General features: G+C 33.9%; 1 protein-coding gene across 1 annotated transcript; it reads right to left on the bottom strand.

Moving 5' to 3' along the window:
- Nucleotides 1-50023: 50023 nt before the first annotated feature.
- MAD1 (mitotic checkpoint family protein) lies at nucleotides 50024-71856 on the bottom strand. The gene is made up of 16 exons (XM_028234536.2): nucleotides 71526-71856; nucleotides 69309-69408; nucleotides 66112-66272; nucleotides 63463-63660; nucleotides 63254-63346; nucleotides 58449-58565; nucleotides 57046-57293; nucleotides 56228-56399; nucleotides 54571-54681; nucleotides 54280-54483; nucleotides 53435-53597; nucleotides 52407-52497; nucleotides 52243-52312; nucleotides 50690-50818; nucleotides 50453-50491; nucleotides 50024-50330 (listed from the first exon to the last, which is right to left on the bottom strand). Exons 1-16 carry the CDS (start codon nucleotides 71688-71690, stop codon nucleotides 50241-50243), a joined length of 2151 nt encoding a protein of 716 aa, XP_028090337.2. The 5' UTR covers nucleotides 71691-71856; the 3' UTR covers nucleotides 50024-50240.
- Between the last annotated feature and the right edge of the window lie 233 nt (nucleotides 71857-72089).

Here is a 72089-nt window from a genome sequence, read left to right as displayed (position 1 = left end):
TCACCTTAGACACGCTGGCCAACTTAATTCAATGGAGTACATCCCCTTTCTTCTCCCAAATATGGAGTTGTAACTTGCTTTTCGTGCTTCTTTCGGATACGACTAGCCCTATAGTTCGGACTCCCGTGGTTTTGAATCTAATTTCACAAGTGCAATGTGAAATAGAAAAACACAAATGAGTCTAAATCTAGCAATTCTTTTGGAAAATCGATTTTGAATCAAAATGTCAAAAATGGACTGTTTTTTCCAAATTAAAGAGTTGCTACCAAAATATTTTTGGAAAATTTAAGAAACTGCCAAAGACCACTTATCTGTCATTACCAAAGTGTCTCGGCTCGGGAACTTAGGAACGATAAGGGAAAGTCATAAATTGAGCACCCCACTCGCTCGATCAAAGATCGGTCTCTACTAATCATGATGTGATTCTTATTTACATTATATGCTTTTGTTCCGATTTTATTAGGCTAATTTACTATGTGTTGCACACAAGTATAGACTATTTTGTAAAAAGTTGGAACACTTTGATTTCATATTTGTTTGAAAATTGTTTCGAATATGTATACCACTTGAAAAAGTGATCTCATATGCACATTATTCAAATTATCTCAATTTAAGTAATTAGTCTTCATCGACAAACATTCAAACAGATATGACACTTAAGCACTTAACCTCATGGTAATCATGCTTGACATAGCAACAATCACACTTATGCGATATGCTAAAGCAGTAAAGCTTACCCCAATTCTCGAGGTGAGCCAAAAGAGAGAAAATAGTTTAAAAAATGCATGATATTAACTAATGAAATATGCCTAATGCAACACATGCAATATAAACTAGAAGTCCGGCTACTAGCATAGCATATGAATCAATTTGATAGCATGCTGTTTTAAACATGTTTTCGAAGAAGTATTTAAACAACGATGCTTGTTTAAATGAGGAGCCGAACCTTACGTATGCAAGACGCATGGATGCAAATCATGAAAAATGCTAAACGAAATGTGATGCTCTAAACTATCCATTATAAGCGGGTAAATAAAAGAGAGAAAGATGTGAGGTTGGAAGACATACATGCATTATTACATATTTGCCCTCGCACAGGAGGGTCCGAATGAATGAATTAGCTAAGCTACTTAACTAATTATTACAATGCCGAAGTTAACTAACTATTCTAGCTAATTAAATAGTTATAACACACTCTAATTAATCAATACAAATTAACTAATTAGTTATATTACGGAATTAATTAACTAAATGATTAATTACAAGTTCACTAACAACATATTACTATTAACAAAAATCCAACGGGTCCCGAGGAGCAAAGGGATGGTTTATGCATGCACATGGATTTCTTTCCCAAGAATGCCTCTGCACTGTTTTGCCCCTCAGCCTCTGCTCTGCTCTGTGAAAAAAAAAAAAAGTGGTACTGCCTTGCTGAAAAAGGTGGCCGGCAGATCAGAAGTGGTGGCCGCCCGCCTACTAATAGTGGCCTACTGAACGGTAAAGGTGGCCTACTGGCCACTAATGTTGGGTTTCTCCCGCTGCAATAGAAAACAAACTGAGCACAAACTGAGCATTCTCAAGGGATGTTTGTTCACCCTGCCTCTCCTTATCATCAGACAACTCAAATAAGAGGTAGGCTCGATTCACAGACCATCAATTGGTACAAATTCATTGCGTGATGACTTATGAACCAAGGGATACAATTTCAATAAATGCACAATTAAAGACTTATGAACCTCCTTCCTATCATGATATTGATCAAGAGAAGTGGTTGACATTGATTCTTGAACTGTTTTCATAACTAACAAGTATGAAACGACTCAAGGCTCAACGGGTTCAATTAACGTCCGATTGAACCCAAACTATTTTATTATCTTACTCCATTTTAAGCCATTGATTACCCCTTTTAATTACCTTTCCATTCATTAGTCATTTTAGTCCAAAATGAGCATTAAGTCCATTAAAGGAGGGAAGTGTCAAACAAAGGGTTATTTTGGGCATGAGAGAGATGTCATGTCGTTGGTAATAAACCTCTGAAGAGATAAAACCATTAAGCTTAACGATCTCTATCTCAAGCTTAAACAAACAATCAGTTTGAAACGACTCTCAAAGCAAGGAAGAAACCAAGAAATGAGAGAAGTACAAAGATGATTAGAATGATCACAAGTATGAAAAGCATAAAATAATGTTATCAACTTAAATAGGTTGGTCTCTAATGCCTAAAACACCAAACCTATGAGGACCGTTACACTACAATCATGCAATACAAAGTATAGATGAAATAAACAACCTAAAACAGTCCTAAAATAGCTAAAAATAGTGCAGGAATTAATATGAAAAAGCTTGAAAAAGTTAGCTAAAACAATGGAGAAATTGAGCTAGTAAACAAGTATAAGGAGGGGTGGCTAACCCCTCCACTTTTGGGATTTTAAAACTATATTTTTAGCCTCTGAAAACCTCTAAAAATCAGTGTAAAAAGTTTAAAAAAAAGTTGATGAAGAGATAGGAAACACAAGGGGAAAGGCTTAGGAGACAAGGTACAAAGAATGATGATTAATCCTTCTACCTTTGATAGCCTTAAACCACAAGCTTCAACCCATAAAAACAGTGAAAAACAACCAAAAAAACAGTAAGAAAAGATAGGAAAGAAGTAGTGCAAAGGAGATAGTAGTTATACCTCTTGAAGAGAGATAACTCTTTGTTTCACAAACCACAAGGCTTTCACTTTCAAAGGCTGAAATTTGGACTCAATAATCTCAGTAAGGAGAGCTCAAATATTGGTTTAGGAAATGCTTGGGTAATGCGTGTGTGTTGCAAGATAAAGATAGAAAGAGAATTTCAAGTTTTTGAGCTTTTGGAATTTTTTGTAACCTAATTTCAAGAGGGGTGGTCATCTATATATAGAAAAACATGTTACTATCTCAGAAATATCAGTATAAAGATAGTTGGTGCAGTGCATGCACCTGTGGGAACAGCTGGCACAATTGGCAGCAAAATATCTGTTTTTGATACGAGTGGCTGGCAGGGCACTAAAGAGGACGGTCGTACACTAATTTGTGGTCGGCCGACCACTAGTGGGTCTGTGGGCCTCTGGGGACACTTAGCCGGCCAAGGTGTAGACACCCCATTTTGACTGGCCCTAAGACTTTAGCACTTTCTTTTAATTACCTGATGATGAAAATAAGAATGCGCTATCTCACAAAATTCTTAGTGAAAAGATGGAATGTAAACTTTAATCCCAGCCTTACACCTGTTTTTGCCAAATTATTTTAGACCCATTCTATATTTTCTTTTCCTTTATTATGTATTTTATATATATATATATATTATGTTATATTATTATATAATATTTTATTAAATTTATTCGGTACCGTGGTTTCACCCACGCACCATACTTTTGTATATATATTGAGAGGGTAATTTTTGGGAAAAATGGGCCGAGCTTCGAGTTGGGTTTTGAGGCCCAAAACACAGAGGACTAGGTAAAAAGGCCGTACTGAATACTCAGGCCTAGAGGGCAAGGTTACTCCGGCCTTGGGGAGACAAAGTTACTTCGGCCCAAGGAGGTAAGTTTATTCCGGCTCAAGAAGAGATAGTTGCTTCGGCCCAAGGAAGAGTAAGGCTATTCCGGTCCAGAGACAACTCGGAGTAGGGCCGGTCTTAGAGTTAGTCCGGTCGCAGTATGTTCTGGGAAGACCGGCTTCGGAGTTAGTCCGGACATGACATACTCTGGCTAGGTCAGTCAGAACTTGTTACTTGGAAATTTGATCTAAGCACACCAAGGTTGAACAGGGGCAGCCGAAGTAATGAGTTAAAGGAGAAGACCGAGCTAAGGATAGTTCGGCCTTCTCTGTGGCTCAGCATAGCCAGTGTTATTTCGGCCGTGTGGTAGTTCGGCTATGGAGAAAACCATCCCACTTGGTTTAAGCAGTGGGGGAGGGTGTGAAAGGATAAGCATTATCCTTAAGAGTATGAATCCTAGGAGGACTCTGCATGGAGAAATACAAGTCCTACCAGGATTGTGCCATGAGAAACTTATAAAAGCCTACAAGCATCACCTTGGAGGAGGTAATTGAACACAATCTTTCTGAGAACTTAGAGCTTTGTCTATTTGTCAAGTTTTCTGACTTAGGCATCGGAGAGGTTTCCGGCACACACCCACCGGCTAGCTCACGTTTGTGTTTTCAGGTGACAAAGCGACGTCGTACGGAGAAGCGTGGACTTGGTCAACAGTATTATACGAGGAGAATTATTTCCTCCCCGTACAATTGGCGCCGTCTGTGGGAAGAACAGACAAGAACAAAAACCTCTTGACTAAGCTTCTCCTTTTCTCATTCAATGGCACACATTGAAGACTTGCCGCAGTCCGCCGTCGACGGACTAACTCCAGAAGGGGGCGCAAGGCGTGAAGGATTACCTGCCGTCCCTCCCATGGCGGACTTGGAGCCCCAACAACATAATTTCAGGAGGAGTGGCAGGGGAAGGCGGAATGGCAGCCCTCGTCACTCTCAAAGTCCCGACAGGCAAAGGAGGAGGATTGATCCTCAAGCCCTGGAAGATCGCGTAAAAGAACAAGATGAACCGATTCGAAGGATGGCGGCGGACATGGAGACTTTAAAACGCCAGATGAAGACTAAAGATGTGGCGACAGGAGAGGGGCGCAAGCACAAGACGCCCCCTCGCCACTCAGAAAGTCGTAGTAGGAATACTACCCCCTCCCAAGGAGAGAGCAGAAGCCTCAGGACAGGCGACACTCACTCCTTATCTTCAAGAACTCGTCACTCCAGGTCTGAGAGGACGAGATCCGAAAGATCATACACTGAAGGAAGCACGTATTGGCCTTCACATTCACACCAAACCAGATCCAGACAAACCGAGCTACCCAGGTCATCCGACTTACGAACCGTGCTAGAAGAAAAAGCACGATGCAAGGAGGATGCCAGGGCAAGGGATCCACACCGAGTTTCGGCCTTACAACGGTTGGCTCCTCGGACGCACGGAAGCGTCGAGGTTGGAATGCCAATACCGCGACCGGCCTACGAACCAACGGACAAGGCATTGGCAAGACTACAGACTTCGCCGTTTGTCCCAGCAATCGAAAACGCTCCCCTACCATCAGGCTTCCTTCAGCCGAAGTTCAATACATATGAAGGGAAGACGGACCCGTATTCACACTTGAGCCACTTTCGCCAAGTCATGGCCGTGTACAGGCGAAACGAGGCCTTAATGTGCATACTTTTCCCATCAAGTCTGGGCGACCTGGGCTTGACTTGGTTCGAAAAGCTCCCAGAGGGTAGCATAGCCTCCTGGGCCCAATTGGCAGAAGCGTTCGTAACAAGGTTTCGGACAAATACTAAGACACCGGTGGAGATAGACCAGTTACTCTCCATCGACATGGGTGAAAAAGAGACCCTTAAATCTTACAACAGTCGCTACTGGGAGACATTCAACCAGATTGGAGACTGCCCCACCAATCTAGCCATTGCGCAATATAAAAGAGGCCTACCAGTAGGAAATCGACTAAGAGATTCGATCACCATGACACCACCCCTCACCATGGAGGCCCTGATGGAAAGAGTGCATCAGCACATCAGGGTAGAAGAGGATGGCGCGCGTGCTAAAACAAGATCAAGCACGACCGCAGCACCAGAAAAGAAAACCCCTGCCAAGGTCAACACGGTTGACCGAAGTAACAAAAACGGGCGTGGCAGACAAGATAACGGAGAAGACCCAGACAAAAGATGGTTAAGAATCCGCACTGCCATAACAACGGTGTTCAAAAAACCAATATATCGGATTCTGAGCGAAATCAAAGACAAGCCTTTTGTCAAGTGGCCAGCCAAGCTAGGGGAAGGTCAGAAGAATTACGACGACAGATCACGGTGCACCTTCCACAAAGAAAAGGGGCACCGAACTGAGAATTGCACGCCACTAAGACAGCACTTGGAAGAATTGGTGGCAGCAGGCCACTTGGATGAATACATTGAAGGAGGAGTACAGCCGGCCCCCCAAGATCATAATGACCATCCCAATGGAATGCCAAACGATGCACCACCTCAAGGCATTATCAATGTAATTCATGGAGTTTTTGAACCTGAGCGCGTATGCGAGCTTAGAGGTTCGATCAAGAAGGCTGAGCACTTTAGGGAAATATTGAGTGCCCAACCTGCCATCAAGAAGGGGAGGACAGAGGCAACAAACGTCATGACCTTTTCAGATAAGGACTTAGAACGAATTTACTGCCCCCATAATGATGCCCTGGTTGTCACTCTCCGAGTCAAGGATTTTGACGTCAAGCGGATTCTGATTGACCAGGGTAGTTCATGTGAGATCATGTATTACGACACATTCAAACAACTAAAGCTGCAAGACAAAGACTTGGCACCCGCAGTTTCTCCCCTGATTGGATTCAACTCCATGCCTGAGTGGCCTGTCGGCAAAATAATCCTTCCAGTCAGAGCAGGAAGTGTATCAAAACAGGTGGAGTTCTGGGTATTGAAGGTCCCCTCCACCTACAACATCATCCTGGGCAGAACATGGCTGCATGCCATGCGTTCAGTAGCGTCATCATACCATCAGGTAATGCGGTTCCCCAATGACGCCGGTATAATTGAAGAAGTCTATGGCGATCAGATCATGTCAAAACAGTGCTTCGCCACAGCAAATGGAAGCCGAGCTGCCAAAGGATACGTTCATTCGGTGGAAGAACCAGAGAGTAATGAACTATTCGCGGACGTCGGCAAAGAGGCTGATCAGAAAGCGGTGGAAGACTTGGTGGAGGTAAAGATAGATGAGAAGAACCCGGATAAGTTCTTCTTGCTTGGCTCATCATTGTCCAGCGCTGAGAGATTAGAGGTCATGGAATTCTTGACCTCTAATATCGAAGTGTTTGCCTGGACACCGTACGACATGCCAGGCATTGATCCAAACTTCATCAGTCACCAACTCAATGTCCACCCATCCGCCAGACCAGTCATTCAACGCACACGCAGATCGGCACTCCACCACGCCGAAATAGTGGCAGAAGAGGTAGGCAACCTGTTGGAGGCAGGAGCGATAAGGGAAGTGCACTACCCAAAATGGATCTCCAACACCGTCGTAGTGCCAAAAAAGAATGGTAAATGGCGTGTCTGCGTCGACTACAAAACAGTCAACAAAGCGTGCCCAAAAGATAGCTTCCCTCTACCAAGGATAGATCAACTGGTGGACTTAACGGCAGGACATAACCGACTTAGCTTTTTGGATGCATACAGAGGCTACCACCAGATCGCCATGCACGAACCAGACCAAGAGGTCACTTCCTTCACAACACCAAGAGGGTTATATTGCTACAAGGTCATGCCCTTTGGCCTAAAGAACGCAGGGGCGACATTCCAAAGGATGGTCACCAAGATGTTTGAACCATTGTTAGGCAGAACAATGGAGGCATACATCGACGACATGGTGGTCAAAAGCAAGGATGAGAATGACCATCTGAAAGACTTAGGCGAGATGTTCCAGATCCTGAAGAAACACAAGCTACGCCTCAATGCGTCCAAATGCGCATTCGGAGTTGGATCTGGCAAATTCCTGGGCTTCCTGGTGACCAACCGAGGTATAGAAGCCGACCCCTCTCAGATCAAAGCGATCCAGGAGTTGGAGAGACCAAACTCAGTCAAAGAAGTGCAGCATCTTACTGGTATGGCGGCTGCACTCAACCGGTTCATAAGCAGATCGTCGGACAGACTACGACCGTTCTTCCAAGCTTTAAAGGCCAAGTTTGAGTGGGATGAAGAATGCGACCGAGCTCTGGAAAGCTTAAAGGAATACATGTCTTCCCCACCACTTCTTGTTACTCCAGTACCTGGTGAAGAACTCTTTTTGTACCTAGCAGTCTCTCAACACGCAGTCAGCGCAGTGTTGGTTCGTACAGAAGGAATACAACACTTGCCCATCTTTTATGTCAGCAAGACATTATTGGGAGCCGAAACAAGGTACTTACCATTGGAAAAACTAGCATTAGCATTAATGATGGCATCCAGGAAATTGGCACACTACTTTCATGCCCACACCATAGTCGTCCTCACGGCCTTTCCATTAAAAGCTCTTTTTGAAAGGGCGAACTTCAGTGGGCGAATTTTGAAATGGGCAGTAGAGTTGGGACAGTTCGATATCAAGTTCCAACCGAAGACCGCAATAAAAGCTCAATCTTTGGCAGACTTCGTCGCAGAGTTTACTCCTGGAAGTCATCATATCTGCCCAGTCGACCTGACTGACTCAACCGAACTAGGGACGCAAGTTGACGCCGGAATAGCACAACCCCTAGTGAAAGATAGTCCATCAACCGAACTAAGGACGGAAGTTGACGCCGGAATAGCGCAACCCCTAGTGGAAAGTAGTCCATCAAGCACAAAGGCAGACCACATTAAGGACGACAAGGAGGAGCCAAACGAAGGCTCACCAGCAGTTCAAACAGAGGACGAAGGGCAGACAGCCAATATGGACTTTGAAGAAAACACCATCCTTGACCCCACGGCATCGTCTGACCCTTCCACATGCTGGAAACTATTTGTTGGAGAGATGTGGAAGCTCTTTGTGGATGGAGCATCCAACCGACATGGTGCAGGGCTTGGCATAGTCCTCATCTCTCCAGACGGCCTGGTTATAGAGCAAGCAATCAACCTTGGCTTCCCAGCATCCAACAATGAAGCAGAGTATGAGGCGCTTATCGCAGGACTCAAGTCAGCACACTTCATGAAAGCAGCCGAACTAATGGTATACAGTGACTCTCTGCTGGTGGTAAACCAAATTTCGGGCGAATACGAAGCAAAGGACGACAGAATGGCCAAGTACCAAGAGTTGGTCAGAACAGAGATCAAGAAGTTTGATGTGGTAAGGATAGAACAAATTGGCAGGGAGGAAAACAGCCGAGCGGACGAGCTAGCAGGCCTGGCCTCAATGGCAGATACATCAATCCCTCATCCATTACTCATCGACTTCTTACCAAGACCAAGTATAGAAGACCCCGAAGTAGAAGAAGTATATTGCACTGAATTAGGCCCTTCATGGATGGATCCCATCATCCTGTTCCTAAAAGACGGCATCCTACCAGCAGAGAAAAAAGAAGCCAACAAAATAAGGGCAAAGTCGCAGCGATTTTGGCTATCTCCATCTTTGGCATTATACAAGAAGTCATTCTCTGGGCCTTACCTCAAGTGCGTTCATCCCAGCAAAGTAGAAGCCTTCCTATTCGAAATACATGAAGGGGTATGTGGAAGTCATCAAGGGGGAAGGTCGCTCGCCTACAGGGCTATTTCGCAAGGATATTGGTGGCCATATATGCAAGCAGACTCAGAGAAATATGTGAAGAAGTGTGAAAAATGCCAGAAATTTGCACACCAAATACATCAACCAGCAAGAGAACTCCTACCCTTAACTAGCCCATGGCCTTTCGCAATGTGGGGCTTGGACATAGTAGGACCACTTCCAACAGCACCTGGGGGCAGAAAATTCTTTCTCGCAGCAACAGACTACTTCACAAAGTGGGTGGAAGCAGAAGCATTGGCGTCAATCAAAGAGAAGGATATGAAGAAGTTTGTTTGGCAGAATATTATCACTCGGTTTGGCATACCAAAAGCACTGATCTCAGACAATGGAACTCAGTTCGACGGCAGGATCTTTAGAAGCTTTTGCAAAGAGTACAAGATAGAGTTCTACAATTCCACACCGGCATATCCCCAAGCAAATGGGCAAGCAGAAGCATCAAATAAAGTCGTCTTGGATGGACTAAAGAAAAGGCTAGAGAAGGCAAAAGGCAAATGGGCAGATGAACTTCCTCATGTTTTATGGGCCTACCGCACCACACCTCGGCGATCAACAGGAGAAACACCATTCTCCTTAGCATATGGAATGGAAGCGGTGATCCCACTAGAAGTTGGCCTCCCCACAATTCGAAGCGAAAATTTTGATCCAGACTTAAATGGAGAAGCCATAGCCTTAGAACTCAACCTTGCAGAAGAAAGAAGAGAGAGAGCATTAGTCCACATCGCCTCATACCAACGAGAGTTAATCAAAAAATACAGCAAAAAGGTTCATCCAAGACAATTCAAAATTGGCGATTGGGTACTGCGCAAAGTAATGGGAAACACCTTGGTCCCAGGAGACGGCAAGTTAGGCCCCAATTGGGAAGGTCCCTATAAGGTGGTTGGGTTAGCCGGCAAAGGGGCATACCACCTAGAAGACAAGGATGGCAAGGCAATCCCTAGGCCATGGAATACGGCCAATCTCAAGTTATTTTACTTTTAGCTTTTCTTTTTTAAACATGTAATTTTCTCTTCCTTCAATAAAATGAGCTATTCTTTTTGGCACAAATTACTCTTTGTAAAAATTAGCTTTCAAGACTTAAGTATATTGCAAACATGTTATTCTAAGTTAGCTGGAAAAACTAACTTAGAGGTTGGCTGGATTAAACCAACACCCTTCCTAAGCCCAGGATAAGGATCCAGGCTACAGGACATTTGGTCGGAATAACCAAATGCTATAAGTTGGCCGGAAAAACTAACTTAGAGGTTGGCTGGAATAAACCAACACTTGTTACTCTTCAGCCGAAGTAAGTGTAAGGCTGAAGGGTGGTTGGCTGGAATAAACCAACTCTTGTTACTCTTCAGCCGAAGTAAGTGTATGGCTGAAGAGTGGTTGGCTGGAATAAACCAACTCTTGTTACTCTTCAGCCGAAGTAAGTGTATGGCTGAAGAGTGGTTGGCTGGAATAAACCAACACTTGTTACTCTTCAGCCGAAGTAAGTGTAAGGCTGAAGGGTGGTTGGATGGAATAAACCAACTCTTGTTACTCTTCAGCCGAAGTAAGTGTATGGCTGAAGAGTGGTTGGCTGGAATAAACCAACTCTTGTTACTCTTCAGCCGAAGTAAGTGTATGGCTGAAGAGTGGTTGGCTGGAATAAACCAACACTTGTTACTCTTCAGCCGAAGTAAGTGTAAGGCTGAAGGGTGGTTGGATGGAATAAACCAACTCTTGTTACTCTTCAGCCGAAGTAAGTGTATGGCTAAAGAGTGGTTAGCTGGAATAAACCAACTCTTGTTTCTCTTCAGCCGAAGTAAGTGTAAGGCTGAAGAGTGGTTGGCTGGATTAAACCAACACTTAATACTCCTCAGCCGAAGTAATTATGTCGGCTAAGGAGTGGTTGGCTGGTAAGTATAGTTTAACCAACCAAAAACCGAAATAACACTTGGAGTAATAGAAGACATTACAAACGCAAGCATACACACAATAACCGGAATAAGAGACGTAAAATTTTTCATTCAAAGAGAAGTCATTACAAGGGGGCTTAGTTCGGTTACAAAGGAGAAAAAGTAAATAATCAAGAGAAAAGTTCATCAATTTCAGCGTCGAAAACCGCATCGGCATCAACTTGAAGACCAGTCTCCGGAGGGAGCTCATTCACACTAGGGTGAGCCACTTCGGCTACGGTTCCACTGGGAGGATCAACAGTTAGGTCTTCAGCAGTGGGCACCGACCGAACTGACTGGTCCACATTTTCGGCCGGAGCATCTTCATCAGAGGCATCATCAGAGTCAGAGTCTTCCAAAAACTGTTGTTGCAGAGCAGCCGCGTACTCCGCCAGGGACTCCGGTATAAAATAATCTGGAGGGTTGAAGACCTCGGTCTGTTGATCTTGACCGAGCTTCTCCACTGCCGCCCTCCAGCCGCATTTGAAGAACAGCTCCTTTGCAGCGTCACATTGTTTGACGTAGGCGTCTTCGGCCTTCTTGTAACCTTGTTTATAGCCCTCCTTTTCGGCTTCCACCATGTTTTTTCTTAGTTCGCCTATTTCGGCGTCTTTCCTCCTCTCAAGCTTCACCAACTCCCGCAAATACTTGTCCTTCATAACGATGGCAGCTTTCTGTTTCTCCGCTTCCGCCGAATTAACTAGATCGGCAAGACGGCCGTTTTCTGCTTCTAGCTCGGCCATTCTCTTTTCGGCTTGTAGTAGTTCGGCCGACTTGGCTTCGACTTCCGCCATTGCCTGCCTTGTGGTTTTGCGGAGCTCTTGGACTTTCCTATAAGTGACATTGTTCTTTTGCAAGGCCTGGCAAAACAAAAATCCCATCTCAGCCGAAGTAAAAGTTAGAAAAATTTAGACAGGAAAAAGCAGACAGAGCTACTTACCAAAATCATGGACTTAGAAGCAGACCGAATTGATTTCATTTCGGTGTTCAGTTGCTTCAAGTGGTGCTCCATGTCCTTGGGGAGGCACACACTTTTGGCCAGGTTAAAGGCCAGTTGGTGGTCTTTTTCAGCCACGACCGAATCAGTGGCTTTGATGTTTCGGTCATTGAAGATCAAAGGCGGAGCCCACTTCGGAGAACGAGCTCGGTCAGTTTGCTCTGGTTGGGACGCAGGATGAGGACTTTGGGGGACGGATTCGACTTCATCAACAAGTTGTTGTTCGGCTGACGTAGATCGGGCGCGTTTTGAAGGGCGAGATGAAGAAGGCCGTTGTGAAGGAAGGGCCACGACGGCAGGCTGCACCTCAGTAGTTGGTGTTACTTCGGCTCTAGTTGTTGAAGTTAGAAGGGCCCTGACTCTGCTCTTCTTTGCCATTTCTTCCTCAGCGGTTAATGGAACAAGTCTTATCTCGGGCAAAGTTGGGTCCGGCTCCGGTGCTTCCTCGAGAAGAAAATCGGTTACCTTTGCTTTCCGTCGACCGCTGTAACGGTAGGTCGGTTCGAAATTTAAAAGCTTGGCCCAATCTCTTTCTTTAACCCGAAATGCGGCTCGCAAAACGCCGAGGTTAGGATAGCTATACAAGGAATGGAGATGGGCGAAATCTGCAAAAAAAGAGAAGTGTTAGTTCGGCCAGTAGACTAAATAACCGAGATAACACACAAAGCAGAAGACCGAAGTAAAATTACCAGGCTCTCCCATTTTCCAATTTATAGGTCGGCCAGGAATTTGAGCTTGAAAATCCTCAAAGTTCCCAGAGACCCAAAAGAAATCATCATCGTTAAGATCTTTGTCCGGAGTGTGCTTAATTATCTTCTCTCGGCGGCGGCGAATTCTAAGGTAATATACCCACCCAGCATTCTTTGAACCGATGGAATACTGATGGAATATTTCGGCTAAGCCGAGATTTAGTCCGGTTTGATGATTTAATGCGGCTATTCCCATTATGATACGATATGTATTGGTAGACAATTGGGTGGGGCACAACCTAGTCTGTCTAAGAAATTCGCAGATTAGCGGTTGAACAGGAAACCGTAGTCCGGTTTCTATTATGGATTGAAGGGTAAAAGGGACGAAGCCTTCATTGTCCCAGGGAGTAGCATCTTTCTTGGCCAATACCAGTTGGACATCATCAGGAATCTGGTAGTCCTGCCTAAATTCGGCCATGCCACCAGGGGTTTCGACTAAATATCTATACTTACCCATTTGTTGTATAAATTACGAATAAATTATTTCGGTACAAAAATTTGGCTCAGTAGCTCGGTTGAGCACACGCAGGAGTGTCTGGGCAACCTAAGTCTGCAAGGTAGAAAACAAAGGGGTTAAGCACAGATCGATTGGACCGCGCTACAAATTATAAGCAAGATATACAAATCCTACTTCGGCTTAGTGGGCTGGTTCTACCTCGGCTCTTCAGAATGTTTGTTAGCACGGTTTTGAGCACATTAGACCGGTTTAACGTCTAGGGGCAGCTTTCTGAGTTCGGTCTAAAAAACTAAGAAAGCTGGTCTAGTCCTAAGGCCTAAAACGGTTACAGTATGAGGAAAATTACTTCGGTTGAGCTCTTAGGGGCGGCTTTCTGAGTTCGGTTTAAGAACTAAGAAAGCCGGCTTGGCCCCAAAATCCTAGCTCGGTTGTAGACCGAAGTACCTAGTTCGGTATGAGCAAGCTTGTTCGGTGATCCTATCTTGGCTAGAGTGGGTCAAAAGAAACTACTGATATTCCTAGTTCTAGTCCGGTTATGTTCTGAATCTATTCACATACATGACACAAACAGTATCCAAGTTCGGTTGGGACGTGATTCTGGATCAAAATCGAAATTTTTTCTCTAGGGTATATGACATATACATAGAGTTCTAATGGTTTCTCCATAAAAGTACAAAAGCGAAACAGAAATGGACAAACTGTTTGCAAAAAACATACAGAGCATGGAAAGCAGAGTACGAAAACAAAGAAAGCAAGAAGGATAGGCTTGCTTACCTGTATAAGAGAGAAGCTAGAGATGGAGGCGGTGGCAGCAATGGAGGCACGTACACAGCAAACTCAAAGGCTCAGGAAGCAAGGGAGAAGAGAAAGTGAAGAATAGAAGGTGAAGTGTTTCAAGAAAGAGAGAGGCTGTTTTGTGAAAAGGGAGAGAGAAAAAAGGCGGCAAAAAGAGGCGGGAATTGTACGAAATTTCTGCAGGACGGCGTAACAGTTGGCCACGGCTTATCAGAACCTGCCACGTGTCACTGGAATGGGAAGCGTTACAGACGCTATGATTGAAGAGACGTTTTTGACCGGAAAAGACGGGGCCCGGAGTAAAATTAGCTCGGCTTGAAAGATCAAGAGTTTTTAGTTCGGCCGGAAAAGCTTCGAAACGACGCCAGCTCGGCTGTTGGACAGATAATCCCAGTCATGCTATGCAGATGGAATTAAGGGGCAATTGAGAGGGTAATTTTTGGGAAAAATGGGCCGAGCTTCGAGTTGGGTTTTGAGGCCCAAAACACAGAGGACTAGGTAAAAAGGCTGTACTGAATACTCAGGCCTAGAGGGCAAGGTTACTCCGGCCTTGGGGAGACAAAGTTACTTCGGCCCAAGGAGGTAAGTTTATTCCGGCTCAAGAAGAGATAGTTGCTTCGGCCCAAGGAAGAGTAAGGCTATTCCGGTCCAGAGACAACTCGGAGTAGGGCCGGTCTTAGAGTTAGTCCGGTCGCAGTATGTTCTGGGAAGACCGGCTTCGGAGTTAGTCCGGACATGACATACTCTGGCTAGGTCAGTCAGAACTTGTTACTTGGAAATTTGATCTAAGCACACCAAGGTTGAACAGGGGCAGCCGAAGTAATGAGTTAAAGGAGAAGACCGAGCTAAGGATAGTTCGGCCTTCTCTGTGGCTCAGCATAGCCAGTGTTATTTCGGCCGTGTGGTAGTTCGGCTATGGAGAAAACCATCCCACTTGGTTTAAGCAGTGGGGGAGGGTGTGAAAGGATAAGCATTATCCTTAAGAGTATGAATCCTAGGAGGACTCTGCATGGAGAAATACAAGTCCTACCAGGATTGTGCCACGAGAAACTTATAAAAGCCTACAAGCATCACCTTGGAGGAGGTAATTGAACACAATCTTTCTGAGAACTTAGAGCTTTGTCTATTTGTCAAGTTTTCTGACTTAGGCATCGGAGAGGTTTCCGGCACACACCCGCCGGCTAGCTCACGTTTGTGTTTTCAGGTGACAAAGCGACGTCGTACGGAGAAGCGTGGACTTGGTCAACAGGATTATACGAGGAGAATTATTTCCTCCCCGTACATATATATATATATATTAAATATTTTATATATTATTATATTATATGAGGATACTATTCCCTTTTTGAAAAATTCACTACACTCTCATCGTGTGCTTTTTTGTTTTAGACCCACTTTGGTCAAATTATGTTACATATTTGGCCTGTTAAAATTTATTTTATCAACCCATTTATTTTGTTATTTTATAATTTAAATGCTTTTGTGTGTTTTTACATATTTTTTGGGTATTTGTACATATATTTATGCTAATTATACATTTTATATATTATAATATTATAAAGTCACTATGCACCTTTTGAAAATTTACTCCTCCACTGTTTGAAGTTTTGTTTATTTGTGAGCTTATATTGCCTATAAAAGAGGCAGGTGATTGAGAGATCAAAGGGGGGCTGAGAGAATTGAAAAAGAAAATCAAAGAGAAAAAAAGAAAGAAGTGGTGCGAGAGAGTTTGAGAGAAAAAGAATCAAAAAGAAGGAAAATTATTTTTTGAGAGAGATAGGGAATATAAAATATTTTCTTCGATATTTTTATTTCCATTTCATCAATACACCATTCAAAAACCAACCACTAAAGTCGTAATTCTAAATTTTGGATTGAGAATTGAGAACACATTCCACAGATTTGAGGGTAATCAAAAGAAAGTTTGTAAATCAGAAAATTCATCATTTCCCCGAAATGTGAGTTTTCGCAAACTTTCATTTAGTTTAAAAATGTGATATAATTTGTTTAAATACTTCATTTACTACTTTTCATAACCTTTTTTTTTATCGCTTTAATGGGAAGGCTACACCACCCATATATCTGCTGTAAATTACTATTTATATAATTGTTTTACCATTAATGAGAAGCCTGCACCACTCACATCTCTGTTGTAAATTACTTTTTTTATATATATATAATTGTTTTACCATTATAATGGGAAGGCTGCACCACCCACATATCTGTTGTAATTTATTTATTTTTATATAACTGTTTTATTGCTTTAATGGGAAAGCTGCACCACCCACATATCTGCTGTAATTTAAATATTGTATATAACTGTTGTAATTTATTACTTTAAATAATTTATCCCACCGGATGAATAGTAACCTCCGATGGTGAATAGTACATCCGGCGATAAATAGTAACCGCGAACGAAAAATGCCCGGTAAGATGAATAACGATAAAAAAAAATGTGAATAGTAATTATCGTGGTGAATAGTGTCAGCAATGAATAGTGCCCCCGGGATGAATAGTGCTCCCGCAAAATAAGTTTCCCCAGGCGGAACGGAGCAGTCCTCCCGCGTCAAACATAATATTTTCCGGCAATCCCCAAAGCACATCAAGTTTCTTTATTTTTATATATTTTTTATTATTTTGAAAGTTTGTGAAGTTTTTTTTTTGTTGTAATATTTCCTTCTCTCTCTCTTATTTGGTTTGTAATAATTTATTCAAAGTGTTGTAATAATTCCCCGCCCCGTTTCTTTCTATCCCGTTCTTTTACTTGCTTTCTTTATCTGTGAATATGCATCATATTTTGTCTTTCGTTATATCCATGCTTTGCATCGATGTTTCATGTATCTTGATTCGGCTAATTTTGCATTAGTGGATTTAATTAATTCCTATGTGATTATGTGCGCTACCTCATGTTTTTGAGATGATTCACATGTCATATCTTAAAAGTCGAATCTTTAGTTGTATCTTATGAGTGAATTGCATTAGGATTTTGCATACAAGATCATACATATTTTACTAACTTTGTTTTGCAGCTTGTTTGCGGGTTGTCAAATATGTAAGTTTTTATACTTTAGCATCCCGTTTGTGTGTGTTTTTCTTATTATGTTTAGCATTCTACCATGAGGCTATTTGCTTTTGTGATATAACTCTATGAATACCAGTAGATGGAGGTTGTGTCGCTTAATTTGAAATAATGTTGATTTTCATGTTTGTAAGCTCAATTTATTTGGGTTGTACATCTTCAAAACTCTTTCAAAACTATATGAAATCAAGTTATTCCAAAGTGGGTGACATAGTCTGTACTTGTATGTTTCACATAGTAAATTAGAACATGAATATATAAAGAAAATAAAATTCATATTATGGTTAGTAAAGACTAATCTTTTGATCGGGTGAGCGGGGGTGCTCAATTAATGACATTCCCCTCTCATACCTAAGGTTCCGAACCGAGACAACTTTGGTTACGACGAACAGTGGCTTGGCACGAGTCACGGGTTTCCTAATTTTTTCAAAATAAATATTAGGTAGCGTCTCTAAGATCTGGTGATGTAGTCCATTTATGGCAATAATTTTGTAATAAAATAGATTTTCTATAAAGTTATTAAATTTGGACTCTCATCTATGTTTCACATTGCACTCGTGAGATTAGATCAAAGAGATCTCGGGAGTCCGAACTGTTTAACGCGCGGGTACCCCCCGGGCATGTTACACAAGGACTTGTAAAAAGTGGCCGGGCGTTCACAAAAATCTACTTTCAAGCCCGACTTCAAATGGGCATATCTCTCTTATCCGGACTCAGTTTTAGGTGATTTTTTAGTCTAAATTGAAGCTTCAGAAGTTTACTTTTCAATGGTGGTGGCCTCACATATAAATTCTAAGTGTGCAAAGAGATATGCCTATTTTAGTGAAGATTGCTCATTTCTTTCTCAACGGATTGATGCCCAACCTTTCCTTTAACTAGTTTTCTTCCCTTCCATCCTATTTTCTTCAACTCCAAACCTATAAATAAGATGCTTTAAAGATTTTTCAAAGATTTCACCTCCCTTTCATTTATGTCCACTTTGTCCTCACTCGGTTTACCAAAAAGTGTAATATTTTAAACGAAATTTGAGTCTCAGAACATCGTAGAAACATTTGGAAAAATATTTTGAAAAGAGGGTTTTAAGGTCTAAAATATTTTTGGTCTAAAATAGTTTTGGTCAAAAATAGGATGTAAGGTCGGGATTTAGAAGCTATTCTTACTGAAGAAATCGAACATTTGTACAGCATAACTTTCATCATCGAGTGATCAACCTGAGCCACCCAAGTATTAAAAGCGGTAAAAAATAGGGTGTCTATAGGAGTACATCCCCTTTCTTCTTCCAAACATCATACATTTACAATGTATTAAAGATGTGGTAACACTCAATGCAAATGGATGAGGAATTAGTTTCAATTCACCTAATTCTCATGCAATTTCTACAACAATCATAGTTATCCTCCACCGATAGCCCAAAATAGATATTTCTAAACAAATATACAATCTCCAAGACAGATAAATTATTCAAATTCCACAGGTGAGTGATAATACATAATCCAACTCCACCATTTATATAAACATCCATTCAATTTCATATTTTTAATACCAATTTCATTTATTTATACAAAATAAATGTTTTAGACATTTTAGGACAAACTCCTTTTCCTTCCAAAATCCAACCCAAGTATCAAAATCAACAATTTTATTACAACACAACCTCATATTTACTTCCATAACCATTTTCAATACTTTCATTTGTAAACTCCTCTTTTGAGTTTAAACCAAACCCTAGGTTTGTTCAAAATCTTTCAAAATCACAATTAGTGTTTATACAAAATAAATAACTAAGTTAAAAACCATAGAAGAGTGTAGAAAATCCCTACTTCAATGGTAGAAAACGAGCAAAGCAAGGAAGACACTCGGATGAAGCCAAAACCCAACTCTATCAGGATGAAAACGTAGCCCTTGAGATGCTTTACCTTTTTAACAAAGGCACACGGGTAAAGAAATCACTAAATCTAGGTGAAAATATATATATATAGAGAAAGTTTTAGAGAGAGAAGCTCTAGATCTAGAGTTTTTGAAATGTTTAGAGAGAGAATGAAATGAAAAAGTGATGTAAAATGTCACTTTTATGGACTGAAATGCGCATAGTACACTCGAGCGCAAGAAGTGACGCTCGAGCACCAAGACACAATAAAAAAGGACGTCGCCGCTCAAGCGTAGGAAGTGACGCTCGAACGTAGAATACACACTTCCTGTAGTTTTGCAGACCACCACTCGAGCACAAGAATGGCCTCTCAAGCACTGCTCAAGCACACGACTGCTCAAGCGTAGAATACACTTTCCCAGTAGTTTTGCAAGCCTGCAAAAGTACTGAGAGTTCACAAAGCCAGCTCGAGCGGAAGAGTAAAATTTTGGACAACAAAAGTTTGGAAAACTAAGCTACCAACCTGTTCTAAACACAACCAATACAACTCAATAGCTAAACACAAGGAAGTATAAGGGAAGTAAGACATAAACAACAATGCAAAACCATGAAACCCGAGTCCAGAATACAAATGGGTCGAGTCTAAACCAGAATCACTATATTGAAGACTAGAGAAAAGCCTAATGCAATACGGATTGCGTTTGTCTCAGGTCCATTGACCCAATTCATGGTCATTGGCCACCATGGGCCCACTCTGATGATCTTATCTTTTAATTTTATATTTTACATGTGTAGGTTATAATGAAATAAGTTAGATTAATATAATAGTCATAGTTATATTATTTTATTATATATATTATTAAGAAAGGAGACTGACAAATACTATATTACCCTTTGATTTTTATTTATTTTTACTTTTTTAAAGAAGTGAGTTAGCCCAATCAAGTCGGGTCAGGTAAGACTTCAAAAACCATGTCTCAGGCTGTATTCAAGAGGTTCGACCCCATAGAGGCACTATTTTTCTTGATATAGATAAAAGTAGCGGGTGGCACATGCAATGTGTGTGTAATTTAAATAAGTAAGAATAAAAATAAATAACAAAAAAATTAATATCATGATATATATGCGCCTAAGTAGTAAGAGTATTTTTAATGAAACCTAAGATTTTTGGTTCAAACCTTCTCTACCTCTATCTATAACATGAAGGCTTAAACACCATATCTAGTCTTTACTTAATAATAATAATAATATAGTTAGAAGATAGATATATGACTCCAATTGACTAATAATAAAAGGTAAATTGCACTTATTTTTCTTGAGATTTGATCCCCCAAAAAAATAATAAATTTTAAAATTTTGATAATTATATAGAAAATTTATCTATAAATCCCATATGAGGGAATGTTGATCCATTTAGTCCTAAAAGTTTTTTTATAAACTAATTAGTCATTTTTGTTTTGAAAAGTTGTATTTATTTGATTTGATACCATTTGAGTTTAAGTGAATGTCCTTTTGTGATTCATTTTTCTAATTTTTTTAATTCATTTTTGGAATGGGAATGGAAATGTGAGATGTGTAATATTCTTTTTGAGAGTATTGGTGACTGAAGTGTTGGTTGTCGAACGTAGAAATCTATATTTCTATTAATGTGGTTTTCTGGTATTATATTAGAGTGTTATATTAGAATGCTACATTTGGAAAAAAAAAATACACTAAGAAGTTTTTGTGTGTTATATTAATTGGAATATTACGTTTGAAAAAAACACACTAAGAATTGTTTTTGAAATATTACGTTATTACATTTGAAAAAATGTAACAACCCCGACCTGTGATTAGCTAATAAACCTTAATTAAGAATGTTTAATTAGTAATTAAAACGAAATCCTAAGTTAATTGCATGTACCATGTGTTATTTGTGAATATATCTATCTGTCGTAAAAAGATCTATCTATGTTTTTGTTTCGGTATGCAAATTGAAGGCCTTATCGGCATCTGAACATGAAATTGATTACGTATATACACAAAATCTTGGAATGTTATGGTAGGTTTAATTAGAATTCGATTCAGAACTAAATAATTAGAACATAATAATTAGCACTAATTGCAATTAATTAGCCTAAGTTAAACTAAGCCTATATAAGGCCACTTCTAATGTATTCTACACATTTTCTTCACTCTTTTGAGCCAAACAAAACATGGAAAGAGAGAGATAGGGGGAGGTTGAAATCAAAGAAAAGGAATTTGAGAGACTTAGTGAGATTAGAAAGAACTTGGAAGTATTAGCTTGGAGACTCAAGGAATTTGTTACTTAAAGCCTAATTGAAAGGTAAGGTAGGAATTTCAACTCTTAAATTGTGAATTTGAGTCACTTAGTGCATGAATTGAAGAGAGTTTAGAGACTAAGACATGAATTGATTTTGAAGGGTAGAAAGAAGAGCATTCCATACATGTATGTCCATTGCATCACAATTTGGGTTTGATTTCAAATAATTCTTATATGCATGTGTTCATCTTGCCTTTGTTTTAAGAATTCAACATGTTTTTGTGCTAAACATCTCAATTGATCATGTTTTGGAAGGATGAAGCTCATATCATTACATGCATGTTATGTTTTCACAATTTCAAGTTTACTTTTGGAGTAATTCACTTGTTTTTGGGATTGATTTTGCGAAACGACTTTTAATTCATAAAGTTCTATGATTTTCTACATGTGTTCTCAAGTTTTGGGCCTAAAGGAAGTGTTTTGAAGCTTTGAATTTGAGTTTGAGAGCTTAGAGAACAATCTGAAAATTCTAAAATTTGCACTCTTCACTCGAGCGGTGGAATATGCGCTTGAGGGAAGAATGCGAGCTCCCAGTACTTTTGCAGAGTTGGGGGTTGGCTCAAGCTGCAGAACCTGCGCTCGAGCGACCACTCTTATTTCTGAGCCTTGGCTCGAGCGAATAGAAGTTTCACTCGAGCTTAAAATGAGAGCTTCCAGAAGTTTTGCAAACCAAGAGGTTTTGTTCGCTCAAGCTTAAAATGAGAGCTTCCAAAAGTTTTGCGGACCAAGGGGTCCACTCAAGCGTTCGAACAACCAAAGTTGCGTCTGAGCAAGCTGCCCTGTTTTCAGAATTTTGGCTAAGTGCTTCAACTTACATTTTGGCATCCTCATTGCATCCTAGGCATTCCTAAGCCTTAATTAAGACATAATAATGAGGATAAGGATTAGAAACACACCAAGATAGAAAAGAAATAGGTTTTGTGTTTTCTGAGTATGTGTTTCAATGTGTATCCGTTATGTGTTTGTGTAGGTCACACGCCATAAACTGTCTGATCTGTCTACTCTGTCTGTGCCCCTACTAGAGCTATCTGTGAGTAATAACTTTGTAAAGCTATGTTCAACTTTAAATATTTTCTGATTGATATGATATGGTCTGTTTTCTGCAATGCTATTATATGATTTAAATGAATGATTGGCCAACTTTTTGAAATGTATTCGTGGCATCCTTAGCATCATGTGATATCTATTATCTGTTACCCGGTACTAGAGGTTCTGTTATGGAACTGGTTAAGCACAACCATTATCTGCCCTGTCTACGTCTCTTTGTAGGTCATCTGGACCCTTTATGGGTCATCTGTTTTGTTAGTGCTAATGGATATACCACGTATGACTATCTATGAATTCTGAATATGAATATGAATTTGTTTCTGACTCTGAACTTTGATTTCTGAATCTGTTACGGACATCATTATTCATTAAAACCTTTACTTTGCTATTATTCATTGAGCTCCAACTCACTGTATTACTTATGTATGTGAGTGATCAAGCGCGTGACCTGGCTCAGTGATGATTGCCTAAAGATTTTTTCTGTTAGCGAGCCACTGTGCCTCCCGAGAAGGTTTCCGTTTTGAGACGTGGTCAAGTTTCTATGAATAATGCTTAAGACTTTTGCATTTCTTCTGTTAAAGTCCAAACATGTCTTCTTCTTTTTTTTGTTTATCTGTATATATGGTGACGCGAGTGTGACATCAAAATTATGTAGATTAAGTTTTAAATTTTCTGTCCATGTATGTCTACACAGCTCTATAGACATTGTATTTGATATTTGCTTCTGTCAGCCCCTCTAATTTTGTTTAATCTGTTTGGAGACCTTCGGTAATCCCAGAATTACTGGCCGGTTACGATGCTAAACCTATAGAGGCGAGTTTGGATTGTGACAAAAAAATACACTAAGAATTTTTTTAGTGTATTACATCAGAGTTAGGGATGGGCGTCGTGTCGTGTCGAGTCGTGTTCGTGGCATGTCATCTCAGATTCGTATACGTGTTATCGTGTCGTGTCATTTTCGGTCCGTGTTTAGTTCGTATCGTGTTAATGTGTCATATAAAAAAAATTCACTATTAACTAAAAATATCAAATATATGAAAATAATTTTGAAAATTTCTTCACAAATTAAATTTAATGAAACTAATATCTATTAAATGAAGTTATTTATAAAAATATGTGATTTCAACTTAATTTTATTTTCTGAATATATAAAAATTATATTTTGTTATTATATTTTTTTACTAGATTAACTGAAATAATTGACAAAAAAATAGATTAAGTTTAATTAAAAGTAAAAACAAAACCTATAGTAAATTTAAAATCATATTTTACATACTTTTTAACAAATTTGATGTAATTGTGTAAGAGATTGAAAAATGTCATAATATTCTTTAGTGGAAATAATTTTAAAATTTGTAACTAAATCTTCATTATATGGATTATCTGTGTCAATTTTGTGTTGTACAGATTTGACACTAATCCGACCTGTATAATATTCATGTTATCGGGTCGTGTCATATACGTGCTCGTGTTAAGAAATTGTCAATCTTAACTTGCTAACTTAGTATACGGTTCGAGCAGTGTTATCGAGCTATGTCGCAAATTCCCACCCTTTGCAGTATTACGTTTTTTGGAGTGTTACATTTGAAAAAAGTAAATTAAGGAGTTTTTGTGTGTTATATTAATTGGAGTATTACGTTTGAGAAAGTACACTAAGAAGTTTTTGTGTGTTATATTGATTTGAGTATTAAGTTTGGAAAAAGTACACTAAGTAGTTTTTTTAAAATGTTACGTTGTTTACGTTAAGAAAAAATACATTTGAGAAAAGTATACTAAGGAGTTTTTTAGTGTGTTACATTAAAGTGTGACGTTTTTAGAATGTTATATCAGAGTGTTACGTTTGGAAAAAATACACTAAGAATTTTTTTTTAAATGTTACATTTAGTAATTTCAATATTATAATAAAACAAACATTTGTCCCTCAACACATAATACATGTGTTTTTATGTTTGGCCTTTTATGCGATTCACACTAAAATGAGACCTTTGGGTCTATAAGAAAAAAAGAGGAATCAAACGATTCATAAGATCATTATTTGAAATTTATTGGTGTTTCACTCCAATTATATTGATTTTTTAATAAGGTTAAAGGACTTGAAGTAATGCAGATGGTGTGAAAAAAATAAGAATAAATAAAGAATAATATATACATTTCATTGTAAAAAAAGTTGACAACATCACTTCCACATGACTAGCAAATTATTGACGAAAATGAGACTAAATATTATGTGAATTAAATTATTAAGGGTATCTAATATAATTATGTTAAAACTCTAAAAATTGCTATATTAAATCTAAGAATGGTTAGTGTAATTTACCCAATACTAAAATAAAAAGACCTGAAATTTCAATTTAAGGACTACAAAGAACGAATCATGTTATGTAAGATTTTAATTTTAGCACACTATCAGTGGAAACAAATAAGTTCAAATTGGCACCTTTCTCCACTGAAGTTGTGTACAAAATTGAAATGTTAAATAAAATAAATACATATTTGGAAAGAAACGAATCTTTAAGGACGGAAAAGTTGAAGGTGATGTAATCTAATAACTATAAAGCTAGCAACTTTATGGGATTGAATATTTGCCAACAAAAAAAAAAAACCATATATATATATATTAATAAAATAATAAGTGAACTTGTGATGAGAATATTAAAATTATATGTTGAAAAGCTAAAAAATAATACATTTATGAAACGAGAGAAGTAGCACTAATTAAATACATTGAACATAAGTTGAGAAAAAAAAGATTAAGATGATTTAGTTAAGTCCAAAGCCAAACAATTGATAAAACCACAAGCAAGAATATAATTTTTGTTATTAAAAATATTGATTTAGTAAAAATATATATATAAATTTATAATTTGATTGATTAAGAGGAAAATAGTTAGAAGAAAAACTCTAGAGAAACGGAACTTGGGTCAAGAAATATACCTAGAAAATAAAGGGATCAGGTCACCGTTGTGCGGCTTGCACAACAGTGACTATTGTGTGGTTCACGGAAATTATTTCAGTCTTTATTTTCATCATCCGAACTGTTCAATTTTTAAAGAACATTGATTAGAATATACTCATAAAAAATCAAATTGATTGGATAGCGATAGACCCTTTATCGACCCGAATCTGTATATATAAAAAAATGAATTTATAAGTATTAAACTGAATACAAATGTAAGTTGATGAAGGGCCTTTCGATATCCGATCAACTTAATTTTTTACAGGTATGTTCTACTTAATGTTATTAAAAAATTGAACGGCTCGGATCATCAAAATAAATCTGGAATAATTCCTACATCCCGCACAACAGTTATTACTGTGCAAGCCGCACAGCAGTGACTCTAACTACAAAAATAAATGAAGGGCTGAGATTTGATTTTGTATTGTGAAATCTACTACTAGATTGAATCTCAACCATATATTGACAAATTTGGGTCTAATTGTGGGTAATAATTCTGGATTTGTAGTATAATTGTAGTTAGAATTCATATAAGAGACCTCTACCCCAATTAATTGAAATAAAAGGCTTTGATTTGTTGAGTAATTATTTAGTAATTTTCAATTACTATGTGACATTATTGATGATCTTAGACTACTATGTGATTTTAGTTATATTTCAAAGTTTAAAAAGCTGGACAAGAAACAAATCATAGCAGGCATAAAGTGCAGAAAGATAAATGGACTATTTCAGGTATATTAAATTATACCTCATCTATTACAATAGTTCAGGTTGTACATCAAGTTTTGTCCATAAAGAAATCTGATAAATTAAAAAAGAAAATGGTAAATATTGTTATTGGGTGATAATTAATTTTGGTATATATGTTAAAACATTATATTAAAATATGTGAAAAGTATAAATAAAATGTATATAAGTATAGGAGAATATATAAAATGTGTATTGGGGTTTTAAATTTTTCTTTATATTATTTAGCTCTTAATAAAATACCCAATGGGCAATCATTAGAAAGACCTACAAAAAAATTTAGAAATTATGTGAGATAAGAGTAAGAAATATGTTCATAGTGCAGAAGACTGTTTAAGTGAAAAGTGTAAGTTTACATAAATAAAATTATGTTATTTAAAAATGTTAAGAATGTACATATTAGTGTGAAAGGATTCACAGTAAAAATTAAAAAATGTTATATGAATATTAAATTTTACAAACTTTTTTTTACTAAGTGATGTGTCATTAAATAATGAAATTTTAGAATCTGAAATAGTCTCCACTTCAATGATATGATAAATATCACATTAGTAAGCAAAAAAAACTAATTTACAATTTGTCAATTTATATAATATTATTCATGAAAATAATGAATATACAACTAATGTGAATATTTCTAGTGAATTAACTGAGGTAAAAGTAAGAGACCATGTTCATAATGCGTAACCCTATTTAAGTGAAAATTGTAAGTCTACAATATAAAACTAAATTACAAAAAATAAATATTAAGAATAGTATATTAGGGTCCACCACTAGTGAAAATAAGAAAATATTATATAAAATCATATTTTACAAACTTCTCTTAAGTGATGCATCATTTAATAATGAAATTTTGAAATCTAAAACAATCTTCACTTCAATGATAGGATAATTATTACATCATTAAATAAGAAAATAACTTAATAAAACTTGTTAATTTATATACTATTATTTGTGAAAGTGATGAAGATATACAATGAATATGGATATTTCTAGTGGATCACATGAGGTAAAAATAAGAGATCATGTTTATAGGGCATTTTTGATTGGGTGGATTAGAGCATGGGATTGAGATTATTAATCCGTGGGTCTAATTATTCCATATTTGTTTTAACATTTTGGTTTATGATTATTAATCTAATGGATAATTAATCTAACAAATTTGTAGGATTATTAATAATGGGGTAGGAGTGAGATTATTAATCCAATGGATATTAATCCAATTGGATAGTGAATACCACACTAATTTAATAGGATTATTAATACTTCACTATTAGTCTTGTGAATCAAACATGACCATAATGTATAATGCGTAATATTATTTTAATAAAAATATAAATTTGTACCGTATATAAAGAATAAAATTTAAAATATACATATCGCGACCATATCTAATGAAATAAAGAGGATAGAGTATGCTAAATGTATATATTTTTTTAATATTTTTATATAGTTTAATATGATGTAGGTAGGTTTATTCCAATGAAAATAGAAAGTTTGAGTGAGAAAGTAAGATAGACCATTGACCAATAACCATAGATTATTTCAGAATTCTCTCTTAGTGAGGATATGCCGACAATAGATTTTGAGAGAGAGAGAGAGAGAGAGAGAGAGAGGTTTGAATCGGTCAAATGAGGTTTCAAATGCACCTTGGTGAAAAAGAAATGATGAATTTTGAATTAATTAGTTATATGTGCATATGAGTGCATGAGAATTTCAGTGCCTTTGGTTTTAATTTTTAAAAAATTAAATATTTTATTTTTTATATTTTTTTAGTAAATATTTTTAAAATTTTAATTAATTTTTTTACTTTTTAGATGTACCTTATTTAGATATATCTACAAAGTAAAATATTTTTGAACAAAATATTTTAAAAAATTAATAAATACACAAAAATATAAAAAATGTACTGAATTTTTATTTACTTTTTATATTTTTGATATATAGTGAATTTTTTAAAGATTTTTTTTTTATAAATATTATATTTTTTAAGTGTATTTATCTTAGGTATGTTTAAAAATTAAAAAAATTACTTAAAATATTAAAAAAAAATTCAGTAAAAATAAAAAAATATAAAAAATAAAAAAATAAAATTTTTTGAAAAGTAAATTCTGAAAATCAAAACAAAACAGAGTGGGCAATTTTTAAATTTATAATGTGTGGAGGTGTAAACAAAGGACAAACAGACCAAAGTCAAAAAGGTTGTCACCACCAAAAAAAAACAAATGTGAAAAAAATGTATTTTATAATATATATATATATATATGTGTGTGTAGGAATTTAATCTGATGGACGCAAATTTTCAAAAAAAAAAAAAATTGTATATATGGTGTATTGTGTTCAAAATGCATGTTTTTATTAACGCATTTGATGGTGTTGTCATTGTTGTTGGTAGGTGGTTTGTCCTTCTCGTTCATGCAAAGTTGATGTGTGATTACTTATACAATATTCATATTTTTTTCATAATTTTTTTTTAAAAAAAAAAAAAAAGAATTTCAATTCAACAACTACTATAAATAGAACAATGCTATTTATTCAAAAAAAATTATTTAGAAAATTATCCATAATTATGAATAAGATTCATTCTAATTGATATTTCTATATCTATATCATTGATTGTAAAGATACGTCCCGTAATGTGAGATTGAAGAGAGAGAGAGAGGACATTACTTTTTCAAATCAATATGTTTCAACAATTTTAGAGTGTTTATCGTTGCCATTAACACTTTGAGAGAGAGAGAGAGGGAGAGAACATTTCTCATTTGAATCAATGTTTCAACAATTTTCGTGTTTTTAACTTTACCATTAACATTTAGTTTTTAAGGTTTCTTTTTTAACTTTTTTTTTTTTCCTCTCTATTTGGCTCCAACTTTGAGTTTTGGAGAACATTTGAACTTGTTACTTTCCCATTTGAAGGAAAATCTACATACATAATTTCCTGAAACATTAGGGAGTATACTAAATTGTTTGATGTTTCTTGTTACCTTCCACACTATTCCCAATTCATCCAGTAGAATAAGAAGAAAATGCACAAGAATATATTGAATTAATCATATCAATATTTGAATCTCATACCACTTTGAAGTACTCTAAACCAAGTTATACAAAATTAGTTCAGAAAATTAATATTTGCTCTAAATTCATTTTAAATGTGAGTCTGGCCTGATAAGAATTGAATTCAAATCAAATATTATTTTTTTGAATACGTAATGATATGATATAACTTATTGTGGTTAAGTCACCTACTATGATCTTCTCATTATTTAAAAAATGTTATTGACGTGTTGTTTTGAATGTATTTTCTATATAACTTTGTATTTGTAAATTTTTATTTTTTAAATAAATTTATGGATAAGGTTTTTGAGTCATTGCTTTAGTGCTTCCAAAATGTTTTGTAGGCTTGTCTGAAGTACTAATGAGATCAATGTATGAATCTCATGGTACACTTAAAAGTCTAAACCACTTCCAAAATCTTATGTAGGCTTGTAATGGAGCAAAATCTCTTTTCTAAGCAAACCCTACTTACTTTTGTTCCCCTTTTCTCAAAAGTAAAAGTACTATTTCCAAGTAAGATTTTGCTACAGCCAGTCCAATTTAAGTACTTGGAAGAAGTAATTTTAGATTTGTGACCAATAAACTCAACTTCTATAAGAATGTCAGAAAAACAAATCTCAAAAATTGTTTAGAATTTTCAATCAAAGGTTAACTAACATTCTTTTATAATAGCATTGAACATAGAACATTGATTTGAAATGGTGAGTAAAATTCTGGTATGTTTTCTGGATGCTTGACTTTCTCATGTAGTTATGGTGAAGGACAGGTGGCAGTAGCTGATTGGATTGTCGGTGAGGAAGTAATGTTGTTAGTGCATGCCAACCTAAACATGTATGATCTATGTAGTAATGGAAATGGTTGATTCTCAAGTACAATGTTGGAGAGAGTTCTTGTTGAGAGGAGATTGTGGGAGACAGAGTGGAGACAAAAGCTTTTGAATTTGGAGTGGATCCCATTAACATATTTACTAGTAGGCCCATCATCTTATCAACAGTGACACACACACGTGTGTGTCTATATATATATTTGAAGTGACTCCACACTAATTTCTAATTGGATTTAATAATTATTATAATAGTTATTTGAAATAGTTGGAGACAATTGAAACAATTTATAGTATTTATTATGTTTAAAAGCATTTTTGAAGGAAAAAATTATGTAATATTTATGCCAATAGAAGTGTTTATTTTATATATTAATATAGATACACACGATAGGAAGCATATCATCAAATATTCCTAGAATTACAAGTGCCAAACCTATATCCTAATTAATGGAAATTTTATATAAAATAATATGAAACAAAACCCACTAAAATATATGGGTAAATCATACTTTCACTGAGTCATTTTTCACTTTGTATTTATACTATGTTTGGTTAGGAGATTTGATAGGGGATTTGAAAAGGAAAATATAAAAGATAAATGAAATGTGAAAAAATATACCTAAATTTCATCTAATTTCACATATCTTTTTCTTTTTTCTATGCAAATTCCTCTTCAAATCTCTTAATCAAACACACCATTAAAGAAATTATTCTTCCACTTTAGTCCCAAAATTATTTTTCGTTTCTCATTTTGCAATTATCAACTCCCGTTACAATTAAAAAGACAATTTAAGAATTTTAAAAATTAAATCTTCTCACTTTGATTTCTAAAAAATGTTTTTTTCACATTGATTCACAAATCCAAAGCCAACTAAAATTTACCCCATTCACTACAAAAAAATTAAGTTTTTAGAGATCAAAATTTAGGGATAAAATTATTTTTTAGGGACCACATAATTTTGTTGCGAAAAGTGTCATCATTATATTTTTAGCAACAAAAATTAGATATTAGTGATGAATTATTATCCTTTTGGGACCAAATTTTTTGTCTTAAAAAATATATTATTTTGAGACCAAATTATTTTATTCCTAAAAATCTATTTATTAGTGACATTTTCAAAATTTTGTCGCTAAAAGCCTTGTTTTTTACTTTTCGGGACGATCTTTTAGCAACTATCCTTATGACGATGAAAATTAGTCCCTAAATGTCTTTTGCAACAAAATTTTCACTTTTAAAGACCAAAACATTTGATCTCTAAAACTCTTATATGCTGTAGTGACTCCCAAACCCAACCAATTTAAAAAACCAATTTTATATCAAATGAATGAAAATAAAAAAAATTACGGTGATTTACGTTATTTGAGGAGGAAAAAGGAGCAAATTAAATCTGAAAGCTAGTAGAGAAGATCATGTAGTGGGTTGAGAAGGTGGAGGTGGTTAGTTGTCAGAGTAAATTCAGAAAGAAGAGGTGGTCGTTTATAGGAGTATAGTGGGAATGTGCATGCAAAATGGGAAAGAAATGGGCAAGTGAATGAGGAGGGTTCAAGTGTTGTGAGATGTCATTTTAGTGGATAATGTGGTAAGTTGTGGTTCTGAATAACCATATGTATATAAATTTTTTGAGTTGGACCATTTTTGGGGGGTTGCAGCTCAAAGTGTGAAAATGTTTTTCTTCAAGGACCAAAGTGAAAAACAAAAATAGTCATACTTCAAGAGGCAAAAGTGTTATTTACTCTATTTTCATCATCAAAGTACAACGGTGGTTAAAGGCCAAAATTGGAAGGGTTTGATAGTTCAGGACCAAATTAAAACAATATTTTCTTTACGCTGTGTTTGATTGAGAGATTTGAGAATGAATTTAAAAAGAAAAGGGAAAAGATGTGCGAAACTATGTAAAATATTATAACAGTTATTTGAAATAGTTGGAGACAATTGAAACAATTTATAGTAATTATTATGTTTAAAAGCATTTTGGAAGGAAAAAATTATGTAATATTTATGCCAATAGAAGTGTTTATTTTATATATTAATATAGATACGCACGATAGGAAGCATATCATCAAATATTCCTAGGATTATAAGTGCCAAACCTATATCCTAATTAATGGAAATTTTATATAAAATAATATGAAACAAAACCCACTAAAACATAAGGATAAATCATACTTTCACCTCGTTAAAATATGAGTCATTTTTCACTTCGGTATTTAAAGAAATTATTCTTCCACTTTAGTCTCAAAACTGTTTTTCATTTTTCATTTTACAATTATCAACTCTCGTCACAATTAAAAGGGCAATTTAAGAATTTCAAAAATTAAATTTCTCACTTTGATCTCTAAAAAATTAAAGTTTTTTCACATTGATTCAAAAATCCAAAGCCAACTCTGAACCTCAAAATTACCCTCACTCCCAAACCCACCCAATTAAAAAAACCAATTTTATATCAAATGAATGAAAATAAAAAATTACGGTGATTTACGCATTATTTGAGGAGCAAAAAGGTGCAAATTGAATCTGAAAGCTAGTAGAGAAGATCATGTAGTGGGTTGAGAAGGAAGAGGTGGTTAGTTGTTAGAGTAAATTCAGAAAGAAGAGGTGGTCGTTTATAGGAGTATAGTGGGAATGTGCATGCAAAATGGGAAAGAAAAGGGCAAGTGAATGAGGAGGGTTCAAGTGTCGTGAGATATCATTTTAGTGGATAATGTGGTAAGTTGTGGTTGTGAATAACCATATATATATATATATATATAAATATTTTTGAGTTAGACCATTTTGGGGGTTGCAGCTCAAAGTGTGAAAATCTTTTTCTTCAAGGACCAAAGTGAAAAACAAAAATAGTCATACTTCAAGAGGCAAAAAGTGTTATTTACTCTATTCTCATCATCGAAGTATAACAGTGGTTAAAGACCAAAATTGGAAGGGTTTGATAGTTCAGGACCAAATTAGAACAATATTTTCTTTACGCTGTGTTTGATTGAGAGATTTGAGGAGTGATGCAGAAAGGAAAGGGAAAAAGTGTGTGAAACTATGTGAAATATAAGTATGTTTTATTCGGAATTGGGGTAGGTGTTGTCACAGCACCATGTTGACAGCCAAATGGTGCCGTTTAATTTGTCAAAAAAATAAAAGAAAAAAATGTATGTGGAACAACACTTTTATGTTTAGGTTGACTTTAGGAAAAGAAAAATGCTTGAGACTCCCATTTTTTGGAGACCCTCACAACCCCCTTTGGATCTCCACCATTGATATATGTGTAGAACCCATTCATGTATAAGAAGCTATAAAAAAAATTTAAACAATAGGTATGATTAGTTGAAAAAAATATGTTAAAAATAGTATAAAAATTGAATTTTATAATATTTTTATTTGTCTCAAAAAAAAAATTTGTAAAAATAAATTTTAACATAAATTGCACCGATAGTTCTTTTTTAAAAAAAATGCAAATATGAGCGACATGTATCACGTAGGAACAAATTTATAAACTTTATCAATTTACTGAGTTAGTATCAACCAACTTAGTAATTATTCTTTATCAAAAAACTTAACGTCATTATCAATTGGGCCAAATTGACACAAAAATCAAAAAAATTAAGAGTCAAAATTGAACTAATTGAAATGTAAGAATCAATTTGATACAAGAGACAAAATTTAGAAATTACCGATGTAATTTACTCTAAATTTTAAAAGAAAAGTAATGTTGAAATATAAGCACTTGAAACAAATGATACTTCAACTATACAGCCTGTAACAATCATATAATATAAAAAGTACATGTAGTTACCATATATATAATTGTAACAGCTGAATTAAATAAAAAATAAAGTTAAATTTAAACTGTGAACCAACCAACCAATTCAATGTTGAATATCATTCTAAATCCAATTTCTTCACATACCAAACATCCAAAATTCAAATTAATTTCAAAAACATTCTCATAGACTTTTGTTTCAATTTTTTATTTTTTGTTTGTTTATAGCTGCCCCTTATTTTCCTAAAGCCAACCTATAAAAGTGTTGTTCTACACTACAGCAAGACGGCAGGCATGCTTGTGTTTCAATTTTTTTTTTAATAAATAAAACGGTACCGTTTGGCTATCACAACATGATATTGTGACAGTACCTACCCCAATTCCGTTTTATTCACATTTCACTTATTTTTTTTATTTTTTTTCCAAATCTCTCTTTAAATTTCCCAACCAAACACAACATTAGGGACCAAAGAGAGAAAAGGGTTATACTTTAAGGAATGAAATTATCATTTATTCAAAAGTTGATGGTAGAAACAATTTAGAACAACTCCAATAGTGTGCTATCCTATATGTCAAAGAAAAATTTTGGGAATATTTTTTCTTAATTTATCTTCAATAATATTATATATTCCATGACAAATAATAATAATGTTAAATTTTAAATTTGGTCACGCCGTCAACCATGACAATACTGGCTTGATTTTAATTTACCAATCAAGAATTTTAAATAAATTAAAGAGTAATGTTGATTCCACATGATGTGTTTGTTGATCCATATATATATATATATATAAATAGTTCTTGCTTTTTCATAAATTTTAAATCCACACTTTAATCAAGTATGTTATGACTACTGGGAATGCTGGAATTCGAAGGCAGAATAATAATAAAAAAAACAAAATAAAATAAGAGAGAATTTCAAAAAAAAAAAAAATGAAAAGTAAAAAAAATAATTTTAATTGATGAAGGTATAAGATTTATTTACATGATTTAATGCATAAATCACTTATAGCTCCATCATTTTAAAATTATTTTTGTACTCTCCACTTTTTAAATATTTTCCCATAAAAAGATTTAAAAAATGAACCTTTTGTCTCATTTGTCATCATGAATTCAAAAGTAATACTATGCATAAATAAAAAATTTATTTAACAAAATTAAGATAAATTATATTAACCTCTCTTGAAGTTTGAAAAAAATATAAAAATCTTACAGTTTTGATATAATTACATTGATCTCCTCTTTAGTAAGGTTAAGTAGACTAAAATTAATACAAATTGTATGAAGACACAAAGATATACAAGATAAAATATACATTTCAATATAAAATATATAATATTATCATTTTTTTCATTCATACGACTAATGAATTTCTGATAAAAATATGACCAAGTATTATATGAATTAAAACCTTAATGGAACTCACTGTAATTATGCCAAATTTGTTAAGCTTATTGTATTTTTTTTCAAATTTCAGGAGAGATCAATGTAATTTATCCAAAACATTATTACTAGATATAAAGATAGTTGGATCCATATTAATATATATAGGGTAAATTACACTTACCTCTACTGAGATTTCTGACAATTATAGAGACCTCTCATATGGTTTCAATATAACATCTCTTACTTTTGAAACTATTATCAAGATTCCCCCACTGTTAGGTTATTTAACAGAAATTTCTGATGTCATAGGTTATAATGTCAAAAATGATGAAATTGCCTATTAGTTACCTTATCTATTCAAATGAAAAATTACACTCCCCTCCCATGAGCTGTTACGTATATATTATCAAAGACGAATATAGATTTTAGCATTATTTAATAATTTTTTTTTTAATTTATGCAATATTAGATAAAACCCTTAAGTTGTTAAGATATTATTAAATTATTTAATGAAAAAAATTAATTTGCATTGATAAAATACTTAAAAATAAACAATCTCTCTAAAATTAATGTTAGATAACATCCTAATAATTTAATATAAGACTTATTCCACACTATATAAACAACGTAAAATATATCATTTTAAGTAATGCACTTATTATTTGAATTTTTTTTAAGTTGAAATAAATGGATTTATTTTTTTCCCATAAGTTTGCATTACTTTTTTATTCATATATATATAAAAAATTATCATTTTATCTTTTCTCAATCATATATTATTCTCAAATTTTAATTTTTATCTTTGAGTCATTAAATTTCTAATCAATGCATATTTAAAAAACGCAAGTTAATATTTCCTAGATGATTAAAAATATATTTATATAAAAGTAAAAAAAAAAATCTAATCTCCTCACAATAAATTAAAATTAGTTGATAGGAAATGAAGGATCAAGAAATCATTTGAGAGTAATATATATACAATTCAAACAATTTATCATTTTTTACACTTAAAATTAAAATTAATCTTTACTTGAATGGAGAAATTATTTGAGAATAATAAAACATTCAATTAATTTGTTATGTGTAATAATTAAAATCTATTTCTCCATCTTTATTTATCTCATTTAAACTTTTTTTTATTAAATTAAATCTTAAAATTAATTTATCACCTTCATTAATGGTTGAATTTTTATTTTATTTTTTGTTTATAAAGGTTGAAAAACTTCTTGTGGAAAAAAATAGAGTTAAGAAATTACATTTATATTTTGAAAAAGTTATGAAAAATAAATAAGAATTTCATATATATTTAATAGGATAAATTAAATTTAGCACATTTAATGTTAAGATTAATGTTGATAATTAGTTTGATTTAATTGTCAGAAACTTCAGTAGAGGTAAGATTTTTTTTACTTCTATATTTAATTTTTAATTTTTTTAATCATGTAAAAAATATTATTTTTTTTTAATATGCATCGATTAGAAATTTAATGACTCAAAGATAAAAATTAAAATTTGAGAATAATATCTGATTGAGAAAAGATAAAATAATAATTTCTTTATATATGAATAAATTAGTTTTGCAAATTGTAGGGAAAAAAAATAAATCCATTTGCTTTAATTTTAAAAAAATAATATAATAAATGCATACTTAAAATGATAAATTTTACGTTATTTATGTAGTATAGAATAAGTCTTATATTAAATCATTAGGATGCTATTTAACATTAATTTTAGAAATTTTGTTTATTTTTAAGTATTTTATCAATGAAAATTAAATTTTTTTCCATTAAATGTTTTAATAATGTCTTAACAATTTAAAGGTTTTATTTTATATTGCATAAAATTTAAGAATTTTATTAAATAATACTAAAATATTTATGGGTCTTTGATAATACAGTATATATGCAAAATCTTATGGGAGGTATGTATAATTACCCATGTTGATAATCAATAAGTTAGTTTATGGATATTTTCGTCTTTTCACATGCAAATCAAAAGATAATATGGTCATTTTGAATTGTAACAGAATGGGAAAATTTTGTTAATAGTTTCAAAAGTAAGAGAGGTTAGTATAATTATTGAAACTATAAGAGAGGTCTCAATAGCTGTTAGAAATCTCAGAAGAGATAAGTGTAATTTACCCATATATATATATATATATATATATATGACTTATTCTTTATATCTAGTGATAAGATAATCAAGCAAAAAAATTCATATATATTGCATATTTTTGAATTTTTAAGTGGTCAATTAATTAATGCTAATGTGATTTAATCTATTCTCATGCTTTAAATTCAAACAAGTTATGACAACTTTTTGTTGCCATGACGAAGAAATTGAAATTTTTTGAGGGTGCAATATTTATTGTAATACTCTCTCTCTCTCTCTTTCTCTCTCTCTCTCTCTTAAATTTATGCATGTACTATTGATACGTATACATGGTAGTTATTAAATTTTTTTGAATTCATCATTATTTATGTAAATTTCACTTTGGTTATATGGTCTTTTATATTTTATTTTTTATGTAATCAAGATGAAAAAAAATATTTATCACCAATAAAGCTAGGTATCAAAATATTTCATTTATGTGTTTTGAATTTAAAATAGATAAAATTACAAATCAGCCAAAATTTCAAAAATATACATGAAAAATTATATGATTTTGATAATTAAAAATTATATACTTTACCATTATTTTGACAAAAAAAACTCAACCCTTGCACTGACTTGAAATTTTTGCGATGTACTAATTTCCTTGGAAATCAGGGTTCGTCAAAGGAAACTTTCTTAGATTCCATATGCCTTATGAGTCAGCAGTAATTCATATGACCTAATCCATATTCAAAAGAAACCAAACTTTTTTTTCTCCAAAATTTAAATAAAAAATAAAAAGATTGTTGTGAAAAACATTATGAGATCAATTTCTATTGTCATGTGAGTCTAGGGCCGTAAAAATGGCCGAAGCTCGCCCATAGCCTGGGGTGGGCCTGGCCCAACTCAAGACCCTGGGCCTGAGTTTGTGCCGTCATTTTGAAACTCAGCCCGTGGGCCCGACCTGCCTAGCCCAGCCCATCGACCTTGCTCAAGGCCTACTCAAAACATGGTCCGATGCCAGTGTCATCTTTAGTGAAAAAATAATAAACTTTTAATAGAAAAAATTGAGAAAAATATTAAAAAATGTTCAGGCCCTGCCCGACCTACCCAAGGCCAAAGTACCCCCTAGGCCTAGGCCTGAGACTGGGCCTGGACCTAATTTTCTGGCCCATGTACCGGCTTAGCCCAGCCTGAATTTTGATGGGAGCTCGGGCCCCCAGACATGGATCGGCCCGAGCCCGAACCAGGGCGAGCCCAATTTACACCCCTATGTGAATCATCATTAAAAGAGTGTTTTGAAAAGTCAAAAAAATACCTTTAGCAACAAAAATTGAAAAATGTTGCTAATACTGTCACTTTGACAAACAATTTCGTAGAAAAAGTGTCTACTTTTTTAGACTAAAATTTTGATTCTAAAAAGATAATAATTTTTCACCAAAATCTAATTTTATTCCTAAAAATACAACAATAACACCCTTGACAAATAAATATTTTAGCCCTAAAAAGTGATTTTATCTTTAAATTTTTATTTTTAAAATTTTTAATTTGTTGCAGTGGATAAATATATGTATGATAAAAAATTTATTTATGTATAATATTATTTAATTATAAGAGAATTTTTTTTTAATGAATGAGTCCTTTTCAATCCATGTCCTTTCCTAATATCCAAAGTTGTGGTGAGTACAATTGTCAAAAAAGGCCCAAATTTGGTGGTTGCGCACTCCAAACCATCCCAATGCCATTCCCTATTTTTAGGGTCATTCCCACCCACTTTCCATCCGTTTTTCAACTCATCTTCCAAGAAAAATGATTGAGAGCATTAAAAGTGGTGCTTTAATAGTATCACTAATGATGTAATAATGAACCCCGTCCATTGTCTATGCCTATGCCTTTGTTTTTTTTTTGACATTCTTAATACGTTAGTACTAATCTTTTTTTTAGTGGTATGAGTCATTATTGTTCTTCAAAACATATTGCAGGCTCAAGCATTCCCACAATTGCACTAATATCACCTTTTTAGATGCTTTAAAGACTTTTTTTTAGTGATTTTCACAAGGCAAAAACCTTGTATAAAGACAAATTTGTAGTAAGATTGTTGTGGTTGGTTAGGGATGATTCATACCTAATTAAATCTCCATCTCCTAGCTTATAAATTTGTAATTGTTGGATGTGATGGAAATCTATGTAATCTCAAGAACCAATTAAAGGATAAAAGTACATTAAATAAGAGGAATCTAAGTACTGGGTACTGAAAAACTCTTGTCATGGTAAATTAATTGGATTAGCTTAGTCATTTTTGTACATTTTTATTTAGGAAGTTAAAGGGTCTTCTTAAAGATTGATGATTTCTCTCATATTATTTAATTTGATTCATATATCATATTTAGGAAGAATAAAACTTAGGTGAAAAAATTTAAACTGTTAATGTCCAAGGGGCAATGATTTTAACCAGTCAATTTATTTTGAGACATTTATAAAAAAAAAATTGGTTGTTAGTCTGATTATTTATTTTTTATTATGACGATTTTTTATTGGGCTTCTATAATTTTTGAATTACAATTTTTAAAATATATTTATCTTCCTATTATAAATAACCTCTTACTAATTGCTATTTAAAAAAAATAAAAAAATAAAAAAACTTGCATAATAAATGCATCGGCTTGTTTTAAAAAGTATGTTAAAAGTTGATTTTTCATTTTTTTTAAAAATATATATGAAAAAATAAAAGTATGATTTGACTTAAAAAAAATTAACTTTTAATCAAATTCTCAAAATTCACCATCATTGACAATTGGTCTTGATCTTCAATTTTGTACACTTCAACATTATTGTCCTCTATTTTGTAATTCAAAAATGTTTTGGAATTCTAATAATTCGAATGGAGTGTAAGTTTCACTGTGATAGTGATATTTGTGTCTTAATTTTTTTTTTTTTAATTTTTAACTTTTCATGTCATTGGAACTCATTAGAGCCTTTTGATTTAGAAAAATGTGTCATTGTTATTCGTAATTTGTGTACTTTTATTGGTTTGCTGACACGATAGATTAGTGGTGAGATACAACTTTGTATGGTCTTTTTTTCAATTATTAATATCTTACAATCAATTATATATATAATAATCAAAATGCTAGAACATTCTCTACTTTTTTTTTCTTTTTTTTTTTTTAGGTCAAAACATTGACAATTATAGTGTAAGCACTTGCAACAACACATTCATTTTCGAGGCTACAATTTCAATTGGAAAAAATAATAGTGCACTATCAATTGCCCTGTGCAATGAACGTATTATTTTTTAAAAAAAATATTTGATGATATAATCTGTATTATAAAAAAATAATTTTAATTTAAAATATGATTTTAATTATTTATTTGGATAATATTGACATTATCATCTTATAAAATTGTTACTTAAATACTTTTATATATATATATATATATATATATTAATTTTAATTAAATTATTTATGTATTTTAATAATTTTAATTTTAGCATATTATATAAATTTTGGTCTGAAGAGAGAAATGGAGGTAGTGGATCATTTAGCTGAGAGGAGTAAAAGTCACAGTTCGACGTTGAAGCCTCATCTAACCATTTCACGTGCTACATTTTTTTTATTATTATTATAAATATTTGATAATACAATATGTATTATAAAAGAATAATTAAAGTATGATTTTAACTATTTATTTTGATAATATTGACACTATTGTGTTTATAAAATTGTTACTTGAATACTTATGTATATTAATTTTAGTTAAATTATTTATGTATTTTGATAATTTCAGTTCTATTGTATTGTAAAAGTGTAATTATCATATAATAATTTTGTATGATATATATTAAATTATAAAATAGTAAAATAAATACTCATTTTAATATTAAAAATAATAATTAAATTAGAAGAAGAGTTAGTAATATAAAATTAAAAGTAATTCTAACTATTTAATTTTCTTTTATATTTATTTGAAAAATAAAAATGTGTAGAAATAGAAATTATATAAAATTTATTAAAAAATTAAATATAAATTTTTTTGTAGTTGGATTATCATATAATGATTTTATATAATATATATATATATATATATATTAAATTATAAGATTGTAAAATAAACACTCTTAATTAAATTAAAATATATATCAACTATATTAAGAAAAAAAATTCAACAACTAGCCAAGAAAGAATCTTATGACAACATCTAAACCCAAAAAGAAAAAATAATGAAAATATCCAAATAATAAATACATTTCAATGTGTGAAGTGATTAATCATCTGTAATATAATATCAAAACATAAAAAAACTTCCTGTTCAACAATTGAAAAAGTAACTAAACAATAAAATCCAAACTTTAGATCCTTCTCAAGATTATCATTATTTGTGCAGGTTTTTCCTCTTGTAAATTGTGATTATATAAAGTAATGTAAGAAATGAAGTATAATTTCATATATACAATCACTATAAAATTTAAATGACAAATCCATAATATAGAATAATATATAATTAGTATTGGGTATAGAATAATGTATGAAAAAATAAGAAGAAGAAGAAAAAAATAAGACAATTTAGTATTAAAAAAAAATCCTAATACCCTTGAAAGAATTAAGAAGAAAAACATGAATTATCTCAATTTACCATAAAAAATATATGAAAAAGAAATATTTATGAAATATAGTCCACATAAAATAGATAAAGTTAGTATATTTTAAATACATGCTAACGTAGTTTTTTTAGAAAAAAGTAAGTCCTTATAATGTGCCACCTAAGTATGGGAAAAATACTACTTTTAATAATATATATGATACGTTTGAAGGGGCCTATATCATAGGCACCCTATTACAATTGGTATAATTTTATCACAAATTTCCGTAACATCAATTATAGAATATATAATTTTGTCACAAATTAGCTTAACAAAATGTCTAAAATTTTGTGGTTCATGAAACAAAAGTTTGTGATTTTGTTATGACATTTTTTGTTATGTTAATTTGTAGCGAGATTACACATTTTGTAATTGATATTACAAAATTTTATGGTAAAGTTACTCCAATTTGTGGTAAGGTGTGTACCATAGGATTTTCTAGGAGTGAGTATGGTTCGGATTGGTTCGGTTTAGCCATAAACCAAGACTAATTTATTACTTACTGTTCTATCAAATTTGGAACCAATCCAAACCAAACCACTAAACCACGGTTGAGTTCAATTTGGAACTTTCTTTTTTCTTTTTTTTTGTTTAAAAATAGTTCTATCATTATACAAAGATACATTTATAATAGTAGAGAGTTATAATTTATGTATATATATATATTTATTTATTTGATACTAATAAAATATTTTAGCATTTACATTTGGTATCAAATTATATATATATAATAATTTAAAAGGTCTGGTTCAATTCTAACTAGATTAATAGCTATAAAACCACGGATCAAACCGTGAAATATGATTTCCATATTTCAAAAATCAGAATCAAATCATATATTGAAAAAATCAAATCAAACTGTGCAATTTGCCTTGGACCGGACCAGTTTACGATTTTTTTAATTTTTATGCAAAGTCCTAGGATTTCCCCAATTTCATACAATCCATTTTTTTCTTTTAGGACAATATTAAACGTAGTAGGTTAAAATAGTTAAAAATTAATAAATTATTACAAAAAATATCATTTTTTTCAATATTTTTGCACTTTTTTCATAAAAAAATCAACGTAAATAGTCAATTCTGAAAAAATGTTAAGTGTATAACAGATTTTTATTATTAGTTGGACTTCCCTTCAGTCTAAGATTTAGGATTTCAATTCAAGTTTTGGATTAGATGGTGCTATTTGGGCCCCGTAAGATTGACCATAAGTTATGTTTCGATGATCTAAATCGTTTAATTTATAAAGTCATTCGTGTATATTATCTAAACAAAAAATTAGAACGATTTGATAATCCTAACCAATATTCAATTTATTGCATTTCTTTCTAAAAAAGTAGACGACAAGTGCATTTTTTAAATAAAGATGCTATGAATGCAGACTTATAAACTCATAATTTGTTAAGAATATATTTGTGTGATAGAGATTAAATTGATTAGTGTGTGTGGTTCATGAGTGAAATAAATTTGAACTATTGATAGTTTTTTCTGAATAAATTCTAAGTAAAAATTATGAGTTTGTAGTCTTTTTCTTTTTTTTTTAAATTGATTATTTAATTTTTTAATAACAAACACGATAAATTAAGCAGTTTACGATTATTGGATCGATATTTTTTTCATGGGTGATACACATGAACAATTCTACCAAATGAACGATAACATTTTCCCGTCGAGACGTGGAAACGACGTGAAGACAAAAAAACTGGAATCACAAAACAGTGTCTATGGATTTGGACTTTAAGATATTGAAATGTCAGTGTCAGACTCAAGGAGTTGTGGATAAACAAAGGTACATCATTGTGAGGAACGTATCTAATTTCATACAAAGTTGAAGATCTTAAAATCCAACCTAATTTTTTTTCACATCAATTGGATTTCTGAATTTTTTTTATTTATTTATTTTTTAAATCCTACGTCTCTCTCATTCTTTCTTTCTTTCTCTAGCACTCCATTTTTATTTTTTTTTTACAACAAAAATTAGTGTCTTTTCAGCGCTGAAACTCAATTCGATCAATTATTACACAAAGTTTTGTAAATCTAAGAATGCTCTGAATTCAGTCGATCCTAGCACAATTTTGTAAATCTAAGAAGTTGATATTAATGATGACTCATTGAATGATCTCGTTAAATGAAAATCTTAATTATTAACATTATAAGTATCCTAAAAACGTCGAAATTTATAATTATATCAAACGTGTTAACAAATATATACACCACCCTAACAATTACCATCTTTTTTAAACCCGCAGATCAATTCTTTACTTTACAGGCAAGGACGGACCTAAAGGGGACGATTGCCCCCTTTATGATTTGAAAAATACCCTTCATTATAGTAGTATTACTTACGATTGTTTACTAATTATAGAGGTTCACTCCCAAGTTTTTCTTATTTTACAAATTTTAAATGGCTACCACTGTATATATCTATGAAACATAGGATCAAAATATAAAATTAAAAAACAAATAAATGAAATATAATAAAAAAAATGAATTTCTTAACTAGTGTTAATTACAAGTCCTAGTCTATAAAAAAATTAAATAAGGTATCAGCTCGTTACTTGATCACGTTTATTAAGAAAGGCATTATACGAGAATTTAATGTCGATTATATCATAAGTATTTTTAATGACATAAAAGAGTGTCAAGCACAATAATTCAAAATATCTCACTTTAATATAGTGATTATTTTATAGTAACTATCTTTTGTAGTTAACACTATGTTTGGTTTGAGTGATTTAGAGAGAAAAGAAAAGAAAAGAAATTGAGAGAAATAGATTTCAATCATTTGTTTGAATTACCAAATATGAGAGAAATACAGAGAAGTGGAAAGAAACATATTTCTCTCAAAACCCCTATTTTCAATCTCTCCAAAAGTGAAGAGAAATGGAGAGAAATGAAATCACTAAATATTATTTTATTATAATATCAAAACTACCGTTTTAGATATAGAACAAATAAAAATGCTAACACCTATAAAAAGTTTAATTTGATAATATTACATTACATCATTTCTTTCTCTCTTTTCTTTTATATTACTTAACCAAACAAGAGAGGAAATAAATCAATATCATTTCTTCTTCTTCTTTTTTTCTATCCAAACAAAAAGAAAAGAAATCACAATCTTTTCTTTTTTTCTTATAACTTATTTAATCATTTCTCTTCTTTTCTCTCTTAAGTTACCAAACATAGTGTAATGTGGATATAAAAAAAAATGCTATTTATATATATTTTTTCATCTTATCTTCACTTAATTGCTATTATAATTCATATTTTCTTTTCAAAAATTTTGTTAAAATATATATGTTTGACCCTACATGAAAATTCTGAATCTGTCCTGTTTACCAAAACTGAAACTATTGGAAGAAGGGGGCAGTGACGCAAAGCATAACATAGTGGCAAATGGGTGCATATATTTTGTGGGAGATGTGATGGATGTGATGATCAGCCCATAGTGGTGGTGGTGGTGGAGGAAATAGTGGGTGGAATTGAAGTAGTAACTAGTAACTTGTAACTTGCAAGGTTGTTATAACCAGTAAGGTGAGAGAGTTGTAGAGATCCACATGTAATTCTTTGTATGGCAATTTTAGCAAAGTGTATCAATGTAAGATCTTCCTTGTATGGACAAGAGAGGTAAGAGAGTGACAGATCTACAAACACAAGAGGTACTCAAAATCAAAAAGTGGATTTCATCATAGATTTGATGAGTACTAGATTCTTCCATATGTTCATAACAGTAGTAGTATCCTAAGTACCTAGACAATATTATATATGTATATCTATATACAGCAAATAAATAGCTATATAGCTGTATAATGTTGCTTTTCTTTTTTAAACAAATTCTCTCCAAAGAAGGTGGCGCTGAAATGATTCTTTAGTTGCCTCACCACAGCCTTGTGTTTGCCCAATGCAATGTCAAAATCACCCTTTTTTTTATTTTATTTACTTGCGATCTTAAAATTAATGTGTCAATAATTGTATCAGTAATAGAGAGGTGCTGGGAGTGGGGTAATGGTGGTGGTGGAGGTCGTCGTAGGTGGATGGTGGTCGTGGTAATGGTGATAATATAATAACAGTATGATCACATTGATAACTCTAATCCGAATCTTTTAAAATGAAAACGTTTTCTATTTTGATAAACTTGTTTTTGTTAATCGCATAAACTATTTTTCATTAACTTTCATTTCAACATGCTAAATGCCAAAAAAGATGAAAAATATTTTTTTAAAAATAATATCTGCCAAAACAAATAAATGAAGCATTAGTTCATTAATTCATCATATCATCAAAATATAAGTCATGATAAACTCAGTCTTAAGATAAATTTTTGAAGTTTATTATAATGCGAATGACTCGACACTTCTTATACTATAAATCTTGACTATTATAAACTGGAACAATTTATTTATTTATTTATTTCATTTTTTTTAAGACTTCTTTTAAAAGTTTGTCAACCATTGACAATTTATGTGGTAAGCACGCTGGGTGCTAACAAATCAAAGAAATTACACAACAATAGTTATTGATGACATGTTGACAATTGTCAACAAAAGAGAAACCAACCAACCAATATAGACTCTCTCCCTCACACACACAAATAAAGTCACCGAAACAATAGCAGCAAAAATAAAACAAAAAAATATGCTATAATAAAGTATAAAATTCAAGTTCAAAAAAATATATATACAAAATTCTCTATCCCAAATTTCTAAACATATGTCCCAATATATTCTAATTGTACAACTTTGCTGGAAGATTGTCTTGTGTTAAGATATTCATCGTATCTTATAATTAAAATAAGTATAATTTATAGTCATCTGCGATTATGTCTCAAGATTTTAAAAGACGACCAATAAGGCACAAGATCTTCTATCTCTAAAATTATTGTTTTAATACTTCTAATCATAATAAGAACATGCTTCAAATTTGTTATTATTTTTATTTTTTTGTATTTTTCATCAAGTGCAATTGAGTACATGTACAGGATATTGGGCCTTTAATTAGATAGAGATATCCATGACCCTAAAACAAAGATTATTCAAAGTCTCAATTCATTTGTGTGTGCGTGCGTGGAATCTGCATGAAGCCTATCCAATGAATGATAAAAAAAAATGCATTTATAATATTGTTACACCTAATAATGAATATTTGAATTTTAGCTGTACCAAAAAGTGGTTAGAAATTTTCCCCTACTTTATTTTTAAACAAATATAGGGTTCACAAATGTAGGCTTTATTCTTTATTTTTTATTTTTTTTTTTTTATTTTTTATTTTTTATTTTTTATTTTTTATTTTTTATTTTTTATTTTTTTTGGAACTGAATGTAGGCTTCTTTTGACAATGCAAAGAAGATGGCATTGAAGTGATTCTCTAATCCCCTGCCATCTACTTCTGCTTGTTTTTCTTTTCTTTTCTTTTCTTTTCATTCATATATATATATATATATATATATATATATATTGTATCACCCTTGACCTTCTGACTTTGGTAATTAGTATATTTAATGAAGAATGAGTTTTCTTAATCACTTTAGGCCCCATTGGAATTGCATGCGGTATGGTTTAATTCAACTACAATAATATAGTCAAAGTGATTTATTTTCTGTTTGGCAAGAAAAGCTATTAAAAAACACGAAGGCTACCCATCTTCTTAAAAAAGCCATAATTCCACTAATATGAGCATTAAAGATAACCAAATGTAAGAGCATCTGCAATGGTTGTTAATACCATTATTATTGCTATAATTTGACAATAAATAGTGTTATTTTACCAAATTAAAACAATGATATTCCAATGGTCACTTGCTATTTTAACAATTCTCAACCAACTTTCCCTTCAAATTTGTAAGCGTTGTTTGGATATAAGTTTTTTTATGATTTTATTTTTCTTTATTTTTTGTCTTTTATGTCATTTTTTTAACTATTTGTAAAAAAAAAAATTATATATTTATATTATTCCCGACTAAACAAATATAAAAAATGAAAAAAAATTAGAAAAAAAATTTAAATATAATTCAATTTGAAAAATTAAATAGAAAATTTTAATTTAAAAAATTACTTGATTTTCTACTGTTTCAATTTTGTTTCTTCAACTGAATTTAGAATCACAAATATGTTCATATTTGCTGATGTGGCATGTTTGGCAATTGCTATTTTACTTGTGAAATTTGAGAACAGAAATGGCATATGCCATCTTTGGCAAGTAAAATAACACGCCATTGGAGACCCACTTTTTTCACTATTGCTAAATTATAACTTTGGCAAGTGTTTTGAGAGCTCCATTAAAGATGCTCTAAGGCATGAAGAGTTACCCAAGAAATACGTAGTCTTTATAATAATGCTTATTTACGTTGGAACGACTTCAAAAAGTTTTGACACAAACAAAATAGATTATTTATTTTTTAATTTATATTTATTCTTTAATTTAAAAAAATAATAAAAATAAATATGATGAAATCGTGACGATAATTGAATTAATATTTTATTTTTTCAAAAATGATCTGTACATAAGGACCTAAAAGTTGAACTGGTCAAATTTTCTAAGTGAAACCCGTGATAAGCCCACGCGCCTAGACAGCACGGTCCAGTGTGGATTGGAGACAATCCCAAGCCCCTTTGTTGTTTGGTACAACTTATATGACCTACTTATAACTTTTTATATTTTGAAAAACTATGACAAACTATTTGATGCAGTTTCTGCTTATTAGATAAAAATAGTTTAAATAAATTGAAGAAAAAAAAGTTAATTATTTGAAAGCTACGGAATTTTTGGCCTCTACTTTCTAATTTTTAGCTTACAATAAGCAAGATCAAACCCACCCTTTATCTAAACAACAGTATAAAGAGATCACTATCAAGGCAATGAAACAGTTGAAAGGAATGCAATAACTACTGTGTCTAGATTAGTTGCACACGACACACAAAAAGAAAACAAGGAACATGGGGGGAGTTGTGTTGTGTGGCACAGAGGAGAAGCTCAATCCAATCACACTAGTAATATATTGTTGGCCACATATGATTCATTTGAGTGTCCTATTACTAGTCCTAATTCACAGAATGCTTTGGGGGGTTGTTGAATGGGGGAGGGGAAGGAGGAGGAGGATGACTGAGACTGAGAATGAGAATGACGACTAAGCAAGAAGAGTCCCATAATCATTGCACACCCAACCCCACTTCACTTCAAACCACCATTTTTAGTCAATCGCCATTTTAATCTCTTAAATCTCAAGTATATCCATATTTGTACCAATCCATGCACTCACACGCCTCCACCCACCGACAAAACCCCACTGAAAAAAGAAAAAGAAACCAACCTAAAAAAAGAGAGAAATCTCTTTTTGTTGAATTTCTTCAATAGGAGTACTACCCTGCAAGCAGTCTACATATAGAGAGCATACTTGGCAAACGATAAAGAGATCCCGAATTCAATTCCTGCTCCCCAGGCATATTTCCTAAATTTGCAGTATCTATAAAAATGTTTACATGGACCTCCAACGAAAACTAGTTCCTATACAGAGAAGGGTATTTTATTCTCAGTAAACTAAAATTAGTAAACACTAGAAGAATCAAGGGGCTAACACTGCACTCAACAATGAAATTAAGGGTTAAAAAAATTCTCCCTATCTACATACAAGTCTTTCCCCGTTATATTTGTTTGAAGTTTTTTCTTGTGTTTGATCTGTGTGTTGTATGATTCTTGTTGTGTTGGACAACTTTCTTTCATAATTAAACATTCAGTTTGAAAATTTCTTATATTTGTTAAGGGTCTTTGTTGTGTTTGATCTGGTTGTTGTATACATAATAGTATGTGTTGGATTTTTTTCCATTGTTGAATGTCCAGTTGATGTAATTCTCATAAAATTTTGTAATTTATCTCCCTTAAGAAAAGAAAAGAAAAAAGAAAAAAAAAGCCACAAGAAAAAAATTTACCCACGAGATGCTCAAATCACAAAGACAATGTTATGCTTCTATCACAGTTATCACACCACTGAAAATAAGGCATATCTGCATTATTGAAGAAAGAAGAAAGCACACAATCATAAAAACTTTAACAAACTTTTCAAAAATTAGCGTAAAGTCAGTCCATTAAAAATGAAAACAAACATAGTTTCACCTATTGCTTTACAGCATTATACCCGACTGATTTGGATGATAACAAAGGGAAGCCGATACAGATATACATTTCTAGTACTCCAAATGCAACTGCAAATTCAATCATACAATTTTCAAGACCTACAAGGACAAGATTCTTACATTTCAAGAAAGAGTTCGCTTGTTGAAGGACTCCACAGTCAAGTTGGCAGTAAAAGCCGGGATGGAATTTAACTTCCTAATAAATATATCAACCTGCAAGAAGCCAACCGCATAGAAGTCGTAAAATAATTATCACAGTTCAAACTTCATCTTAGCCACAATTCTACAAGCTACATACACCACAAAGAAATTTGTAATAACTTGGCAGTTTGTACCTGATGGGATATCTCAGGCTGCGAGGTGTAATCATTTGCCTAGTAGATGAAAAAAATAAAATTAGTTTACAATGAAATTTGGAATTGAAATTTTATGAGAAAAAAATATATATCAAAGGGAAGACACTCATTCAAGAAATCGTAAAAAACATCAAAAACATTACTAGGATCAATCTCAGCACTTCTAGTCTATGAAAGGAGCCCGTTTCATAGAAGAACTGCAAGCTAAAGTCTTACCAAAATGTTTGTATTTCCTGATTCGTATTCGAATTCAAGCTTTTCATCATCACTTTGAGCATATATAGACTGGAGAGTAAAACGCGTAACCGGAATTCCATCAGAACGCTTGTGATCATCCATTACAATCTGCAAAAGTATTTACTCTTCAAAAATGAATTTCCAAAACCAATTTTTATTGAAAAAAAATGAGAATACATCAGTTCATCTGTTCAAATAATTGAAATTACGATGCAACAAGCTCCCATTCAACATTTTGTTAGCTGGTTTCACATCCTTTTATCCATTCTCCATTTTTGTACCAGAAAGTGGTTTTAAGCAAAACAAAATAAGTTCACACACTTTTGAATATGAAAGAGGTTGAATTTGAAAAGAAAGAGAGGTCAAACCAGCTCAGTGGTAACTGAAAACAATAGACAAAATAGACAACAGTCCCTCTGCCCAAGCTGTGAGTTACAACTTACAAGGCCAGTATTGCAACAGCCTACGGAAGCAGTAAGTTACCAGGCCACAGTGGAAACATAACCAATTCTCAAAGGTTCAAAGGTTTGTTGAGATATGACATACATTTCTATTGATTTTGAATCTGATCATGGAGGACACCCCAGTTGTAGCTAGGCAGCACTCCCTAATGGACTCGAGTTCAAGTCTCCTTCTAGAAGTTCTTACTTCTCTCCAAAAATAGAAGAAAAAAATATATTTAGAGCTGTCAAAAAAGAATTGTGCATAAGAGATATAGGAAACTATCACTGGTTACCCTTGAGCAAACATCAAGTCATGTGGGCGGGAATGCTAAGGTCAAATTTGAAGTTCAAATTAACTTGAAATGATTTCCTTGTTTCGGATGATCCCTTTGTTTTTGTTTTTGTTTTTCAATAAATTGGATTATCCCCAATATTAGAAACTCTATTTAAACCTCCTGTTTGAAATGAATAGAAGACTAACTATAGTGGAGAACAATTGCCCTTGACTTAATCTCAAAGGACAGTATGCTGAAATCCATTGGTGACAGGATATCGAGTTATCAAAAAAGAAGCTTCAGTTGTCAGAAAATGGATCCAACAATGTATATCAAGCCATCCAACACTCTCCCTCACGTGCAACTCCATCTTGCACTTGGAGATGCAAACATCCATGCATACAAAGAAGAAATAATGCAAAAGAGAGAAGAGAGGATGCAAACGGGGACTAAATAAAACTGAAGAGACTTGAACCCAAGATTAACCCCCACATGAGCTCTAATATCGTGTTAAGTCACCCCTTGTCCCAAAAGCTTAAGCTACACTTAAGTTGTAAGGAAATGGGTTCAACAATGTATATCAAGCTATTCACAAGCACTCCCTCTTTCAACATAAATGCATTTTCAAGTTGTTCAAGAGATAACCTTAAAAATGATACAGCATCCAGTATAAAATCTCAGTTATTAGTTCCACTTTTAGTTTCTTAGGCATCATATTATTTCACAATTGTCTGTGTGTAATCATCTAAGTTACTGTTAAGGATGTGCTTGTGACCATTACTGGAGAACCAACAAGAGAGTAGAAATGAAATACCTTATAACCAAAAAGTTCACAGCATGCCCTTCTGAACACTGAGATTTTATCTGCAAAAACAGTCCTGTATCTGTTCCATAGGCACATTCAGAAACTTCAATTATGACCAATTGGGTACAGCTAAAAAATGCAATAATACTGAATCATTTTCATCAACCCCTTACCTTTCCTCGCGTTTTTCAAGTGTTGCAATTTGCTCCTTATAGTGCAAAATCTTGCCAGAAATATAGGAGTCTACAAGTTTTCCATCACCAGCTAGAAAATTTAACACAACCAATCAAAACAAGAAAAATCACTCTTAATGGCTCAATTATAAGGCCAAGCAGAAAAACTCAAATTAAGAGTTTTAAAACCTACAAAACTAAGCAGATTATGAAAATCAAAAGAAAATTGCAATTTAGTCACTGCGCATCAAAGTATCATCTCAACTCACCAAAACCTTAGCCTACCACTCAGCTTTGGCTCTACTTACGACCACTAAACAACCATTCTACAATATCTAGAGTTTCATCATTAAATACAGCAAAACCATCTTTAACCAACTTTTATTTATGCTCCGTTTGTTTCGGTGGAAAACATTTTCTTATATTTGTTACGACCTTAAAATTGATGTGCTAATAGTTGTGGTACGGATGGTTGCGGCAGCAATGGTGGAGTGGCAACAGGATGGTGGTGGTAGTGTTGGCGGTGGTGTGATATTGGTGGTGGTGGTGGTGGTGGTGGTGGCAGTCATGTTAGTTATGGTGGTAAGGTGGTGGCGTCGGTAAGGTTTTAATCTGGAAACATTTTCCACCTTTCAAAGTGGAAAACATTTTATGCTCAATAAGCTCGTTTTCTGTTGCCCTTCATTTTCCGTCGTTACCAAGTTAAAGAATTAATTGCTAGGAATAAGGGTAAAAAGCTTGAGGTGTCAAGTGTGAACATATAGAGTCCAGTACAAACAATAAAACTGGAAGTTAGGTTTGTCCACTCCACCCATCCCAATTCCATAAATTGACAATGGCCTTTTTTCCCAAAGAAGAAAGTGAAATTACATATACAATAGATAGTGAAAGCATCATAAAATTACCCTAGCAATGTGTTACCCTAAAAATACAAGTTTCTGCACCACTGATATTAACTACAAGATGCTTAAGAAGGACCACAAACCATGATAGAGACATGATATAGTTTAAAGAACAGTCCTTGATACCTGATTGTTTTTTTAATTCTTCAACAGCTTGCAGCTTCTCCTTTGTCTTCTGTAATTCACTTTGTAAAGTCTCTATTGTCTGTTTTGCCTCATTGTCAACTGCAAGGGTATTCACCATTCGCAAAACTTTGGTATTTGCAGATGAAAAATCACCATGACCCAGCTGCAAAAGGAATAAGAAGAAAAATGTTTTTCAATCAGACTTTTTCTTTTGCAAAGCTGTTCTGAATATAACTAACATTAGAGTGTTTGGACTTGGAGAACACATCCAAAACAATTATTAGATTTTACTTGCAAATTTACAAACAACCTAGTCGGATTTTTTAACTTTTCTAGGAATAATATCTCCTGCTTCACTATACTGCCACTTCATAATTTTTACCTCCTCTCATTGTTTCTTTCAGTACATGCAGGTTGTGCATGCAGCAAGTACTTAGTACAACCATTGTAAACTGAAAAATTGCACATGTTCCTGGCAGAGAATGGCTTAAAAACATGTACAAAGTGATACAGCATCACATGTTACAAATTGTAGCCCTGTTGTCAATCAACTATGCCTCTTGGCCACAGAATTGCAATATAAAAGAACATATCTATAATTTTTCCTTTAAAAACAAAAAAAAAAAAGCTACATAATATTATGACAAATGAGAAATATAATGATTGGATCACATTTTCCAAAACCCTCACCTGACAATGTCCTTGGAAGAAACCAAACTTGGCAAGTAAACCTCTAGTGAATCTAAAATATTTAGTATAAAGAACACAACTACTATATTACAAAAGAGTTAGAAAGACCAAAAACCAGTAGCATGTCCAAATAGATTTATCGTTGGTAAACAAACCTTGGACTCCAATAGAGAAATTTCAGAACGAAGACGATCACCCTCCCTCTCTAATGACTTTATTCTTCTTGCTTCATTATTTAATCTCTCAGTGAGCACCTTTATTTCATTGTGCTGACGCGTATTGATTTCTTTTTGTTCACATAAATTACTTTCCAATTCTTTGAGACAGTATTCCTTTTTGGCAAGACATGATTCAAGCTCCTGTCCATGTAAATCAAGTAACAAAACAAAGACTATCAGGGAAAAAGTACTTGAAAAACGAGTAAAATAAAAATGGAGTTGCACAACCTGAAAAAGAGCTCCATTCACTATATCACCCCCTGCTTCAACATTCTTGTGCTTCTTCAATTCATCAATGACATTTTTTAATTGATCTCTTTCCTCAGTAACAGAAGAAAGCTGCCAAAAAAAAGGAATAGAGAACACCATAATACCCATTTTATAATTAAAAAGCCAAAGCATCTATGGCATGAATTGTCACACACACACACAAAACAAAACAAAAAGGCAAACAATAAGAAAAACATAGAAGTATAAGTACATAAATAAATAAACTAAAAAAATTGGACCAGCCAACAAGTCAGCATCACAAAGCAACAAGCAAGACACCACGGCATAATAAAGGAACTGGAAATGTGGCAGTATCTAGCCTGATAAATAGCCAGTTCTCGTCTATATATTCTCTATGTCTAACTATCCAATTCAGTTAAAAATGCATTAACACACAAAAATTAAACCATTCCAAGCTCAACATAATAGTTCCCATAATGTTAAAAACAAAACAAATCAAACATGATAATAATAAAAATACAGAATATAGAAAACAAGCCAGCTTGTTACCTAAACTGGAAGTTACCACAAGTGTGAAATCAGAAATAGGAGCGAAACATTACATAGTCAATTCTAAATTTATCATAACAAACCATCATCATGATTGGTGACCATCTCCAGCATGCTTGTCAGAACTGTTCATGCTGTTACTATCGTAGCCAAGAAGCTTGAAATTGGTCAAGCAACACACCCTAGCAAAAATAATCAAATTTTGGTTGCACTGAACGAATTCCTCCACTTTAACTTGGTTGCACGACCTTTGGCACAATTTAATCATTGAACATTAAATAGAGCACAGAGCATCATGCTGAGGCCATCTAAAACAAGGCTTAGTACAAAATTGAAAATAATCCACTAACCAAACTTTCGAGTTCCTTCATTTTTATCACAAGCCTCAACACAAACTCATTCAAGCCCAAAAAAATGAACACACTTTCTATCACTATATTGAATATATTCTTTTTTCAATGGAGGGGATCTGCTCAGAGCCAACAAGATTTCTTCTACCACATTGCTAGCCTTTTTAATCGAGGCTCTTCATGACACAAACAGCATCTTGAACGTAAATGCTTGGGAAAGAACAAAAAATACAGAAGTCCATGTGGAGCCTACCCATTGATCAATAGGTCACACCATGCATGCCCAAAGCCTATGCCCCTGTGCAATTAGTCTGTTTGTCTTTACTAGAGGGTTAACCATCAGGAAAAAAATTATTAACTAGTTAACTCTTCCTTAAATAAATGTACTAGAAGAAAAAATATCTCAGAAATCTAGGTTCACTTTCCTAGCTTGATGTAACCATGTAAAAGCACTATACTCACTTATTCAAATGTAAAGGCCCTATGTTCTTCAAAGTTTTCGTGTACATTAAGAGCCCAAAGAATTATGTGGGAATGATATTTTCTTTTCCTCTGTTTCAGCCCCCTCACAATGTACACAATCCACTTAAGTACACAATGAAGTTCCCTCAAATACTCTACAGACGAAAGGGGTAAAATACAACACTCCTAAGTGAAGAGAAGATAAAAAAAATGTCATCCAACATGAGACATGGAAGTACAGTAATGGCGAACTGAGAATAAGAGAGTTCACATTGACCAGATGTAATCCTTACCATCAACTCAATCCGCTTGAGCTCTGATTTTGAAGCTTCTGCATTCTCTCTGGCCAATGCAGCTTCAGCTTCAGCATTTTGTTTACCAAGTTCTGCAACATCCAAAGCAACCTCCATTTGTTTCAAGTGTGCATTGGCCTCACCCACCTTCCCCATGCTTTCAACCACCTCTCTGCATAAAAGGTAGCTTAATATTGGAAAAGAAAAGCTACTGAAATGGGTGGGCAAGATCCAAACTTCAAAAATAGACAGAGTAGTCACTTCATTTCCATTTTTTTTCTATTACAAGGACAATGATTGATTAACTATAGAAGGAAATACAGGGTTGGGGGAACTCCTCAACAGAACCAATGTTCACAACGTTAGAAAATAATACAAAAAGAGCCTTTACTACAATTCTAAAGAAAAACAGAAGTAGCATAGCAGAGAACATTGCATTCATCATCCCAAGGATGTCAACAAAAGTAGCATGTATTCTCCAACTAAACCCTCTAGTACACACATATCATGCATCTGACTTCATCAGGATCTAGTGTGCAGCAATAAGATGATGATAAATAATATTCTTAAAAGACCAGACCCATTCCTTTGATATAACAATAAACCAAACCAAACCTTAAGTCCCATCAAACGGGGTCAGCTACACGAGTCCTTTGATATAACAATGTTGAGTCTAAAAATTACTACAGGGAATAGAGGAGAATCAAAAGGTGACATTGGTGTTTAGAAGTTCAGATAACATTTTTTTACTTGAAGGCCCTCAAAAAGTTGACAGTGAAAATTAGGTTCGCAGAAAATAGATGAAATTAGGAACACACTTTTGTAAAGCTGCAAACTTGAGAGGCATATCCTCAGCGCATGATACACCAGGAAGATCCTTCACCAACATCTTCCAAGAAGATAATTCATCCTCCAACTTCTTCATGCTCAACTGTATATCTGATAATTTAAATAATTCCGATTCTGCCCTCTCCCTCCGGCGCTTTTCCTCCAAAAGTTTCTCCTTCAATAACTCAAAATTTTCATGAGAACATTTTAACTTCCTTGCTTCTCGCACTTCAGACTCCTGAATCAATGCCAATGCAAATAAAAATAACAAATTAAAGAACTACGGTCATAAAAATTAATCGGTAAAAGGAATTTGTTACACACCATTACTAGATAATGTAAAACCTGTTATAGCAAGGCATCTATCTCAATGCAAAGTAGCTCAACACCCAAAATAACCATGGCTGGAGCATGCATAGATAGTAAAGAAAACACATTGTTCTCTTTGCTTTTTCTTGGAAAGGAGATGGGAATGGCTTTAAGATGTATGCATTTGTCATTCAAAGGGCAAGATTTTACTGTTTGCTTCGATGGGACTCCTTTCCGTGACACCTAACTGGACACTACTTTAGTGGTCTCTAGTGTGCTGCGACTTTTGGATATCCCTTGGGCATTTACACATGACATGTCAAGTGATATTTTGCTTGTTTGAGATGTGCCCATATTTCACTGAGCTAGAGAATTTCCAATGCATGGTGCAATGCTAGCAGCCCGGTTTATATTTCTGGTTCACCAAATGCGAAGTTGTTTTGGGTTGCAGTGTGATGATGGCTTCCCGAGTGTGTTGTTGAGGCTGAGTTACGGTTTTCTTACGAGTATTGTGCACATGTGAAGCGCAGTTCTTCTTAATTTAATGTAAGGTAACCAAATTCCACAAACATAATTCGCAAATAAACTTCTTCTTTCATCAAAATATAATGTGATCACAATTTCTTTCCCAAATGAAGCCACAAAGCCATAATGCTCTCTAAAGATCCATCACATCTTGTTTGATTTCCCTTTAACTTTTACAGCTATTTTAAGTAAAACTATTATATGGAGACACCTTTAAGATTTATAAATTGCAATCAAAGCATGTATAGTTGATATTTGTTAAGTTTAAAAATATTTAGAAATAATAGCTTCTTTTTTTTTTTGGCCAGGAGGTGGCACCAAATTTTATTGTCTGAGATGAACTTAACATATGTGATCAGTCACTCTAGTCTATGCTGATCTATTAGCTCAACAAACTCTAAACATGGTACAAAAAAAATCAAAAAATTTAAATTGCAAAATAAATATTAGTATATAGAAATGAATTAGTTTCATAGTAATTCAACCCATATGTGACTCAATGAATAACAGTCATTTAGCATAATACCAGTCATAATGTGCACCCAAAAAAAAAACTTACATAAATCCGTAACTCTTCTTGCAAATGCTTCACCAAAATATCACTGTTTGTGGAAGGAACTTCTTGAAATGTGAAACTCGATAATTTCTTCTCTAGTTCACTCTTGTGGTGCAAGCTCTAATGAAGTAAATAAAATGATCAATTCATGTTATCACACTTCAATGAATTTGTGGAGTTGTCAAACACGCAGACAAAAATATATACTAGCTGCATGTATACGTACCAAATTAGCTGTAGAACCATGTAACCCACGCCCATGGAACAGGAGAGAGACAGTAAGAGATTTTGTGCACATATTTTTAAAAACAACATCATGTATTAAATTAAACCTACAACATGCTGCAGTTAAAATCCGATATAAATGTATGGGAAAGTAAGATTTTTTATTTGGAGTGTTATTAGGATAATTCAGTCATATATATTAGAGGTTGGGCTAGTGGTTCTACAGTTCAAATTGACTCATAAAATTGATTTAACATAAAAATGTCAGTTTAACCCAACCCTATGTTCTCAAAACATGTTTTTGGAGAAAAAATTCCAAAAACATATTTGCTTGAAAATTTATATTAAAAAAAAATTCAAATTCACTTTTCTCTCTACTACACATCAATCAATCACTTTTTCCCTCTCATCTCTCCTTTTCAATCACTTTTTCTCTCACACCCATCTATTCAACTACAAAAAAATATCAAATCATCACAAACTCCAAAACTATTTTTAATATATACAACCAAACAAATTTTCTAATTTTGTTAGAATTTCCCATCTTTACCTTCACCTACTCCACTACACACTCCACTTCACCTACCTCCACTTCACCACACACTCCACTTCACCTAACCCACTATCACCTCCACTACACCTACTACCACATTCTCTTCTATATATAGATTGTATAGGAATTGTAATTTATAAATCTTGTAACACATCAATCTTGTAATACATCAATCAGATATCAATCAATAATACATTGAATTTTAACATGGTATCAGAGCAGGTTTAGAACCTAATATTTTTTCGCTTCACCGGCGGGCGGCAACCTCACCTTAGCCGTCCGCCGGACCTCCACCTATTCCGCTTATTTTCTACACATACCAGTGCACAAAAGCCCTCTTCGCATCAAAGAGAGGTTATGACATACAACAGGCTGCCGAGCAGCGGCCATAAACAGCCCGTCGTCGCCGCTGCGCTCGCCGAGGCTCCGGCACAGCCGGTCGAAGGGAGGGCGGTTCTCTCCGGCGCAACCCCCCAGAACTGTCGCCCAGCGTCTCGCCGGTCTACTCCTCTCCGTCCTCCTCCGCAGACAAGGCATCTTCCTCTTCGCTCCGCTTCTTTACATCTCCGGCATGCTCTTCTACATGGGAACACCTCCATCGCCGTTTCATCATCATCAGCAGAACCTCCAGATCTCCACCACCTCCGCCGGACCTCTACACAAGAGGAAATCAAGACCATGGCCTCTACTTCTGCAATTTTGGCAGCAACGCCACTAACTTCAGCCACCCAAAAGAGGTTTCCGAGCTCCGCCGCCTTCTTTAAGCCACTGCCGGTGAGGCCTTCCAAGGCAGCGGTGGTTGGATCAAACACAACCATTGGTAAGTTTGAAGTCAAGGCTTCCATGAAAGAGAAAGTGGTGACGGGATTTTCCAGCCTTGAGCATGGGCTTTTCAGTACGTCCTCCTCCGGCAACCGGGCCACACAAACCCCCTGAAACCCATTTGACTGCAGTTTGCTTCAGAGAGAGTGGGATTCTCTCACTTTTCTTTGAGAGTAAATGCTCCATCCACGATATGTCTACCTTTCCAACCCATCCCTCCAACACCTTTTGCACATTCATTCCACTTTTTTATTTTTTATTTTTAACCCAAAAACATGCTCATCTGCAAACCCAACACTCAATCTCTTTCTCTCTCATATTTTATTAATCTCTCAGACATCATTCTCTCACATTTAGTCGGGCACACACACCCACGTGGGTTGGTTCTCATAAATCTGAAATTTGATAGCATGCCATCATCCACTAACTTTTTTTTTTAATTTTTTAAACCCATCTTCACCTTTTGCACTCACGTGGTTGGTTCTCACTTTTTCATCATCAATAGTTGGTTCTCTTTTCTTTTCTTTTCTATCTATCATATATATATATTATTATTAAATTCAAAAAAAAAAAAAAAAAAAAAAAAAAACCCGTGAACCATTTTCCTTATTTCCCCAATTTTTCGTTTTGATTTCAACTTTATTCTTATTATTTCTTTCTTTATTTTTCTTTCACATTATTTTTACTTTTTTTTCACATTTCATTCATACCATATAACTTTGCACACCAAACCATTTTATTCATCTTAGGGATCAACCCCGATCACAATTTTCCCAAAAAAAAAAAAAAAACAAAAAAAAAAAACAAAAAACAACACATATCGGACCAGTGGGATTTTTCTTCTCTACTCTACTGCAGGTCTCTTCTTTTTTCCTCCGTCCTGAGCGGCCCTTGACGGTGTTGCCTCAGTGCTTCCCACTCCACTAGGCATGATCACTACTCCCTGCTCCTCCACTGCAGCATATGGCGGACCTCCAAAACGGAACATCACGGTGGCCTTCCGCTTCAGCTCCTTGTTTTCTGTCTTTAGCACACTGATCTCTGCTCGCGCATCCTTATACATGCGTTGGAGCAGAGCCAGCTGGGAGTTTAAATGCTGCATCTCATTTGTCCTACTCTGCAGCCGGTTCGACAAATTTGTGACCGCCGTCATGGTTTCCACGCATGACTTCAGAGTATACTGATTAGCCTCAATATCAGTTTGCATCGCCATTTTTTGCTCCACCGACCGCATCGGAAAGTTCAATGGAGCAAAACCAGAGGTGTTTGGTTGCGGTTCACTGGCCACCGCACCAGTTATTTCTCTTGTGGGCTCGTTCAGTTCTGGAAAGAGCGTGAGCAGGTTCTGGGTAACTGGACGGGAAGAAGAGGCCATGTTTTTGAGTTGCTAAGTGTTTCAGAGAAGGGTTGGTTTCCGGGTGTTTCAAGATTTGCAGAGACAAGCTCTCCGAGCGTTCAGAGGTTTCAGACTCGTATGCACAGCCTTCGCCTCAACCTTGTTTTAAATAGCCAGGGCCAGCCACGCGCATCGCGCGCCTCTTATCACCAGCCGACAAACGGGCACGCAAGCCAAGGCGCCCACGTGCCTCGCCATCATGTCCGGCACACCTTTTGATGAATTGGGCACGCCTTTTGATGGCACGCCTTTTGACAAAATTGGGCACACCTTTTGAGGATGCCACTTTTCCACGGGTCCGACAAGACTCTATAAACTGTCCCGACATTTGATACCGGTTAGCTCCTTTATGGGTCCGACAAGACTCTGTAAACTGTCCCGACATTAGATTCCGGTTAGTTTCTACAAGGGTCCGACAAGACTCTGTAAACTGTCCCGACATTGATTCCGGTTAGTTTCTACAAGGGTCCAGCAAGACTCCGTAAACTGTCACAACATTGTCTTCTACAAACGGTCCGACATGACCCCATAAACTGTTTTTCTACAACGGTCCGACATGACCCCATAAACTGTCTTTTACAACGGTCCGACATGACCCCATAAACTGTCTTCTACTTCCCATCTTTACCTTCACCTACTCCACTACACACTCCACTTCACCTACCTCCACTTCACCACACACTCCACTTCACCTAACCCACTATCACCTCCACTACACCTACTACCACATTCTCTTCTATATATAGATTGTATAGGAATTGTAATTTATAAATCTTGTAACACATCAATCTTGTAATACATCAATCAGATATCAATCAATAATACATTGAATTTTAACAAATTTTCTAAACTCTCTCCAGAAAATTATTTTTCAAAAATCTCTAAACACAAACCAAACAAGGCCTAGGTCCCCCATTCCACCCATCACCTAATATAGTCCGGCCAAGATAATAAAGTTGGGCCAGTCACTTAATACATCAGTTAATATTACTTGGTTGGCTGGGAAGTTAACCAAATTCCAAAATATTGTGCAACTAATGAAGGTAAATACAAATGTGTGAAATTCTATTTTATATTTTAAAAATTCAACAAAATAAAATGCAACTAAATAACGGAAAGTAATTATTTAATTGAACTTTTCTAGTATTTTTTTTTACATGATGGCTTTTCTTTATTAAAAAAATAGAATCTAATCAATAATAAGCAAGTGGTTTAGACATAGAGAGAGATATCCAAAAAAAAAAAAAATTGGGAATGGAAGGAAGAAAGTTAACTTTAAAATTTAATATTTGAAAGTGAGTTGAACATTTGATAGTAGAGAGGGGCAGCGGAGGGGGAGAGGAGAGAGAGTTTTTGAATGTTTTAGTTACATGTTTAATCCTTATTAATAGAGTACTGCAACAATTAATTGACTTTAGAAACCTTAGAAATGGAAAGCAAAAGTGGAGAAAGGGAGCAACTCATATGATGCATACAAAAGTGACACATGGAGGCCTATAGTGGAAGAGATCTCTGCTTTGTAAATTTATGTATGTATTAGAAATATATTTCCAAAATGTAAATCCCAAAAAATGAAAAGATAAAAATAAAAAAGTTGAGTTGGAAAAAAAAAATGTGAACTGATTTTCAGAAGTTGAACAGCTACAGAAAATTTTCAAAATAAGAAGAAACAAAAAATATATATATAATACATGAAAAAGAAACCTTCAAATTGTACTCACATCATGTCCAATGTGATATTCAAGAACAAGAAAAAGTGGTATTTTATATACATATAAGGCAAAAGAACAAGAAAACCACAAAACTAGTTACCTCATTAAGCCGATTTCTAAGTTCTTCAAGCTGCTGCTTCAGCAGCACCGATTCGTTTTCAGCATTATTCGCTCTGCATTTCATCCTTTCAAGCTAAACCCAAAAAACAAAACAAAAAAAACAAAAAGATAAATAAAAAAGAAAAACTTACTCCAATAAATGTTTAACCACAAGCTCTTTTGATTCAATAAACACATTTAGCAACTCACATCTGCACTTATTCTAGAAATTGAAAATTTTGATTCCCTTTTCATATGTAGAAGCTCATCATGAAAATGTTTCTTTTCCCTTTCGATGCTTTCAGAAAGACTGCTCAGTTTCCCTTCTGAAAGGCTTGCCTTCTCTTCAGCTAAAGCTGCTGAGGCCTCAGCTTTTTTGCGAAGATTCATTTCACTTTGGAGCTTCACCTACAATCAGATGGCATAAACTATTAGAAGGAAATGATGGCAAAAACAAATAAATCAAGCAAAAGATATACTGCCAAATAGTTTAGAATGAAATAATATGAACACGAATTTCAAGGACAATGGAATTGAACACTCAAAATATATCTCCAACTACACAGTTGTTGAATACACACATCTATGATAGAGAAATACTACTTTTGTTAGTATCAAGTCATAAATTAAGGCTTCTCTTTTAAAATAAGATAACCTAAAGTCAATCTATGATCCAACAGTTCTTTTTTTGTCAACTTGGTCCTGAGTTTAAAAACCATAGAACCAACTGGCCTCGTATAATTCTGGCATCACAGAGGCCAGTAAACCAATCCAAAATTCAAAACCACTACCTCATTTATAAAATTGACACGTTACTGCTTATGTTGTTGGATATCTCATTCCATACCATAATTGCTGCTATAGCATACAGTAGCAACATTGCTACTAAAGCAAAACATAATTTATTTATTTTTTAAAAAAGGAATACAAGACTTAAGTTTCAGCTCTCAGCCTCTCTCAACCTCCACCAGACAAGCCCCCTTTTCAGACTACATATAAATCTAGAGTATGATTTGGAAGAACGCAAGCAAGCAACCAAAAGTCCAGGAATAAATTTTGATCCAACCGAAGAATGGATTTTCTTCATTCCGATTATGGGTATCTGTATCTGGCTGCCATGTGCCAGATCCACAGGCACCGTCCATCACCAAATACTGACGCATGGATCCTCAAGTGAGTCGCCACGAGCCATCATGGCACCACATCATCTTGAGCCATGGTGCCAAGGAACGAACCCACAGTTGTGCCAATGATTCTCTGCTCGAACACGTTGACCCCACTTGGTAACGATGCCTCCACCCTTCCCCCTCTCTGCCATTTGTAATTTTTTTTTCCATCTCAATGCCTACTATTATTCCAACGGGCCCACAGGCTACCTACGCACCAACACCACCCAAACTAATACAACCCTGCAACTTCTTCATTGTCATTAAACTTGCATAAATGCCCATGAAAATCATATGGAGTGCCCTTCAACTTAGATGAACCCTTCAGTATTACCACTTCCCAACTGAGAACATATTTGAAACACCCAACCTTTATCTAATTGTTTGACAACCCAACTAAATCTTTAAGTTTGAAATCCTTCTGTGGATTTTCTATTAATTGTAATTTACAATGTAAAAGTAGTCACCAATTGAAACTAAAAATCTACTAAATGGGTCCTGAATTTCATGTCAAAAAAATTTGACCTACTAGTTTTAAAACGTGTTACTGAGGTCCGCCTCGAGGCAAGGCTAAAGCAAAATGCCTCGAGGCTTTGATTTGTAGGCTTTACTCATCAAAGGCTTGCACACATAGTCTAAGACATGGGCTTTAGGTGCGTCTTGTACACCTTCTATGCATAAGCATATGAGGAATATGCATATAAAAGTTTGACTTAGGCTCTTGTTAAACTTAGTCTAGTAGATGGTTTAAGCATAAAGAATAAAAAAGAACCCCTTTTGCAACTATATTTTATAGGAAAAATTTGTAAACAACCAATCAAGAAAAAGCACAGAGTTAATACTCAGCGAGAAGCTCAATCACAAAAGCTAAGAATACCAATTTCACTTTCAATAAAGCAAAGCTTCCTTTTTTGCATTGAGCCTTGAGCAAAAAAGTATTTACACCTTTATATTTAATTTTGATGTATTTATTTATTGTTTTAAAATATTTAAATTATTTATTAAATATAAAAATTTAGAATTTGAAATGCTTACGCTTCAATGCCTTAAAGCTTACACCTCACCTCACGAGGGGTAAAATGCCTCACATTACACATTCGACTTTAAAAACTTTGCCTACTAGTGAACATTAAACATTCTTGAGTAAATAATGGTTCTCAATTTTTTTTTTTTTCCCCTCCAAAACGTAGTACATGATGATCCAACATAAAACAAAAAATCATAATTTAACCATCACAACTACGTAGAGAAGACAACGCATACTAGGCTTTAAAATAGTGGCAACTTGTCCTTGAGTTTTATGATACTAATAACATGCATTTGCATTTTGAAAACAATGTTCTACAATTAATTTACTAACCCCCATCAAACCACACCCAAAGCAAGAGGCAAGCTATGTCCTTTTCCCATTACATACACCACAATTACATGGGTTCAACAAGAAATTGGAAATCATAGGTTGAACATTAAGCCTGTGAAAGGAGCTTGAGCTTGTCAACCCCCACCCAAAAAAGGAGGGAAAAAAACATTAGAAACAAGAACCAACATTGAGAATTTGAACATTTAATGCAATTAATTAAGAAGGTGGGTAATTACTAACTGCATTAACAGAACATGAAAATATAGAATTAACAGCAATACATTTTACATGACATGCAATAGAAGGGTAAAAGCAAGCTAAAAAAAACAGAACCTCAAGCTCACTGTATGCTTGTATTTGTTTCTTCATTCTTTCCTGAGAATCAGTGACCTCCTTCAGTAGCTGCTCTTGTAACGCCTGCTCCCGTCCTTTAGTACCAGCAAGTTCTTGTTCCGTATAAAAGAATTTATCTCTAAGTTTCTTCCTCTCAGATTCTATAAAATGTGGAAAAGGATCAATGGATAATACAAGTTCACACAAATGGACACAATGTCCATAGAAAAGAGCTTGTAAGAATGCATTTTACAAATTATAAGGAAAAATTGTGAAGGCAGAGAAGGAACCACACATATTAACTTAGATGACCCACTCATTAAACATTTGTGCAATATCTTATAGATTACGCATTAATGATACTGCAAAAATGTACATTGTACGAGAAAGTTTAACCTTGTGATAGTATAGGACATAAAATATCTTGACTCCCAGTCATGTATATGGGCAAATGATGATCAATCAAATACAAATGAAGAGATACCTGTTACTGATATAAATAGATAAATAAGAATTGTTGATACACCTTTTGCACTGCATAGTGAAAGATTGCAGACAATATGAATATTTCTGACTTGCAAGGACAACATTAACTAATTATATGCAAAATCATTGTGGATGAGTGATGGGAATCAACCTCTTAAAGCATATGCTTGGAAAAGGAGGGAAGTTAAAAAAAAGAGAGAGAGAGAGAGAGAGAGCATCCCCATGATGAGCCCCACCTGTAAACCTATTGGTCCTGCAATGAGTCTCACATTACCAAAATTACTCCCAATTGAGTTGGGTGAATCTAGATGGATCTAATATCTATTCATCCAAGAAAATGAAAATTTTCACAATGATGGTCCATTTGGATAGATATTGATTTCAAATCAAGGGATTTGACTTTAATCATTCAAAGACAATAAAACAAATTTAGATATGACATTTTACTTATGAATTTCAAAATTGAGTTAAATAGCTATATCATGATGGATTTGAAATAACTATGTAAAACCAGTTATTTGAAATCATTCTAACAATTATCTTTCTAACTATAAGGATCCTACTACAATAAATATATATCTTCTATCTCACTTTATCTTCTTCCATTGTTTTTCTATCCATTTAACATCAAATCCCTTTATTTGAAATCCACATATATCCAAATGCACCCTAAGAGTATATTAGTAATTGTGTATGTCTATAAAGTCTAAGCTAGTTTTGTTTGATTAGTAGTTTTTTCCTGCCATTTACTTGTATAGAATTATCTGATCCTTAGTTTAGGAAACACTATGTAGTAGGACGTAAAGAATCCTTTTCATAGTGGGGGAGCTACTAACTTCTTCATTTAAGTAATTTTTTTGTAAAAACAATTAAGCAAGTTTGGATTAATAAACTTTCGGTAAAATTTTCTCATCTTTTAATTGTAACAATTAAGTCCTCAAAGTTCACCTTGTGTCTCAATGTGGTCTCTTTGAACAGAAAGTACTCACGTGATGGCCACAAGAGCACAATTTAAGAGCATTAGAAGAAAAAATGTGTACGACAAATTACAATTTAAAACTTCAAATTTCACTTGGTCCCTCGTGTTTCAATTTTCACTCAAATTTCAAACAGTGGGGTAAAAGGAGGACTGCATTGAAGCATGGGTTGAAGTTTGAAGACTAAATTGTTGAAATTAAAGAATGAGTGGACAAAGTTAAATTCCAGTTAGCCTTTGACCCTAGGCAATAATACTAATTACTTTTAAGTTCCAACCCTAAAACCTATTTCTCCTTGCCCTCTCAAGAAATCTAGCAAGTTATCGCCTCTAATTTCAAACCCGACCTCAAGCATTTTCATCATTAGTCCATACTCGAGCCCTAATCTTATCTTTCAAGTTCCAACCATTAAACAAGATTTTAAAGCCCTAGCCTGCTATACCTAATTGTAAGACATCCTCTGTTCTTTTATTAAAACCTTAGCCCTGGGGGGGGGGGGGGGGGGGGGGGGGGGGACCAATCATATTTTTCTCAACTCTATGCATTGTTAGTCAAAAATCAAAAGAACAAAATAACAACAAAAGCATACAATACTGTTAGCCCACAGAAAAGGGGCCGCTTGAAGTAATTAAACAAAATACCATTCACTTTGCTTGTTTTTGGTTTTCCAAAAATACTTTTCAAAAATTCTACTTTCTTGTTTTCGGTGTTCTTTTGTTTTTACTGAAATTTTTTAAATATTTTAAGCAATTTTTTTAATTTTTAGACACACCTAACATAAATACACATAAAAAGTATGGTTGTGTTTGGTAGAGTTTTCTAAATAAAATTTCAGAATATGAGTTGTATTTTGAGTTTGTAAGTTTTGAAATTATGATTTGAGTGTAGAAAATTTATTTGGTAAACAAGTTTTGAAAAGAGTTTTTGAATTGAGTGATGTGACATAATTTTTTATACAAAAACTTACAACTCATAACCAAACACACAACTCAAAATTCTATTCAAAACTCATAAAAAATAAAAATTGAAAATATTTTTTATTTAAAATATAAAAATAACAAGTGCCAAAAAAAAAAAAAATCAAGAACACTGTTCCGGTCAACCAGCCGGACGACCGGCTGAACGTCCGGGGGGACATCTGGGTACACGAATTTTCAAACGCGGGTGTGGAAATGTGTTTTGAAAACTGTAAACAAGCGCGGCACTCAAACTAAAAGGTAGAATCATGATTTAAAAGTTGTACCAAACACAGCCTATAATTTTTGTGAAAAAAAATCTTTTAAAAATTCACTAAATACCAAAAATACAAAAAATATATATATATATATATATATATATATATACGAGAATTCAATATATTTTTCCTATTTTTATGTATTTATTAATTTTTAAAATATTTTTTCACAAATTTTTTACTTTTTAGATACATCTAAGTAAGGTGCATCCAAAAAAGTAAAAAAAAATGCTTAAAATACTAAAAATATTCACTAAAAACAAAAAAACTCAATTTTCAAAAAAGTTAATCCAAAAACCTCAAACCAAACACACACATTTGGAAAAGCAAAAATTGATATGGTATTTTTATTGTAAGGAAACAACCAAGATTCAAGTTAGATATGTTTGCCCTGCCAATCCTTGCACAATACATAAGATGTGAACATAAATGAAAGCTGAGTTTAGAGCTAAAACTTAATCTCAACCAAATGTTGAAACAATCTCATATAGATAACCCACCAGCCTTGCAGAAGTCATCATTTAGTGCCTCAAATTTAGATTGATAGTCATGTGCTTGCTTCTCTGCACTACTTAAAGCATCAAAGAATTCCGATTTAACCTACATCAATGACAAATTAAACTAGCCCATTAATTACAATCTAACCAAAGAAACCTATAAAAAAATATATACATGAAGGCAATACTGCTACTAAGAACTTACTTCCACTATCAAGAATTTCAAATATAAATTATGCAATATATATGCAAAGGGAAGGTTTCCATAAGATAGAATACGATATCTCTAATTCATATTCCAAAGTGCACAAAGCTAAAGTTTATATTAAGAAACTGAGGCAAAAATGTTGAAATAAAAGTAACAAATAATTACAAATAAAGAAGTTAAAATGAAGGCTTGCTTTAGTATCATGGGCATTTCGGGGAACTTCTATTTACACCACATTTTTTATCTCATTGTACGCATCATTTTTAATTTTTTTATTACAATCTATCCCTTAACAAAATTACCTTTAAGGACATTGGACAAAAACCTTAAAATTTAAATAACAAAACTTCTCCATTCACCATCTTCTAAACCCTAACTGCCACTTCTCTAGACACCCACTCACCACCATCTTCCAAACCCTAATCACCACTATCACTCACTGCTACCCCTCCCCACCCCATTGACCAACTCTTTTTCAACCACCCCTCTCCACTCCTTCCCTGCTGCCACCACTACCACCCCTTTCCTCCGCCCCTCCCTCCCCCTCCTACTCCTAGTGATGTGATTAAACTTGATTTGACAACTACCCGTAGGGACAAAGGGAAAATAAGAATGGACAGCAAGTTTTGAAGTTCATAGTGTAGCAATAAATTTATATGCCATATCAATCAAATAGATGTTCTTTAAGCATAAAACTTAAGTGTGCTCAAGGGTCTTAAAGAGTCCGCCTCTTCAAAAGTGACCCATCTCTTGATGGAACAAGATTGCTGGCTATCGCAAGTTGGACAAGGAAGAAACTTTATGGTGACTTACAAGAAAATTTGGGATGTCTCCACTACGGTGATTTTTTCATTCTCTTAGACTTTATATATGTCAACCAACAAAGAGCAAACTTCCTAGCTAAGTAAGAGGAAGGCCAGATCCCTTGAATGTGTTAAGGGTCATCAAGGGTTAGTCATGTAGGCTTTGCATTGTTTTGTTTTGTTTGCAAGGATATGATTCGATTGTTCTAATTAGTTTCTTATGTCAAGCTTCTCCATCTTGTCAATCATTCTACATAATTCTTCATTTTTAATTAAATTTATCGTTTACAAAACTGCGATGCAAGTAGGGGAGGAGAAGTCATATAGCTTTCGATTCAAAACAGCCAACTGCTGCTCTATAGGCACTATTAAGTTATGACAGAAAAAATAAAATATACAGGATAAGAAACCACTGCTAATAACATCCATGTACAATGATAGCATCTTTGGCCAAATCAAAAATTAGATAAGAAACTTCATTTGCTCATAAGTAACACTTGAGGAGGGTGCCTGGAGATACCACTCGAGCTAACAGTTTATCAGTTGATAATGAAATAGAGATGGTGCCAAAGCCTCCAATTTTATACTGATTGGTCATAGAAACTTATAACAACAAAAGGTCCATGATCAAAAAGAACTATTAATATGCATTTGCATGTTAAGAGTTAAACATAAATGAAAATCAAGAAAGGATGGGTTTCCTTCTTTCCCCCCCCCCCCCCCTTTTCTAATGTCAGAAGCCAAGTAGAAAAATAGAAGAATTTTTTATATGCAACATCATGGCCTGTAACTTGTTTACGATGCCTTTCTTAAAGTAAAATTCCTCCTTTTTTTTTTTTTTTTTTACATGTTTTGACAGGATTTCCTTACAGTTTATTGGTTCAGTTGCAATCACTCTAGCCAAATTCTCTTCATTTCATACACTTTGATTTAGAAGATTAATCTAGTAAGACTAACAAAACCCTACATAATCCAGAAACAAGTGAATCAGCAAAGCACCAAAATCAAGGTAACTAGCAATTCTACTTGTCAATCAAATCAACAAATACATACACAATGTGAAGTAAACCAAAAGCAAATCGTGGGTATAGAATTGAACAAGTATGGGCTCTCTACCATCAACAATCCAAGAAATTGGTTTCAATATTCAAAGAGCTTGGATTTCAAGAAGTGCGATATCTAAGCAAAAGTAGAAGGGAAAAGAAATACCATCTGACGACATTGATATGTGCAGAGCATTTGGTCGGAATGATGGTGAGACGATTCTGGCACTGGAAGATCTTCGAAGATGACGAGTTGATGATCGGAGGTAGGGCTTTCAGGTGGCCTCGAATCGGCCCTCCGCTTTCTTGGAGGCGGTGTTCTCAACATCATTTTCGCTTCACACACCTGCTCTCCTCTCTCTCTCTCTCTATCTCTCTCTCTCTAACGCACTTCAAACCCTGCCACCTTCAGATGAAAGGCGCCTTCTCTCTTACCGCTGATGTTTGGGGGCTTTCTTTTTTTATTTTTTTTTTAATATCACATGATGTTTTGAAAATCTGTGTGCTTTACTTTTTAAAAAATTAATGTGCATGTTTAGTTTGAATTTTTTAGGTTAAGTTTTTTAAAAATTAAATTTTTTATTTTTTTATTTTTAGTGAATATTTTTAAAAAAATTTATTTTTTTAGATATATCTTACTTAGATGTATTTAAAAAGTAAAAAAAATTATGAAAAAATACTTTAAAAAATTAATAAATATATAAATATAAGAAAAATATACTGAATTCTC

This window comes from Camellia sinensis, chromosome 2, assembly GCF_055761805.1.
Source record: "Camellia sinensis isolate YWXY chromosome 2, ASM5576180v1, whole genome shotgun sequence".
Lineage (NCBI taxonomy): Eukaryota > Viridiplantae > Streptophyta > Magnoliopsida > Ericales > Theaceae > Camellia > Camellia sinensis.
The sequence above is the reverse complement of the archived record's forward strand: the minus strand, read 5'-3'. Positions and strand labels throughout refer to the sequence as shown.

Coding starts and splice junctions, on each gene's coding strand:
- MAD1 (XM_028234536.2), bottom strand. CDS start 71,690: ATGATGTTGAGAACACCGCCTCCAAGAAAGCGGAGGGCCGATTCGAGG. Junction 54,484..54,570: donor TGAATGGAGCTCTTTTTCAG/GTTGTGCAACTC, acceptor TTACATGGACAG/GAGCTTGAATCATGTCTTGC. Junction 50,492..50,689: donor CAGGAAATACAAACATTTTG/GTAAGACTTTAG, acceptor TTCATCTACTAG/GCAAATGATTACACCTCGCA.